The sequence below is a fragment of the Gossypium hirsutum genome, chromosome A06, assembly GCF_007990345.1.
Source record: "Gossypium hirsutum isolate 1008001.06 chromosome A06, Gossypium_hirsutum_v2.1, whole genome shotgun sequence".
NCBI lineage: Eukaryota > Viridiplantae > Streptophyta > Magnoliopsida > Malvales > Malvaceae > Gossypium > Gossypium hirsutum.
In genome coordinates this window covers 31,259,970-31,332,058 of record NC_053429.1, presented here as the reverse complement: position 1 = coordinate 31,332,058, position 72,089 = coordinate 31,259,970, and the positions used below count along the sequence as shown (strand labels likewise).

At 33.5% G+C, this 72,089-nt stretch overlaps 1 protein-coding gene and 3 long non-coding RNA genes across 7 annotated transcripts; 2 read left to right on the top strand and 2 right to left on the bottom strand.

Annotated features, from left to right (window-relative positions):
- Positions 1–16,592: 16,592 nt before the first annotated feature.
- Positions 16,593–19,440, bottom strand: LOC107962872 (calcineurin B-like protein 10). 2 transcript variants are annotated; one of them, XM_016899429.2, is made up of 9 exons: positions 19,176–19,440; positions 18,814–18,985; positions 18,136–18,218; positions 17,868–17,927; positions 17,495–17,603; positions 17,336–17,388; positions 17,182–17,262; positions 16,988–17,100; positions 16,593–16,890 (listed from the first exon to the last, which is right to left on the bottom strand). In XM_016899429.2, the coding sequence occupies exons 1-9, from the start codon at positions 19,203–19,205 to the stop codon at positions 16,833–16,835; spliced, it is 759 nt and encodes a 252-aa protein (XP_016754918.1). In that variant the 5' UTR covers positions 19,206–19,440; the 3' UTR covers positions 16,593–16,832. The 2 variants fall into 2 exon arrangements, with proteins under 2 accessions (XP_016754918.1, XP_016754917.1); XM_016899428.2 differs by having other exon boundaries at positions 16,988–17,262.
- A 6,759-nt stretch (positions 19,441–26,199) lies between these two features.
- Positions 26,200–39,165, top strand: LOC121230649 (uncharacterized). The gene is made up of 3 exons (XR_005928696.1): positions 26,200–26,508; positions 26,677–26,787; positions 38,774–39,165. It is a non-coding gene; the product is annotated as an uncharacterized lncRNA (long non-coding RNA).
- Positions 39,166–62,231: 23,066 nt separating this feature from the next.
- On the top strand, positions 62,232–66,019 carry LOC121230648 (uncharacterized). Its single transcript, XR_005928695.1, has 2 exons — positions 62,232–62,714; positions 63,282–66,019. It is a non-coding gene; the product is annotated as an uncharacterized lncRNA (long non-coding RNA).
- Positions 66,020–66,517: 498 nt separating this feature from the next.
- Positions 66,518–68,161, bottom strand: LOC107962873 (uncharacterized). Of its 3 annotated transcripts, none has more exons than XR_001701800.2 (3): positions 67,092–68,098; positions 66,649–67,009; positions 66,518–66,532 (listed from the first exon to the last, which is right to left on the bottom strand). It is a non-coding gene; the product is annotated as an uncharacterized lncRNA (long non-coding RNA). The 3 variants fall into 3 exon arrangements; XR_001701801.2 differs by lacking the exon at positions 66,518–66,532 and having other exon boundaries at positions 66,661–67,009; positions 67,092–67,173; positions 67,273–68,098; XR_001701799.2 differs by lacking the exon at positions 66,518–66,532 and having other exon boundaries at positions 66,661–67,009; positions 67,092–68,161.
- Positions 68,162–72,089: the final 3,928 nt, after the last annotated feature.

Here is a 72,089-nt window from a genome sequence, read left to right as displayed (position 1 = left end):
CATGGGTTTTTTATCATTATTTGTCGGTCTTTAATAGGGCTCATTATCAATATTCTCTATTTTCATATACTATTTGAAGTATGGATCATTTTAATTTCAACTATGATTCAAGTTATGAAATATGTAATATGCTGGTACGATTTAACCTTTTTTATGTTATACTAAGGTAGTGTTAATATGGAAAAAAAATAGAATAGAAAATGTCTTCTCCAATGACATTTCAAAATCTTAAATGTCCCAAATTAAAAAAAATTTCATGAGCTGTCTATGGTACTTGTGTTTGTACCATTCTCTTAAATGGTATCATACCTCAAGATATAGAGCAAGAATATCTTTTGTACTTGCATAATTAGCATCGACTTTATAATATTTGGCCTTGCAATTCAATTAACATGCAACTTTAATTATAAAACTTATATAAATTTAATTTAGAGAAGACTTAAGTTATACTAAATAAAAAAGAATATAAATTTTATAATATATTAAGTTTTATAAATTATCTAATAACATTAATAACACTTCTAATAAATAATATAATGTTTTATCATAATTTTAGAAGTTTATCTTTTATAAATAAGTTATGATTAAAAAAAACTACAACATTTTTTTTATAAATAATTATATTACTTTTATATTGTATAGTATGGATACATAACTGAGTTATATTTATACTTATTGACCACAAGTTTTTATAAATAAATATATTATAATACTTTTATAATATGTAAATTAATTTTTTATAATAAATCTTTTAGCCATAATTTTAGAAACTTTTTTAAGATTTAAATAATATAATTTTTTAAAATTAACTTTGAGTGTAATTACCTTGTAAATATTCTAATTCTCACCTAAGAATTGAAAGTATAATTGAGTGCTTTAATTACACCCAATTCGATGGGATCTATCAATTATAATGATTATCCAAATGTGACATTCTTGTGTAATTACAAATAATTACACCCAAATCTAATTATTAGCTGGCTTTCCAAACATTACCTTAATTTTTTTGGGTTTTTTACATTAACAATATAAAATAAATCAATATATATGAAAATAGGATAATATGAATAATATTTACGAGAATAGTCAAAATACACAGTAAAATACGGGTGCCGCCTAATTAATCGGTGGCACTACTTTATTTCTAATAAAAAAATTCATTTTTTTGGGTGCAGTTGGATCAATCGATGGCACCCGTATTTTGTATGGTAAATACGAGTTTTTTTTAGTATACAGGAAAAAAAGTAAATTATATATTTTTTATTTGGTGCCGCCGATGTGTCAAATGATACCCAAAAACTTTAAAAAAATCTTTTTTAAATGAAAAAAACTCTTATTTAATTTTTTTCCAGTATTAAAAATACGAACTAGGCGGCTTGACTACACCAATTTTCTTTTTTAAAAAATTAGCTGAAAAAAAACTCGTTTTTTTATTTTTTTTACAATATTAAAAACATGAGCTTGTAGTGATCATTTGGTCACAAATTCGTATTTTTAATATCAAAAAAAATAAAAAGCGAGTTTTTTTTTTCAACTCCAGCTAAAACAACTTAAAATAATATTTTTTTATTATAAAATGGGTTGGTTTGGTCCCCCAACCCCTACACATCGGTTTCAAAATATTCAATTGCTCTTCCTCCCTAAACACAGGTAAGTTTTCTTTCTTTCCTTCTTCACCTTTGTTTTTTCTATTTAATTATTATTTGTTAATAGTAATATAATATTATTAAAGAATGTTATATTTTCTATTAAAAAGTTATTATTTAATTTATTATCCCTGAAAATTAAATAAAAAATAGTTAATTTTTTTAGTATAATTAATTATATTAATAGGTTTTTGTACAAATTAATTTGTATATATTTTTTATATTACAAACATTTAAAATTTAGTTAAAATTTTAAATTTTCATAGTTTTTGTAGATATCGATATGAGTTTTCTAATTACTGCAGAAGATCACACAGTCAGAACGATCCATTTACCGGTAAGAGAATGTTCCAATGTTGTACGTATGTTTTAGCATAATTGCAAGTGATTTTTTTACTTAATTACACATTCTTAACTAATTTTGTATATGATTAGGGTCCGTACCGCATGTTGAGGCCGTATGACAATGGTCCTAACTATCGGCCGGACGTACGGATTATACCCTACTTAGATGCTGTTGGATTTGGATTAGCGGCAGTAATCCGTGTGTTTGAGCTGAGGGCCGACTTAATATCAGCATTAGTTGAGTGGTAATGCCCAAAGACGCACACATTTCGTTTACCGTGTGGGGAACGTACCATCACATTGGAGGATGTGGCAATCCAATTAGGACTCCCCACGGACGGTGACGTGGTAACTTGTACAAGCGACATAGTAGATCCTGCTACTCTCTATTATCATTTGCTTGGACGCTCTCTAGGTGATGGTACCGAAAAATTCACGAGTTTAAAATTTTCGTGGCTGAGGGCAAATTTTGAGACATTATCAGATTATGCGATCGAGATGGAGATGACCCAAGCTGTTCAGGCTTATATACTATAGCTTATAAGGGCAACTTATGTCGGATTCTAATAATAATAAAGTCTACTTGATGTATCTACCCTTACTTAGTTCATTGCAAGGTGCCTGTTCATACAGTTGGAGTTCGGTAGTACTAGCCATGCTATATCGTGAGCTTTGTCGGGCAACAAAGCACAGAACTGTCGATTTAGGTGGCTACCTAATACTGCTACAATCTTGGGCGCTATACAAAATGTTATTTCTGGCATCAGTAGGTCACTAAATACATGTGTTCCCACTTGTAAATAGGTTCATTGCAATGTGCCTGTTCATACAGTTGGAGTTCGGTAGTACTAGCCATGCTATATCGTGAGCTTTGCCGGGCAACAAAGCACAGAACTGTCGATTTAGGTGGCTACCTAATATTGCTACAATCTTGGGCGCTATACAAAATGTTATTTCTGGCATCAGTAGGTCACTAAATACATGTGTTCCCACTTGTAAATAGGTTAAAAAAAACTTGGGTTAAGCTTTTTTTCATGAAATGATTTTCTAACGAGTTTGGTTTATATTTTTAGATGGTATAGTTTTTCAAACATTGAGAAGTCGGAAACACTCATTATATACCGACAGATGATCGAGAGATACGCCAGGGATGAGCTAATTTATTTTCAAAATTTTAAATTATATTAATGTCATGTAATTAGTTTAATTATTAAATTATGTTGCAGCTAGTATTATAATCATGTGTTTATTTTTGCAGTTCGTGGAGATGTCGTATATCGCACCGGACATTGCTTCCGTCATTCGTCCTTCAGCTAGAGCAGATGCAATCGTATGGGGTGTTAACGTACCAATTATAAATTTTCAAACAATGGAGTGGTATACTAGGGACCGGGTGCTTCGTCAATTCAGGTGTAGTCAACATATTTTGGACGCTCCTATACAATTGGGAAAAGATGTCCACGAAATTGACAAGAAGGGAAAAAATGCAAAGAATTGGGCGTTAGAGCATCAACCGTATATTGTGTTGTGGAACTCCCGATTGAAGAATGCCTAATTTAGTCTTATATTATCTTGATTTCACTCCCTCGAGGGACTACCAAGCGTATGATGATGCCACGACTCGAGTTTCCAATCGAAAGGGTGTGATCTTTTTCACCATCTGGTCCTTTGTCATCGATATTCTCTAGGATATCATCTAAATCGGGATCACTAAAATCTTCACCTTTGTGATCAGAACAATCATTATTATCAGATTCATCTTCACCAAGCACATTGATTTCAATAACGACTAGATGTATCTATAACCCACCACCATATTGATTTGAACATCCAACATTAAGATCGATGTCAAAACCGTGCACAGATGACTTGGAAACCTCGTATGTTAGTCTTGTAACAGCCCATTTTTAGGTCAAATCAGAACAGTGGTTTTGGGACCACAAATCTGAAGTCAAAATATTTATTTTGATATTTTAATAAGGTCTACAGTATGATAGATTAATTATGTGAAAGTTTCGTAAAGAAATTTTACCGTTTTAATGATTAATTTGGTAAAAAGGACTAAATCGTATAAAGCGTAAAATATGAGTTCTATAAGTTAAAAGAACCAAATAGCTATAGAAATGAATTGAATGATCCTTGCATGGTAATTATACCATTATTAGAATGGATGGACATATTTTGACATTGTTTAAATGATTTTTATATATTTTATTTAATGTTAGTTTTGTAATTTAGTAAATTATGTTATATTAAGTAAAACAAAATAAAATTATGGTTTTATTCATCATCTTGAATGAAATTAAAGAGGAGAAAATATCCATAGTTAGGTTTTACATTCGACCAAGCTTGAATTCTTGATTAAGGTACGATTTTGACTCGATTTTTAATGATTTCTACGTTTTTGAGCTCGTTGCAGCTTAATCTAGCTAGCCCGTACCTTCGTTTTTGAAACTATTATATATTCTAAATGATGCCATTGTTTAATGCTTGGTTGTTTAGATGATTAATGATAGTTTTGGAAGGTTTGATGTTAGATTAATAGTTTTTGTAAAATGATTTTTGACAAAAATGTCAAAAAGGGGTTAAATTGAAAAATGTGTAAAATTCATAAATGAAATGTAAAATAAATGTAAAATATGGACTAATAAGGACTCATTGAAAAATATGGACTAATAAGGACTCATTGAAATTGCAAAGTAGTCAAAAGTCTAGGGTAAATTTATAATTTAGCTAAAATGAATGTTTTAGGCTAAATTGAATTGAATGAAAGTTTGAATGAGTTAATTTGATATTATATAGATCAAGATAAACAAATACTGGAACTAGATTGGGGAAAAAAGAAAGGTTGGCGAATAGACGATAGTTTTCATCTGAGCAACTCAAGGTAAGTTCGTATAATTAGAAACGAACTTTTCTATACTTGTAATTATTGAAATGAATGTGTATAATTGAAATATTTGAAGTATAAATGTTTTATTGATATATTGTATTTGTTATTGAGCCCCATTTGAACTGTATAGATTCATTAGATACGAGTGACATGTTACTGGGATTACCGTTTTGGTCAAGCTACTGCATTTGTTGTGGACTCACCACAGCTTGTATGAGCTTACCGATATATCAGCTCATAAGAGCTTACTATTTTCAGTTCATTGGAGCTTACCGTTTCAACTCGTATGAGCTTACTGTTCAGCTCGATAGAGCTTACCGTTTCAGCTTGTTAGAGCTTACTGTATTATATGGGCTTACTAAGCTATAAAGCTTACTCTGTTTCTTTTTCTATGTTTTATAGAGGTTCGTTAGCTCAATCGTTTCGGACAAGTCGGAGTTGCACATCACACTATCAAATTTCCGATTGGTACTTTTGAACTTGTGGATATGTAAATATGGCATGTATAGGCTAGTTTAAGAGATGATAGTTATGTTGTTTAATATCATGATGTTGGTATGTTTTTTTGTATAAGTTAAGCCATGAGATTTGTCTTATTTTGTACTATGTTTTGGTTGAATTAAGTGTTTAATTATGGTATGTTTTGGCAAGGTTTTAATGGAATGAAATTATACAAGTGTAGTCCCAATATGTGGTTGTTCAATGAATGGATTATGCATGATGTCAAATAGGTATTTGGAGATGTAAATGGTAAGTTTTGATATGGCTTATAATGTGTATTGAAATGATCATTTTGGTTGTTTATTAAGCTGTAAAAATGTGGTCAATTATGTTCGTAAATGCTTGTATTTATAGGGTGGCAAAATGGCTTTGCAAATAGCCTAGTTTTGTCCACACGGGCGTGTGTCTCAACCGTGTGTGACACACGGTCATGTTGCACGGCTGTGTGTCCTCTGGTTTGGAAATGAAATTGAAGTCAGTATGCTCCACACGGTCTCACACACGGGAGTGTGACTGGCCGTGTGGTACAAGTCAGTATACCCCCTAAATGACACACGGCCTAGCACACGGGCATGTGACTTGGCCGTGTTGCATAAGTCAGTATACCCTACAGTTTTGGCATAGCCTGATACAAGGGCTTGTGTGACCATTTCGAAGGGCATACGGGGTAGACACACGGGCGTATGGTTGGCCGTGTGACCTAAGTCAGTAACCTCTCCAGTTTTCACACAGCCTGACACACAGGCATGTCCTTGGCTGTGTGACATAAGTCAGTATGTATACCCTGTTTTCATACAGTCTAAGACACGGGCGTGTCTATAAGTTGTGTAAGGCACACAGCCTACTTACACGGGCGTGTTATACTTGAAATGTCAAATTTTTTCTAAGTTTCCAAAGTTTTAATATGTTACTAATTTAGTCCCGAATGCATGATTTAAGCTTTGTATGCTTGTTTTAAGTACATAGTGAATGTGAATGAATGATATTGACTGAGAATAGATGTTTTCAGATATATGATTGTTCTGAACTGAGTTACAAATCTGGTAATGCCTCTTAACCTATTCCAGTGACAGTTACGGGTTAGGGTTGTTACAAGTCTTCAACTCCATATTGTTGACTTAACTGTGTTACAATTTCAATAGGCTCTGCATCTTCTAACTCAGCAAATAACTGAATCGGTTCAGTGTTCAATCTTCCTAGAGGGCAATATAATGCGACTATTGTCTCAACATCGTCATCGCCTAGAAGTTTCATCTCTATAAATTTGATAAGATTTTATGAAACTGGAAATTTGTAGATCAGTTTTGTCATCCTCTTTCCACAATGCCAGGAAATGTTTTCACTGACCTTCTCTTTCATATCACCGGCGGACACATTCATATTGAATTTCTTCTGATTTTTTGACGAGTTTCAAAAATACAACCAACAGTTGTTTCTAAAATAATACCATCGAAATGAATTGATGCAAAAAATTGATTCTCCATTTTATTTTAAACTGCAAAAATATAACAATAAAAAACTTAATAAATTAAAAATAAAAAATAATAATCAAATCATAGAAAAGAAAATAATTTTCATATAAAAAAATTAAAATGGCAAGAACTTTTTTGAAGAAACTTAATTAATGGGGAGTAGAACAGCTTAAAAACTTCACTACAATTGAATAGGAGAAGAAGAGCTTAAAAGCTTCACTACAATTGTATGTGGGTTGGGGACCAAACCAACCCCCTTTTATAATAATAAAAAATTATTATTTTAATTTTTTAGCTAAAGTTGAAAAAAATCTCGTGTTTTAATTTTTTTTCTGGTATTAAAAACACAAACTTGTGATCGAATGGTCACTTCCTTGTTAGCCATCAGGCTGGTGTAGCCAAGCTATAAGGTAGCTGGTATTAAAAATGGGCCTAAAATTTTGTCTGGGCTCGGCCCATGCGCACCTCTAGCTGTAAGCAGCACCAACTTGACCACTGACACGGAAGTGACCATTCGGTCACAAGTTTGTGCTTTTAATACTGGGAAAAAATTAAAACACGAGTTTTTTTCCAGCTAATTTTTTTTTTAAAACTGGTGCAGTCAAGCTATCAGGCGGCACCAGACTGACGGAAATGATCATTCAGTTACAAGTTTGTGCTTTTAATATCGGAAAAAAATTAAAACACGAGTTTCTTTTCAGCTAAAGTTTTTGGGTGCTGCCTGACACATCGGCAATACCAAATAAAAAATAATTTTTTTTACTTTTTTCCCATATACTAAAAAAACTCGTATTTACCATACAAAATACGGGTGCTGCCGATTGATCAGGCTACACCCCAAAAAATGATTTTTTTTATTAGAAATAAAGTGGTGCCGCCTATTGGTCAGGCGGCACCCGTATTTTACTATGTATTTTGTCTATTCTTGTAAATATTATTCCTGTTATCCTATTTTTGTATATTTGATTTATTTTATATTATTCATGTAAAAATCCTTATTTTTTTATATTAAAAATTTGAAAATTAAATCATCTTACTTTATTTATTTGAAAATATTAGTTCTAAGTGTTGTCATTTTTAATATTTTTCATCGTAATTTATTATTAATACATTCATACAAAATTTATCGATTATTGGATTAATGTTTTTAAAAATATTATTTTTAAAACTTCCGCATTAAGTTTAAAATTTTTATTTTTAAGGAATAAATATCAAAACTATACATGAATTATGGTTTAATGTGTAGTTGTATACATGAACTTTGATTTTGTGTAATTTTACACATAAAATTTTTATTTAATCCAATTCTTGTAAATTGTTAACACAATTATTGATATAACATTATTTTATGTTTATATATTGCATGCATAAATAATTAAATTTATTTAATATAAAAATAAATTAAAGTATTTTTTTAAATGTATATGATTAAATTAAAATTAATATTTTAAATATACATTTAAATCACAATTAGAATTTTACGTGTATACACACTTTCATTACTGGCATATGTTTTTTGCTTTGCTTTTTCTTTTGGTAATGCATATAAAACAAATTAGATTATTATTATCATTTGAATTAGAAACTTAAGTTTTTGCTTTGAATAAAAAAGGGAGGTTTGGTAATTTATGTAATTTAGTTCTCAATAAATAATTCTTTCAAAATGTAAGATATCTAAACATCTCTATCAAATTATGAAGCATCTTTCTCCTAAAACTCCCACAGCTTCAATGATTAAAAAACCACTCCCACGGCTTCCCAAAACACAAAAAGTAGAAAGGAAACGAGAACACCTTTCCGAGCCATGTGTTTACATTGAAAAGCAACTCGAATGGAGTTTCTATGTCATTGGTGAATCAAGTAGATGCTATGTGTTTGGTTTTTTTTTCTTTTATTCAATTCAACTGATTTTTTTAAACTAATACTAAAGTCTTGTACAAGGAAAAAATAATCGGATCAAGATAACGACTCAAGTGGCATGAAAATCCAAAATCGAGAGAATAAGCAATTCGCTTGAATCAAGCTGTCATTTCGGATAAAAAGAAGCAATGAGACACTTTCTGTTATGTTGGCAGAAATGCCATGATGATGCATAAAGTCCTAATCCAAGCCTTTGTTATTGTGGCAATAGACACGCTTCTACTAATATTAAAATAACATATGCAAAACGCTCAAAACAAATCAAGTAATCTCAAAACCCCTAAAAATATCACTATCGTTAGACAAAAATCAAGCATGATAACAATTCCGTCAAAATAAGATAACCTACCACAAATGTGCTATGATATCAACGTAATGAAACTTCATTTGTTCGATTGATTATTTTGGATATTGATTACCTTTAAGCGGTAAATAGTTTTGGTATGATTCATTCACTTTGGAGTTTAGATTGTTGATCGTGAAAGTAAAATATGGTTATCGATTAAAAAATATTGTATCTTAATTTATTCGGATTTGAGTGCGAATACAAGTTATTGCCATATATTGGACATAAAAATTAGGGTAAATTACACCAATAGTCACCCAACTTTGAGGTAGCTGACAAAACAGTCACCTAGGTTTTATTTCAGTCAGTCAACTTTCAAAAAGTTACAAAACAGTCCATTTTACTGTTTTCCATCACAGACGTCACGGCAAAGTGACATGGCAAGTAACAGCGTCCAATGGCAGTCCAGCTGGCCGGTTTGTCTAACTTTATCAGCCTGTTGAAGCACCAGTTTAGGGTTAGAAAAAATAGTAGAAGAAAAAGAGGAGGAGGAAGAGGAGAAGAAGAAGAAGGAGAAGAGGAAAAATGGAGATGCCTGAAGTGATTCCGGTGTGCAATTGTGGAAACCCAGCCAAATTAAACACGTCTTGGTCCAATGACAACCCAGGTAGGAGGTTTTTTGGGTGTAAGAAATTTGGCAGTCGATTTTGAAAACCATGTCAGTTTTTCAGCTAGTTTGATCCACCATTGACGCCCCATTCAAGAATTGTGTTGTTGGGTCTTCTGAAAAAAGTGAGGACATTGGAGGATGCAAGGAAGAGGGAGAGAACAACCTGGTTATTGGTGCTTGTAATTGTAACAATTTTGTTGTTTTTAAAAGCTTAAAAATCATCTTATGTTCATTGAAAACCAACTTATGTTTTGTAATTTTGTTGCTGGTAAATTGTTGCTTATGCTGGTATACATGACTGCTAGTATATTGTTGCTTAACATATGTGATACATGGCTGCTGGTATACATGGCTAACCAGCTCATGTTGTTGTTTACAAACACTTGAAAGACTTGAAATGGGATATTTTTGTTGATTACAAATTGTTTTGGAATATTTTTGTTGTTTAACATATGTTATACATGACTGCTGGTATACATGGCTAACCAGCTCATGTTCTTATTTACAAATTGCTAGAACAAGTATTATACATGGCTGCTAGTATACATGGCTAACCAGCTCATTTCATTTTTATTTCTCAATACTCATATATCAGAAAAAGATAATAGATGGAAAAAAAACCTATGCATTTATCAATTTTTCACACGTTAGAAGAGATAATAGATGGAAAAAATATATATATTTCTCAATTCTCAATTCTCACACATTTCTTAATAGTCACACAGTTGTTAGAAAATATAACAGATGGAAAAAAGAAACATATGCTAGAAGAGAAGAGATAACAAATAGCATGGATCAATGCTCATATATTAAGGTGAAAACACCAAACTGATTACAAAAGGAATGAAGGCCAAAATATTGCCAAATTTTCTTACAATTCACCACAATTGAACAGATGTGAATTGTAGGGAAATTTACAAAAAATTTCAGTGACTATGCCTAAGTTTATCAATAGTAGCAATCATAGGAAAATTTACAAAAAAGATTATCTGCCAAGTTAAAAAATCAGTAGCAGGCAAATTTACACATTCTCAAAAAGTTAACAAAATGCAATCTGTTCACATCATCATCAATGGTCTGTCATGTATGACTATTGAGTAGAAGGCATCCATTTAGCAGTGGTTGGTTTTCTCTTGAATGGGAGCTTTTGTCTTAGGGCAGCTTGTTGATGAGTTAGGGCAGTAGGTAACTGAGTTAGGGCAGCTTGTTGAGTTAGGGTATCCTCTTGCTAATTTCGGGTAGCCTGTTGCTGAGTTGGAACACCAACTTTATGTCTTTTAACCTACAAGAACAAGAAAAATCTGAAAAACAAACAAATTCATAAATAGAAGTATACTGTAACCTAACTTAAGGCAAATGACTTACTGGAATGTTTTGGCCAATTTCCCCTTTGCAACTCCTCTTATTGTGGCCTACTTTTTTGCATTTACTGCACCTTATATCCACCTCTCTCTTGCTCAACCTTTCTGTTGTTTGTGGTTCATCAGGTTATTTCCTTCTCACTTTAGTAGGTCTGTCAAGTGGTTTTCTTAGTGGAGGAGGCAATATCGGTAGCATGTTTGACAAAGAGGCCCATTGTTTAGGACCCGTTATTAGACTTACAAAGTTGGAGTAAATTTGAAGCTAGGTTTGCTTGGTATACCTGGTTTGTACATAGGTCTCTCGGAACTCTTCTTTTAAATGAATGACAACTAATGCATGCATGCAAGGGATGCAAGTGAGATCCCAATTCCTGCAGAAGCAGGAATTCTCAACTAAGTCCACCACATGCTGGCTACTTGGACCACATTCAACCTGATACTTGTCCCCACCAGCATGTGATGGAACATACCTAAAAAAAGTCAGCATGCTTGTTTAAAACATAATCACTAAAAAAAATGATACACACACCCCTAAAAAAATAGCCCCACCAACAATGATACACACACCCCTAAAAAAATAGCCCCACCAACATGCATATTATAAAAAAATACTCACTGCTTGCATATTAAAAAATAGGTAACACACCAACAATCACTGCATGCATATTAAAAAATATTCAACACACCAACAATCAGTGCATACATATTAAAAAACATTCACTAAAATAGCATGTGATCAGCAACATGAAGTTAGAATATAGGCATCAGAAAGAATCTTTACCTTAATGAGTCTTTTATATTTACATCCACCTTTTTCTTGATCTTTGGACACAACATTCCTTTCCATTTGTCAACTTCTTCTTTCTTCTTGACAATAAGTAACATATCTTGGTCCTTATTGTTTCTATCATGGTCAGAATAGGTTTCCCTCTTGCTTCCAGTATCATCTGTCAATAAATAACATAAATGATTAGTGAATTGCTAATTATTAGTAAGAAACATAAAACATAGGGGTTTACCTTGTTAAAAGATTCAGAAAGATTATTCACCAACATTTTAGAATTGCTCCTAATTGAGAAGTGAGACCTTGACCAGTGAGTAGGGTTCTTTTCCTTCAACCAATCATAAGCATGCTGATTGGTTTTCCTCAGTTCATCCATAACATCCTCAAACTCCCTTGTAGTGCTTGCTTTTGCAGCTTTCCAGAGCAAATCTTTCAATTCCTTTTTTCAAAAACCAGCCTTCTTGAAATTGGCATGTAGGTGCCTAACACAGTGTCTTGCTTCTGCATTAGGAAACAATATACATATTGTTTCTACAAGTCCCTGCAATTAGAAAAAAAATAGTTTAATTCTTTGAAAAACCCTAATAAAAACAACATAAAAGAATAAATAAATGGAGTTTTACCTTTTGTTTGTCAGACATTGAAGATATCTGGTACGAGCTCACAATTTTCAAGTCTATTGCAAGCAACTCTAATAACCAAAGCCATGATGCTTAATTTTCACTTTCGACAGCAGCATATGCAAGAGGATAGATGCCATTATTTGTATCTATCCCAACAGCTGCAAGCAAGTAGCCACCATAGTATCCCTTCAAGAAACATCCATCTAAACCTACTATCCTCCTACAACCAGCCTTATAGCCATCTTTGCATGCCTGCAGACAGACATACATCCTTTGAAACAACCTGTTATCCACATAACAGATTGTTGTTATTCCCTCATTTTGGGTCCTATCCTCCAACAAATACTCATAAATCTTCTCATATTGAGCCTTATGAGCTCCTTTAATTAATTCGAATCCCATAAGTTTAGCCCTCCTACATTTGGTTAGTGAGACTAATCAACAAAAATCTCTTTTCACATCTTGTTGTAATGATTTCAGAGAATAATCAGCATCAGCAATGAATTTTTCTTTATAATGTTCACCTATCCAAGCTGAGGTTACATTCCTATTTTTATAGACTTTAGAACAAGTATGGTTAAGGTTTGAACTCTTAATTTTCCAAGTCTGGTTAGTAGGGTCATTAGGGTTTAGCTTAGAAGGCCATATGAACCAAGAACATTTTTCACTGTAGACTGCCTTTAACATTTTTAAATCATTTTTGGGAAACTTAATAAAATAACTATTCAACCTACCATACTGCTTGGCAGCTTCTTTTAGACTGTCTTTAGACTTAAATAACATTCAAACCTTCAGTCTAGGATTACTCATGTCATTCTCTAAGTTGAACTCAGGCCAATTTTGGCCATCTGAGTCAGACCCATGTGCACTATCTAACCTCCCAGAATCATTACTATCACACAGTTCATCTACTTCTATACCATCCATGTTTAAACCATCTAAACTAACTCTTTCAGATGCATCACTATCACTACCAGACACATCACTACCAGACATGTTTTCTTCATTCTTATTAAAATTGTCATCAATTAAACCTGCCAAACAAAGTACTCATCAATAAAGGCAGACAACATAGGCAAACTCTTTAACCATTTCTGTCAGACAATAACAAATACAAAATACCCAATAATTTAATACAAACACTTTTGTCATGCACATGGCAGACAACAACTAATACAAAAACTAATTTAATCAAACACAACTATTTTTCTCATGCACATGGCAGATAATAATAGGCAATAACCAGTACAATAAAGAAGGTAAATAACAAATTTTTATTTTGCCACATACAATAGGAGCTTGGATACAAACAATGACAGATATACACAATAAACATCAGTTTGATAATGGCATTCATACAATGGCAGAAACAAACAATGGCAGATATACACAATAAACATCAGTTTGATAATGGCATTCATACAATGGCAGATACAAACAATGACAGATATACACAATAAACATCAGTTTGATAATGGCATTCGTACAATGGCAGATACAAACAATAAACATCATGCACATGGCATACAATACACATTACATGTCATACACTTTAAAAACCAAACCCTAATCTGTCCTGCACATTAATAATAAATACAATCAAAATCGAAGTAACCCTAAATTAAAATCAAAATCTAATTCTAATTCTAAATCGAGATCGAAATTGAAATCAAAATCTAAATCAGAACCAGTGAGTGTTTCAAAATTGTAATCAAAATCGAAATAGAAATCGAAATCAAAATCAAAATCGAAATTAAAATTGAAACCGAAATAACCCTAATTAACTCTAAATCAAAATAACAGCATTGAAATCCAAAAAATTTAAAACTAAATGCAACAACATACCCGTTAAAGTGGATGTAACAACACTGGTAGCTTCTCTTCTATTGCCCATTGTCGCTAACAATGAAAAACACTGAATGGTTTCTGGTTCGTCTTTTTTTCTCCCCAAAAAAAATAGACAATCGTACCCTAAACCTTATACCCTGTTAATCGATTATTGAATCGATTTCTAACCCTAAACCCTTCTTAATCAATTCCCAATTCAGTTTAAACCCTAAACCCCCCCAAATCACGATTAAAATTTCCCAAATCGATTTTCTTTTCCCCCTTAAACCTAATCTGTTTCTAACCCTAAAACATTAACTCATAACCCTTCAATTTTTTTCCCTAAACCCGCCCCAAACCAAGCACCCATCAACCGTCGCCAACGTGGCAAGTTAACTTGCCACGTTAGTTGGTTAACTTGCCACGTCAACAATTCCGTTAACACCCTAACGGTAATCGTTAATCAGTGACTATTTTGTCACTTTTTTATAACGTTGGTGACTGTTTTGTAACTTTTTGAAAGTTGAGTGACTGAAATGAAACCTAGGTGACTGTTTTGTCAGCTACCCCAAAGTTGGGTGACTGTTGGTGTAATTTACTCTAAAAATTATTAGAATTTTTTTAAAGGTTTTTTTTTGCGTATTTATAAGATTTTCAAAGTTCATGTCCTCATATTCATATGTTATTTTGTATGCCACTTGTTGGTTGATATTGTTAATGTCTATTTTGGAGAAGATTTCGAAGTTATTTTTAGACTCGTGAAGATTTTAGGGTTTGCAAGATAGAGGAAATACTATACAGATGACTACTTATGCTAGGGGGCATTTTCCAATGCTTAAGTCAAGAAGGAGAAGGTGATGAGAGCAAAGTTTAGTAGAGTCATAGTAGTTGTCGTAGTGAAATACCTATGTAGATAAATATAATTGGGTCTTATGCTTGAGTTCTTAGCTATTTTTGAGGTCATTTCCCTTTAGAGTCTGTGGAGACTAACACATGGTTGCTTGAGTCATGTGTCTTTAGTTCTATAGAAGTAAACCTATATCCTTTTTGTTGGCTCTCTCATCTTATTGTAATCAAGTATTAGTTATTGAATTTTGATATCGTGTCAACTATGTGTTTATGGGGTTTAGAATTTTTAAATTATTGATTTGACTTGGGCATGAAGTTTAAATTCTCAACTAACATAGAAGAGATATTATATGTATCTTTTTGTGAAACAATACTATTTATGTATTTTAATAAAGAATGAGCCTATCATCTTTATGGTTTGGGAAAATTGCATTGTCAATTATTATATATGAGGATGTTGTTTGAAATGGTGATGATTCACACCACCTAGAAGTTCATCGAGCAAGATGCTTGGAATTGAAACCTTTTTACGTCTCAACACGCACACATTGCCTATCATTATCTATTTATATTGCGGAATCAATGTTTTCCACCAAACCTCGTCGAGCACACATGCAAGCATGGTTATCGGCACACCGAGAACCATGGGATGATGCCTTGCTGTCGAGCACAAGGGCCATCAGCTTATCACATCACATGATAACTGTGGCAGCTCTAATAGTTTTTAAGGGGCATTGGGTTGATAGCATGTCTTTAATAAGATCTTTCCTCCCTTTCACGGTGCTGCTTTTTCTTAGGGTTAGTCCCACCTTGTTGGCCTTTCTAGGTTGGACTTTTTTAAGAAAAAAAAAATCTGTTAACTGATGCGAAATTTAAAAAACCTAACCAAAACTTGATATAGGAAATTTTGGGTTATGGGTTTTCAAAAAAATACGCATTGGCCAACTGTGGCAGCTCTAATAGTTTTTAAGGGGCATTGGGTTGATAGCATGTCTTTAATAAGATCTTTCCTCCCTTTCACGGTGCTGCTTTTTCTTAGGGTTAGTCCCACCTTGCTGGCCCTTCTAGGTTGGACTTTTTTATGAAAAAAAAAATCTGTTAACTGATGCGAAATTTAAAAAACCTAACCAGAACTTGATATAGGAAATTTTGGGTTTTGGGTTTTCAAAAAAAATACACATTGGCCAACTAATGAAGCTATTTAACCGTGTTTATGATTTGAACTAAGACAGAACATTAATAATAGGAGGGCCAAATTATGCTAAACCAAACCATAGGGATTAAATCCTCAAGTCGAATATAGTATAAGGTTTAAAACCATAATTTGACCCAAACATGGTATTTCAACAAAAATGAAGAGTTGGATCGATATATGCAAATACTTTTGAAAGGAGAAGATATTCAACAAAAACAAATCAACGAATGGAGTAGCCATTTTCTTTATCAAAGAAAAAAAGAGAATTATCCTTCACAAGCTACTTTCAAAATGCACTCAACTTGAAAATCTTTCTACTGGACAACATAGTTGCTAAATACACACCTATATATACACACATACATACATATATATATTAGATGCCACACCAATAGCTATAATCGAAAGCCCTTGCTGTTGGTGCTTCCATATATCGCATTTCAGTGTAAAATATTCTGTGTTACAACTCTTCAACTTCAGTGTAATAAACAAAACTGGGAAACAAGGTAGTAATGTCCCTGAACAACCAGAAAACAATATCAAACAACGATGACTGAATGAGGTAATTGCAAAAGAAACCAGTAAAGAAAAGGGAACAGGAGATAGTTCACCAACTTTAAATGAGGAAGAGTCATGGTCTTTAAGAGGCTAGGATGTCGAAGGACAAATGTTTTCCATTCTTCTTTGCAAATTCTTCCATCTTTGTCGGCATCGGCATCGGCAAATGTCTGGAGAAAGGACGATAACAGCAAATGTTCTAGACATCTACACCAGTAACTAGCAAACAAATAAACTTGGGAAAAGCTCACTTGATCGATGATAGACTCGATAAGGTCATCTGACAGTTTCATCTCGGATTCCATCAAAATGGCAACCACCATTTGCTTAACCTGCATTCAATCAGAAGCTAAGTGCATAAAACATTTACAAAATACTAAATTAAAAAAATTGGAGTTGACGCACTTCTTCCCGCTCGATAAAGCCGGTTTGTCTTAGATCATACAACCTAAATGCAACTGTAAGAAATTAGCAGTATCAAGAACCCACATAAGACATGGTTATAATATAAACTATGCTCTTTTTGGTCCAAAAGCAAATGGTCTTTTTCTCTTCAACCCTTACAATCAATTTTATCTTCTATAGGGGCAGATGGATGAAATATGTCAAGAGCATGGATGAATTCCTCGAATTCAATCACACCATTTTTCTTTTCATCAAAAAGATCAAAAACCTACACATAGAAAAAAGGTTATTAGATATAGAAATTATAACAAAAATTCATGGAACTGCTAAATTGAACCCTATTACTTCATCTCCTTGATTCATGCAGTCACTATTAAGAAGTGCCATATAATAGGTCTACACTGCAGCCTCCATAACTGCTAAACTAATTACTAACTTATTATGTTAAATACATTAGAATAATTCATCCGATGTGCTCAACTACCATTTATGATCAATCAAGGGAGCATATGTTGCAAATGGTTTACTTTACCCTGTCAAGAAAAAGATTCTCGCCGTATGGAGTTTGGAACAATGCTAGTTGAAGCTCTTCCTGCAACACAGACACACACACAAAAAAAAGAGTTAAGATAATCAGTAAGACTACTTTGATCAACAAAAAGGTAAACACCTACACATTTAATGAATTTATAAACAAATTCCGAGACTTCAATTTGAAGCAAAAGCATTCATATAAAATAGCACGTGGAAAAAGAAAATTCACGGCAAAAATACCAATTTGGCTCCAAATCTCAATTTACCTTGTGAATCAGCCCATCATCAATGAGTGAGCTACTCAACTTCTTGAACAGTTGGTACAATGCCTCCACTTCATTCACAGTAACTGCATTCATAATGCATAGCCGATAATAAAACCATTCAACCTTGCCCCCAAAGTCATAAAATTGCAAGGAAAAAAAAACATATATATGTATGCATACACGCACATAAACAAGAGGTATAAGTTCATAACTAGAAAGAAAAACCATTGAACCTTACCCCACACACGCACGCACACGCACATAAAGGAGAGGTATAAATTCAATACCAGTAAGAAAAACCCCTCTGCCTGCCTCCCAGAGTAACAAAGTTAAAAGGAAAACAGACACACACACGCACACATAAACAAGAAGCATAAGCTCATAACCAGTAAGAAAAACCATTCAAGCTAGCCTCGAAAGTGAAAAAATTGTAAATCGGAAAGATATGTATATACACCCACAAACATATATGAGCCGGAGGCATGAGTTCATAACCAGTAAGAAAAACATTCAACCCTGCCCCCAAAGTAACAAAATTGCAAGGAAAATAATACATACATAAACAAGAAGTATAAGCTCATAACCAGTAAGAAAACAATTTAACCTTGCCCCCAAAGTGACAAAATTGCAAGAACACACACAGAGAAACAAGTATATATAAATGAGAGGCATAAGTACATCGGGATTCATTGGCAAGACGGGTAAAATCTGAGGGCCCATAGTGGCATTTCTCTCGACGAGGCTGACAGTAGAAACAATTAGCCACCACGAAGATAAAGAAATCGACCACTGCAACTAATGGGATGAACGCCGCACAGATCCTCTCTCCCAACGTCAGGGAGCTCGATCCCTGTTCAACACAATGCTAATAAATACGCATCTATAACTAGAAATCTTCAGACCCCACTAAACATTAAAAAAGAAAAAGATCAAGATAAAGAACACTTTCAAAGTCGGAACAAAGCAAAAAAAGAGGCAACTTTTAGATGTTATTTTCATGAATTACACAAAGAAGAAAAGATGGGTATTTAAGAATATACAAAGCGCGCATTTCTGTTGGTTGAATCCATGGCTTCCAACAACACCACATTAGAAACAGTGGGCCGTCTTTGCTTCACCCTTTTCCTAAATTATGTATTTAAAAGCTAAAGTTTTCTGTTATGAATCAAATGTAGTGCTGTTTTAGCTTTAATCTGTCTGGTTGGCTTTGGAGGCTTTCGCTTTGATTCTAAAGTAGGAAGTTTCAATAAATACGGAAGCTTTAAAGTTGAAGCGTTATTTCAAGATGCGTCACGTAGAAAAACCAAATTTTTATTTTTTTTTCAATAAGGATTTTGAGAAATTAATTCCCATATTTTAAAAAATTTAAAATTTAAGATGCAATGATTTTCCAGCCTTGTCAATATACGAAATTGACTCTCAGCCACACTTGCCAACCACTCGTCCCCAACGTTTGAAAAGAAATTAAATCAACTAAAAAACAATATCTTCAATCATTTAATTTTTATCTGAATTTAATAAATAAATATAATTTGATAGAATCAGGTTTTTTACATCAATAATATAAAATAAATAGATAAATATCAAAATAGGATACGGGATTAATATTCATGAAACTAGACAAAGAAAATAGTAAATAATTGATGCCGCCTGACCAATCGGCGGCATTGCTTTCCTCTTAAAAAAATTAATTTTTTGGGTACACTCTAACCAATCGATGACACTCGTATTTAAAACCTAAAATACGAGTTTTTTTAATAGTATACGCATAAAAGTGGAAAAACATTTATTTTTTATTGATATCACCGATGTGTCAGACGGCACCCTATTATTTTAATAAAATATTTTTTAAACAAAAAAATTTGATATAATAAAATTTATTGGGTATTGGAACTCGAATCATGACCGACGGGTCACAATCCGCGACAAGCCGTCAGGTTGGTGCCGCCTGACAACCCGACAGCATCGGCCTAATGATCTGCCGTGGATGTGACCCGTCGATCACGAGCCCAGGTTTCAATACCTAAAAATTAAAATACCGGTGATTTTTTTCTTTTTAGCTTTAAGAAAAGCATTTTATTATTTTTTATTATATAAAGGGGTTGGTTTGGTCTCCCAACCATAACACATCAGTTCTTAAGTTGAAATGAGAAAAAAAGTTTTAAAGCTCCTCCCTTCCCCCATCCAAAAATTGCAGTTAAGTTTTTCACTGATATTTTAGAAGGTTAATACTAATTGTTTAGGTATTTTAATTTTTTTATATTACAATTTGTTTGTTTGCTATGGTTTAAAGAATAGTCATATGTTCTTTTTTTTTAAGTTAGTTATTTTATTATAATTGTTTATGTTTATTTTTTATTGTTATTTTATTAATTTTTTTTGTTCTATTTTTGCAGAAAAAAATGGAGAATCAATTTTTTGCAGCAATTCATTTCGATGGTGTTATTTTAGAAGCAACTATTGGTTATATTTTTGAAACTTGTCAAAAAATCGGAATGAGATTCGATAGGGATGTGTCTGTCGGTGATATGAAAGAGAAGGTCAGTGAAAAATTTCCCGGCATTGTGGAAAGAGGATGATGAAACTATTCTACAAATTTTTAGTTTCGTCAAATCCTATCAAATTTACCAAGATGAAACATCTAGACGATGACGACACCGAGACAATTGTCGTATTGTATTGCTTGCCAAGGAGGTTGAACAATGAACCGATTCAGTTATTTACTGAGTTAGCAGATGCAAAGCTCGTTGAAAATGTAAAACAGTTAAGTCAATAATATGGAGTTGAAGACCTGCATACAGAGGTTCCCAGGTCGTCTGTGCACGGTTTTGACATCGATCTCAACGTTGGATGTTCAAATCAGAACGATGGTGGATTACAAATACATCCAATCATTATTGAAACCAATGCATTTAGTGAAGATGGATCCGATAATGGAAATGATCACGCCCTTTCGGTTGGAAACTCGAGTTGTGACATTGTCATACGTAATGATCCCGAGGCCCATATATTGATCGTTGGTCCCGATGCGACGCATACTTTTGAGTTCCCCAAGTACTTGGACATCATACCTGCTTACCTGATGTTAGAAGATCCTGAATCGGAAGAGTTGTTCGTTGGTCAAATATTCGCGAGCAAAGACGAGTGTGTCGATACCATCAAGCGCTATAGTTTGAAGATGTTTGTTGACTACAGGGTGGCTGACTCTAAATCGACGATCTATGCTGGTGAGTGTTGGAAGTTGATAGAGGGGTACAAATGGTGGGTACGAGTTGCATTTATCCAGAGGTTCCAACAGTGGAGATACGGAAATATGTTGGGCCTCATACATGCATTTCTGCTCATATGATGCAGGACCATCTTAAGCTTGATTCAAAAACCATCTACAACTGTATATTAGCAAAGGTTAAAGATGACCCCACCATTGTTGTATCGATGCTGATTGCCAAAATGCAAGAATGGTTCCACTATTGAGTTTCATATCGGAAGGTATGGTTGGCTAAATAGATGGTCATGGATCAATTGTACTGAAATTGGGATGCTCGTATAACGAACTCCAATGGTGGATTACTGCAATGCAGGAGTACGTTTCAGGGGCTGCCATTGAGTTAGAGACGTTACTTTATCATGACCAGGGCAACCAACTACATCGAGGAAAAGAAATTTTCACCGTATGTTTTGGACATTCAATTCATGCATTCGGGCTTTTCCCCATTGTAATCTGCTTATGCAAGTAGATGAGACCTAGCTATATAGGAAATATATGCAGATCCTTCTTATTGCGGTTGTACAAAACGAGAACGAAAACTTCTACCGATAGCTTTTGCCATTATTGAAGGAAAAAACTCAGAGTCGTAGGAATTCTTCGTGGAGAATTTACGGATATATGTTGTCACTCAAGACAACGTTTGCATCATTTTCGATAGATCAAAGAGGCTAGTTGTTGCAATTAGGCGTTCAGGTGTTCCGTGGAGATTCTTCTACTACATTAGGCACATTGTAGTGAACTTCCACAAGGAATTAAAAATGCAGATTAGCGAAGAAAGTTGTGAAGATGGGTAATTATTTGTTTCATTTTTTTCTATATGTTTAGAGTTTGCCAGACGACACGTAACATGTTGTAAAAGTTCAGGGTATGAGGTAGAGCCACATCGGTCCATAAGGAGATGGGCTAACCTCAAAGCTGATATGTATGGTCAAAAGACTACTACATTACAAAAGCGGTTCAGGAGTATGGAGCCCTGGTAATGGGCTCAAAGTTTCAATAATGGTTCGAAATATGATCATATGACCATAAATCTAGCAGAGGCCGTTAACATGGTATTAATGCATACACAACATCTCCCAATTGCATTTGTATTCTCAACTATTTTCTACTAGATGGCTACACTGATGTCGAGAATGGGTATCAGACAAGTAAATCAAATGAATGCAGGGTTCGTACACGTCAAGGTTGTTAGGAAGGCAATGGCAGCCAATAGCCAAAAAGCAAGGACCATGAACGTTCAATTATATTCTCGACATTATGAAACGTTTCAGGTGACAGAGACTGTCGATTGTTGATCGGGTATCCCGCCTAGGTCATACAAAGTTGATCTCCTAAATAGGTGATGCGACTATGGGAAATTCTAGACACTTCATTACCCGTGTGCGGACGTCATTGCAGCATGCGCTGATGCCTCTATCAATATCGAATAATATATCGATTATATATACACACTGGAATGCATGTTGCGTATTTGGGGAAAAAAGTTCCCAAAAATGTGGGATGTGTCAACTTGGGAAGTTCCCCATCGACTTTCGAGTTGGTCCTAGACCGCAATCTCAATAGGAAGCCCAAAGGTCACTCGCATGTCATTCGCATAAGAAATGACATGGACGTAAGGGAAACGGTCGACATTAAACATTGTGGCGTGTGCAAGTTAACGAGTCATAATCAAAACAAATACCCGCATCGAAACTACAACCCGAATGAGTCGTCTCGATCGAATTGAATGTATTCTGTATTGAATTTTCATTTTTGTATCAACTTCAATTATTTACATATATTGCTAATAGGGACGGCTTTGTAGGGGACCTTATCGTTCTATATGTGTAGGGACTAACATCAATCTACCACCATATAAGTAGGGCAACTCATTCCGCACATACCACTGCTGGTAGTCCCTCGAGGGAGTGAAATCAGGAAAATGATTCCAGATAAGGCCTTCTTTCCAACCGAGCGCTCCATAACACAATATATGCCCAATTATTTGCATGTTTCCCATTCTTGTCAATTTTGTAGACTTCTTTCTCTTTTGTATAGGAACATCCGGGATATGTAAACGACACTCGAATTGACGAAGCACCCAATCCCCAGCATAACACTCCATTTGAAAAATGATAATGGGTACTTAACACACCACACGATTGCATGTGCTCTAGCCGATGGAGGAATGACGGAAGAAACATAAGGATTTGAAATTGAATTACCCCATCCTCGGCATATGCCTCGACCATCTGTTTGTATACAATGAGTGTTTCTGACTTTTCGATGTTCAAACAAATATACCATCTAAAAATATAAACCAAACTCGTTAGAAAATATTTTCATGAAAAAAATCTTAATCCAAGTTTAAATTTTTTTAACTATTCACAAGTGGGAACACATGTACTTGGTGATCCACTGATGCTAGAAATGACATCCTGCATAGCGCCCAAGATTGTAGTAGTATCAGATAACCACCTATATCGACAGTTCTATGCTTTGTCACTTGACAAAGCTCACTATATAGCATAGCTAGTACTGCCGAACCCCAACTGTATGAACGAACACCTTGCAAATTACTAAGGGTAGGTACATCAAGTGACTCTATTATTATTGGAATCCAGCATAAGAACCCCCTATAAGCTATAGTATATAGGCCTGAGTAGCCTGTATCTTCTCTATCTCAGTTACATAATCCGATAATGTTTCAAAACTTTCTTTTAGCCACGAAAGTTTTAAACTCGTAAATTTATCGGTACCATCACCAAGGGAGTGTCCAAGCAAGTTATAGTAGAGAGTCGCAGGATCTGCTATGCCGCTTGAATTAGTTACCACATCACCGTCCACGGAGATTGCAGTGCGACATCATCCAGTGTGATGGTGCATTCCCTACACAGTAAATGAAATGTGTATCTTTGGGTGCCACCGCTCAACTAGTGTCGATATTAAGTCGCCTCTCAGCTCAAACACACAGATTAATGCCGTTGATCCAAATCCTACGGCATATAAGTAGGGCATAATCTGTGCGTTCGGCCAGTAGCTCGACCACGGCTACGCGGCCTCAACATGCGGTACGGACCCTAGTCATATTACAAAATTGGTTAAGGTCTCACAATTAAATAAAAAATTACGTGCAACTATGCCAAAAAATACGTACAACATTATAACATTCTCTTACTGGTAAATGAATCATCCTAATTGTGTGGTCTTCTACAGTAATTAAAGAACTCATATCGATATCTGTAAAAACAATTAAAATTTTCTTTAATATTCGACTTAACACAATAAATGGCACGATTACAAATATCTAAACTAACACAATTACTTTTACCTTAAAAAATAATATCAACCAATGAAAATGTGAAATATAGTACACTTTTACAAATATCTAAACTAATACAATTTTAACAGTACTAACAAGTAAACAATATATAGTACATTTTTACAACTAATAAAATGTGAAATATAATACATTTTTACAACCAATACAAAACTAACAGTACTAACAAATAAAAAATATATAGTACTATTACAAATATCTAAATTAACACAACTATAAATATTTTTCAAAGTCAACATATTATTATAGAAAAAATTAAACTTTTAACACAATTCTAAACTATTAATAATAATTATACTAGTAGAAAAAAATACATACCTATTTTTTGGGGACACCTTAATCTATGCCAAGGAAGAGAGGGACCATCCAAGTGTTTGTAATATATAAAAAAAAAATCAAAGATACAAAAAAATTAGTACTAACCTTTTAACACAAATATCATACCTTAATACTAAACATCTACTAATATAACTAATTATACTAAAAAAAATTATAACATACTTTTGTTTTGATTTTTGGAGGATAATAAGCAAGTACTAACTTTTTAATAAAATCATATGCTTTAATAATACTGAACTATTATTAAAATACTAATTATACTAAAAAATTAAAACAAACCTTACCTTCGGTGGAGAGAGGAGGGACCTTAGCGGTAGCTTGAAACTCTTTTTTTCCCCTTAGATACGTGGGGGGTTGGGGACCAAACCAACCCTCTTTTATAATAATTAATATAATATTTATATTATATATTTTTTAAACTTAAAGCTGATGTAATAAATTTATCGGATATTGAAATCTGAACCGTGACCAATATTTTATTAAAAATAATAGGGTGTTGCCTGACATATTAACGATACCAATTATTTTTTTTATGCATACACTATTAAAAAAAACTCATATTTTGAATTTTAAATATATGTGCCGTCGATTAGTCTGGTGGTACCAGTAATTTATTGTTGTAAAAAATCCAATAGAATCATATATATAATATTATCAATCCTAACGGTTTTTATTGTAAAAAAAAAAAGTTAACAAACACAATTTCATGCTTTCACTGTTGAAAACAAATTTTTATTTATATTTATTAAACATGTTTTTCAATTAAAAAATGAAAATCATTGTTGATTGAGTATTAACTCAATTGTCATGGGTATTATTGTCAATACAAGAGGACATGAATTTAAGTGCGTTAAAGCACGTTATCTTCCTATTTATGGGTTGAGGAGGAACTATACTTAATTTTAGCCATTGTGTCAAAAATAAAAAGAGAAAATAAAAATAATTTTAAAAACTAGATAGAGCATTTAGTTTCTCAACTTTCTTATTTTTGGAATTAAAGGTTCAATTTCATAAAATTTCTTAGTAGTATATTTAGCCTTTTTATTATAATTTGATAATTTCTACTCCTCCACTCTTTAAAATGTATATTTTCAGTCTTTTTCTTTTTTTGAAATAAATAGGTCGGGCCATACTTTTATTTATTAGAAAAAGAAATAAAACAAGCAAATACCAACAGTAAAAAATGACAAGCCTAAAGCCCAAACTTAAAAGAGCCTCAGCACTAAAGGCATAATTAAAATGAGGAATCAACTCAGTTATGACAATTACTATACTCTTAAATCTAGAAAAGTAGATAGAGACTTCACACACAGAAACCTTTCATATCCTTTCAGTCCTATCAAGGATCCCTCTTAAGGAAACCAGAACGATGCAAATGTCCTAACTTAGCCCAGCAATTATCTTCCTCCGTTGCTTTCTATACTGCCTCAAGAGTTCCCTCCATCAGGTAAGTAAGTTTCACCATTGAATAATCATTCTTTTGCTTACCGGTGTGCTGTCTCATTTGCATTTCTCCCCACAAAATTAAATCTACACTCCACGAAGGCCAGACGAGCTCTTTTCACATATTTGATAATAGGGTTGATCTCTATATATCTTCCTTTTTATTTTGTAGTTTCTTCACCACTGTGAGACTACCCCTTCCAAAATCACCCTTTGGAAGTCAAGATCCAACTTCATTTGTACTCCTTGGAGGCATACAATCACTTCTTCCGCAAAAGAGAAGGTACATAATAGTTCAATACCATTCTCATCCCCACAATATGATGATTTCAACAAATAATCTTCTACCCCACCAATTATAGTATTAAATTTGTTTTCACTAACATAAGATTAGAATACAGTTTCCTTCTCCTTAAACCAACAAAACTACAAAGTTAAAAGCTGAAGAATAAATTAATGGTGAACTTGCCTCTTGCTTAATGTTGGGCTTAAAGTAAGAAGGTGAATCAAAATTAGAGTTGGAAAGAAGAGTAAGATTAGGTTCCCAAAGGCAAAAAATAAGAAAACAGTTGGGTAGGACCTAAAGTTGACTTGGACGTAGAGCTTTTAAAAGAACACCACACACCTAATACAAAATAAAGTTGACGATGTAGGATCTCAAATAAAGCAATAGAAACAAAAGAAGTTTGACCTACACCACATATAAATAAACTAAAAACCATGACCATAGAGCATCTATCACCTCTTATTCTTTGATTTCTTCCTCAAGAACAAGTCGCATTATAAGTTCATAGGATAGACGTTGAGTTTAAGTTCCAACACTCCCTCCTAATTTGCATCAAACTCCCATTTCTCCTTCAATAGTCTACCAAACTTTTCGCCTTTTATCAACATCACTTCCGCTTCAAACATCACATTTATAAAAAAACTGTTAGATGGACTAAAAATATTATATTATAGTAGAAAGGCATAGCAAAGAGACCTTTTGCAAAGTTCGACAAAAAAAAAATATCCTTAAAATGCATCGATAATATGATTTATAATATTTATTAACAAAATTTTTAATTAATAAGGTCCTTCATAATTTTTTTTAATCAGTGAATTTAAGAACACTTGCTATAAAATAAAGAGAGATAGAGAGACTAAAGAACAAATAATATATAGGAAGCAATAGAGAATGTATTTTATTGATCAAAAGGATGATTACAATGCTTCATCAGAGTCTCTGTTTATAGGCATAAGAAGTAGAAAAGAAGTAGAGATCTAAGTCTAATAACTATTAGAATTTAAAGTACATTAAAACTTTATCTTGATCATGATGGACATCCACTTAATAAGATATTCATAACACTCCCCCTTGGATGTCCATTGCTAGATAATGTGCCTCATTAAAACTGTAGCACCCCAAACCCGGCCTAGAAGTTATGGCCGGATCCGGCATGCCACATCAAAAATGTTAAAATTTTTTTTTCTATTCTAAGACCAGAAAATCGTACTTGATGTTCAAAAGATTAATTCATTAAGGGTTAAGGTGAATGGAAGCTGTGCACCAGGTAGGAAACCGGAAAAGAGGTGGTGAGTCCATCGGACTACTTAAGTACCAAGCTCCCTTCAAATCCAATCCTAGACATACATACCGCCATAGCCACACCTTAACGTCATGGATATTTCTAGGAAACCGATTTGATTAAGTCATTTTTAGGAAAAGTGATTAATTTTGGAAAATACTTTCATTGCGGAAGCTTTGCTTGTTGTCGTGTTATTTTGAAATCAATTGCTATTTTTGAAAACGCGCCCTAAAGCTATCCAATTTCAACAGTTAAAATAAGTAATACCTATCTTAGTAATACATATTAAAACCATCAAAAATAATTAAGCGACCTTATTAAATTTAAAAACCCAAAACTTCAAACGTAAATAAAAGGATGTTCAGTTCACCAGAAGAAAATCAAACTTTCAGAATGGGTGGCCACTCCGAATTCCCTCACAGCTCCAAGCCCACTATGGTTGGGGATTACCTGCGTGGATGAAAATAAAAGGAATGAGTTTGGGGAAACTCAGTGTGTAAAATAACCCAACCATAGTCTAAATCAGCTCAACCCACAGAAACAGAATAAGTTAGCCTTAGCCCAGAACAGAATTCAGAATAAAGCCCATAGGCCCATAACAGAACAGAACAGATATTACATGTTTATGCAGAAACCCAACCATATCCAACCGTATACACCCACGTACCAACCTTACACCGTGTGGGAAGACAACTCGACCCACCCAACCACTACACACCACAGAATTTGCAGCATGGCTGCCAGAACAGATAATGTGACAGAGTCACCAGATACAGATAATCGTGGCAGAGCCAGCAGAACAGATATATGTGGCAGAGCCATCAGATTAGATATTTGTGGCATAGCCACCAGAACGCTTCTTCCATAATATAACCCATGTCCCCATGCAACAAATATATAATCATGGCATCCATCATACAGAATCAGATCGCTATGCTTTTCAGTCAAAATTAACCCTACGGGTATAACGGTAATTTTGCACCTAGGAGTATAACAGTAATTTTCCATACATAGGGGTATTATAGTAATTTAGCTACTTTCAGGGTTTTCATGCATATCCTAACTATTTACGTACTATCAGAACACTTACCGCGCATACTTACCGAATTGGGCCCGTTGGCCCATGAACCCGATCTTTGGCCCATTAAGCCCAAATTATCAAAATGTACGAAATCGCGCATACTGCAGTTTATTACTTTAGATTACCAAATATACAAACCCAACTATCTTACGAGCATTCGCACACTCACAAATTCCCAAAATACCGACTTTTCGGCATTTCGACTTTTTGGCTTTTGCCAATCTAGTCTATGAGAGGGTGTCAGTTACACACCTGTTTGCGATGATATGCTGACGAGATCCACACACAAACCGCCTACAATTGGATTACTAACACGTTAATCTAACTATTCAAATACAAACTACGTATTAACCCCTTACAATATTCGGCCAACCACACCTACAGATCATAGTAAGCTTATAAGAAATCAATAAGCAACTCATTAACAAATTTTTGTCAATGTTTACCACATAATCATAATTTCACTGCAAGCTGTCTTCCTGAGCAACAGTCACTAAATTATTTATAACTGGAGCTACAAAACTCCAAATCAAGTGCCGTTAATTTTCCCTGAAAATAGACTCATATATCTTCTATCCATAAAATTTTTAGAATTTTTGGTTTAGCCAATCAATACCAGATTTTTCTCAAAGTTTCCCCTGTTTCACTGTTTGACTAATCTGACCACCCTTCATTACGAATCAAATTTCTCATTGTACAGAATTCAAAATATGTTCTTGTTTATTTCATTAGAAACTAGACTCAATAAGCTTTAATTACATAATTTATGCAGCTTCTAACTCATCTTCCATAATTTATGGTGATTTTCCAAAGTCACATTACTGCTGCTGTCCCAAGCAGATTTATTACCAAATCACTCTTTCACACCTAACTTGCATGCTTGTTATTTAAACATGTATATCACCAATCAATCATCACATATCTATGATTTTACTTAAGTATAATCTCCATTTCATCATTTTAAAGCACAACATGTTAGCTGATTTTTCCCTTTAACATCTAAGGCATATGCATGCTTATTTGTTTGGCTCAACTTCACCTATCTTCCATTTTTCATCAAAAGAACATGAAACAAAAACCATTTCTTTCATTTTGATTCATGACTAAATGCTCACAACACAACTAAAAATCAAAATATACTTCAAGAGTTAAGGTAGAATCAAGAAGAACTCATGAACCTCAAAATAGAAGCAAGGTACCAAGAACTTACCTTCAATTTTCCTCCTCCTAATGACCAAATACTCAAGAGCTTTCTCCTTTCCTTTCTCTTCTCTAACTTTCATCTATGATGAACAAAGATGGACAAAACTTTGTTCTTTTCACCCCTTTTTCTTTTAATAAAACTTCATATTTCATCCATTTAATTCTTTAATACAAAAGACATGAAATTCTTATCATGAAACATTTACCTAACCCATTATCATGGAACATTTACCTAACCTATTATCATGGAACATTTACCTAACCTATTATCATTGAACATTTACCTAACCTATTATCAATTTGTACCATAAATTATAGATATTAAGTGTACATTTTGTCTACAACAACATGATGGCTGGCCACTTCATGTAAAATGGGAGGTTTGTCATGCAAATCCTCCTATTTTGCACTCCTATTTATTTGGCCACTTCAATTTAGCCTATAGCATTTTCAAACATTTTCACATAGGTCCTATTTCATAATTTCATCCCCTTTTTCTTATGGAACAAAAATTAACTAAAACTGTCGGGTTCTATCTTAAGTTTGGGCTTTCTAGAGGCCCACTAACATAATTAAATCTATGCCAACATTCACAGAATTCTCGAAAATTGGGGCGTTACAACTCTACCCTCCTTAAAGAAATTTCGTCCTCGAAATTTACCTAATCCAAACAGATGAGGGTATTGCTGTTGCATCGTCTCTTCTGGCTCCCAAACTCAGAAGTTTCCCCTCCCTTAACTTGTTGAAAACGAGCGACTAAAGACTCATCGTTAAACTGTTTTTCTTTAATCTGATCCACCCAGGTTGGCCTCACTTGCAACTCAGCCAACAGACTTCCATCATCATACAGACTCAGACGAGCAAACATTGCTCTCAGATCAGATACAGCTTTACGACTTAGAGCATCAGCTACCACATTAGCCTTGCTTGGGTGATACTCGATCGAACAGTCATAATCCTTAAGGAACTCAATCCATCTCCTTTGCCTAAGGTTCAGCTTCTTCTGAGTCAACAAATACTTAAGACTCTTATGGTCAGTGTATATAATACACCTTTCTTCGTACAAGTAATGTCTCCAAATCTTAAGTGCAAATATCACTGCTTCCAACTCTAAATCATGAGTCAAATAGTTTCCTTCATGAGGCTTAAGCTATCGTGATGCATATCCAACCACCTTACCCTCTTGCATTAACACGCAGCCCAAACCCACGTGTGATGCGTCACTGTACACAGTAAAATCATTCCCAAACTCCGGCTGAATTAACACAAGTGCTTCAGTCAGAACTTTCTTCAACTTCTCAAAAGCTTCCTGCTGTTTCTTAGTCCATACAAACGGTACTCCTTTCCTTATGTGTTTTGTCAGAGGTGCTGCCATAACAGAAAAACCTTCCACAAACCTTCTGTAGTACCATGCCAGTCCTAGAAAACTCTGTATTTCTGACACTGACCTAGGCGGCTTCCACTCCAAAATCGCTTCAATTTTCCGAGGGTCCACCTTAATCCCCTCAGCAGAGACCACATGTCCTAAGAAGGTTACCTCCCTCAACCAAAATTCACACTTGCTGAACTTTGCAAAGAGTTTCTTCTCCCTTAATACTTACAGCACTATACGGAGATGCTCATCATGTTTCGTTTCAGTTTCAGAATATACCAGGATATCGTCAATGAAGACGACTACGAATTGATCTAAAAATGGTTGGAACACATGATTCATCAGATCCATAAACGCTGTAGGAGCGTTCGTCAGTCCAAATGGCATAACCAGAAACTCGTAATGACCATACCGAGTCCTGAATGCCGTCTCATGGATATTTGACTCCTTAACCCTTAACTGATGATAACCAGATCGAAGGTCGATCTTGGAAAATACAAAAGCTCCTCTAAGCTAGTCGAATAGATCGTCAATCCTTGGTAGTGGATACTTATTCTTAATTATCAGTTTGCTCAACTGGCGATAATCAATGCACATCCGCATTGTACCATCCTTCTTCTTCACGAGTAGCACCGGTGCTCCCCATGGAGACACGCTTGGCCTAATAAAGCCCCTATCCAACAACTCTTGAATTTGAGCATTTAACTCTACTAACTCCTTCGGTGCCATCCTATACGGTGCGATAGACATAGGCGCCATTCCAGGCAACAAGTCTATTCCAAACTCAACTTCTCGATTCGGAGGCAATCCTGGAAGCTCCTCCGGAAAAACATCTTGGAACTCCTTTATGGTCCTAACCTTATCCACTGTCAATCCCTTCTCTTCCGACTAACTTACAAATACCAATTAGGCCTCACAACCTTTCCGAATCCACTTTTCGGCTCTTAATGCCGACACCACATTGGACAAATAATCCCTTCTCTCACCTATCACCATAACCTCCTCATCCTTTGTAGTTCTTGACACCATTCGTTTAGCAGCACAATCCAGAGTCGCCTTATGCTTAACAAGCCAATCCATTCCCAGAATGAGGTCAAACTCTCCGAACGGTAACTCCATCAGATCTCCAGGAAAAACCTTGCCTTGAGTTTCTAAGGGTACATTCCTATACAGTTTGTCTACCCTAACCGAGTGACCCAAGGGACTTAGTACAGATACCCCACTCACAATCTCCTCAGAGCAGTCTAAGTCGTCCATAATCTGTTCTGTGGCCTCCAACCAATATTCCGCCACATTCGGGGCTATACCAAACATGCCCTTAAAGATCTCCGTTCCGTTAGTCCCGAAGTCATTCAGAAATAGATCACTAAATTTCATTGCTCGAACTTGCTCCGGTAACCCTTTCCAGAACACGAAGCATTGCCTGTTACAGGGCATCATCCTTGGCGGCTCTATCATACGGCCCATTCTCATCCGTCGGTGGTGGTCGTGCTACTCCAGTGGATATGTGTTCAGAAGACGAAGATCCAGCTTGAGTACTACCTCGGCCTCGACCACAGCCTCTTCCCTGAGTAGCTCTCGTACTCATATCGATTTATCTTGATTATGAATTTTTATGCATCGATTCAATATTCCAGTGTTTATTACAGATGTTTTATGAATCAGACAGTAATTCAAAGTTTGTTTTCGCAGAATCGAAGTCTAGCTACAGTTTCAGTCTCTTATCAGATTTTCCTATGGTTTCAGTATCACCCTATCTAGAGTATCCTAATAGGATTTCAGTACAGACAGATAATTCAAAAAAATATTCAGAAAAGTTCAGAGTAATACTTACAGGCTTGAGCCGGAGATTCGGAATGCCACCTTCTAAAGATCTAAATTTTGAAAACTGCGTTTTTTGCAATCTTTATGAAATTTTTGTTTTCGAAGATCTAAATTTTGTAAAACCATTCCACAGCTGAGCTGTTGTAACTTAGGCTCTGATACCACTAAATGTAGCACCCCAAACTCGGCCCAGAAGTTATGGTCGGATCCGGCATGCCACATCAAAAACGTTAAAATTTTTTTTTTCCATTCTAAGTCAAAAAAATCGCACTTGATGTTCAAAAGATTAATTCATTAAGGGTTAAGGTGAATGGAAGCTGTGCACCAGGTAGGAAACCGGAAAAGAGGTGGTGAGTCCATCGGACTGCTTAAGTACCAAGCTCCCTTCGGATCCAATCCTAGACATGCATACCGCCATAGCCACACCTTAACGTCATGGATATTTCTAGGAAACCGATTTGATTAAGTCATTTTTAGGAAAAGTGATTAATTTTGGAAAATACTTTCATTGCGGAAGCTTTGCTTGTTGTCGTGTTATTTTGAAATCAATTGTTATTTTTGAAAACGCGCCCTAAAGCTATTCAATTTCAACAGTTAAAATAAGTAATACCTATCTTAGTAATACATATTAAAACCATCAAAAATAATTAAGCGGCCTTATTACATTTAAAAACCCAAAACTTCAAACGTAAATAAAAGGATGTTCAGTTCACCAGAAGAAAATCAAACTTTCAGAATGGGTGGTCACTCCGAATTCCCTCACAGCTCCAAGCCCATTATGGTTGGGGATTACCTGCATGGATGAAAATAAAAGGGATGAGATTGGGGAAACTCAGTGTGTAAAATAACCCAACCATAGTCTAAATCAGCTCAACCCACAGAAACAGAATAAGTTGGCCTTAGCCCAGAACAGAATTCAGAATAAAGCCCATAGGCCCATAACAGAACAGAACAGATATTACATGTTTATGCAGAAACCCAACCATATCCAACCGTATACACCCGCGTACCAACCTTACACCATGTGGGGAGACAACTCGACCCACCCAACCGCTACACACCACAGAATTTGCAGCATGGCTGCCAGAACAGATAATGTGACAGAGTCACCAGATACAAATAATCGTGGCAGAGCCACTAGAACAGATATATGTGGCAGAGCCATCAGATCAGATATTTGTGGCATAGCCACCAGAACGCTTCCTCCATAATATAACCCATGTCCCCATGCAACAAATATATAATCATGGCATCCATCATACAGAATCAGATCGCTATGCTTTTCAGTCAAAATTAACCCTACGGGTATAACGGTAATTTTGCACCTAGGGGTATAACAGTAATTTTCCATACATAGGGGTATTATAGTAATTTAGCTACTTTCAGGGTTTTCATGTATATCCTAACTATTTACGTACTATCAGAACACTTACCGCGCATACTTACCGAATTGGGCCCGTTGGCCCATGAACCCGATCTTTGGCCCATTAAGCCCAAATTATCAAAATGTACGAAATCGCGCGTACTGCAGTTTATTACTTTAGATTACCAAATATACAAACCCAACTATCTTACGAGCATTTGAACACTCACAAATTCCCAAAATACCGACTTTTTGGCATTTCGACTTTTCGGCTTTTGCCAATCTAGTCTATGAGAGGGTGTCAGTTACACACCTGTTTGCGACGATATGCTGACGAGATCCACACACGAACCGCCTACAATTGGATTACTAACACGTTAATCTAACTATTCAAATACAAACTACGTATTAACCCCTTACAATATTCGGCCAACCACACCTACAGATTATAGTAAGCTTATAAGAAATCAATAAGGAACTCATTAACAAATTTTTGTCAATGTTTACCACATAATCATAATTTCACTGCAAGCTGTCTTCCTGAGCAACAGTCACTAAATTATTTATAACTGGAGCTACAAAACTCCAAATCAAGTGCCGTTAATTTTCCCTGAAAATAGACTCATATATATTCTATCCATAAAATTTTCAGAATTTTTGGTTTAGCCAATCAATACCAGATTTTTCTCAAAGTTTCCCATGTTTCACTATTTGACTAATCTGACCACCCTTTATTACGAATCAAATTTCTCATTGTACAGAATTCAAAATATGTTCTTGTTTATTTCATTAGAAACTAGACTCAATAAGCTTTAATTACATAATTTATGAAGCTTCTAACTCATCTTCCACAATTTATGGTGATTTTCCAAAGTCACGTTACTGCTGCTGTCCCAAGCAGATTTATTACCAAATCACTCTTTCACACCTAACTTGCATGCTTGTTATTTAAACATGTATATCACCAATAAATCATCACATATCTATGATTTTACTTAAGTATATTCTCCATTTTATCATTTTAAAGCACAACATGTTAGCTGATTTTTCCCTTTAACATCTAAGGCACATGCATGCTTATTTGTTTGACTCAACTTCACCTATCTTCCATTTTTCATCAAAAGAACATGAAACAACAACCATTTCCTTCATTTTAATTCATGACTAAATGCTCACAACACAACTAAAAATCAAAATATACTTCAAGAGTTAAGGTAGAATCAAGAAGAACTCATGAACCTCAAAATAGAAGCAAGGTACCAAGAACTTACCTTCAATTTTCCTCCTCCTAATGACCAAATACTTAAGAGCTTTCTCCTCTCCTTTCTCTTCTCTAACTTTCATCTATGATGAACAAAGATGGACAAAACTTTGTTCTTTTCACCCCTTTTTCTTTTAATAAAACTTCATATTTCATCCATTTAATTCTTTAATACAAAGACATGAAATTCTTATCATGAAACATTTACCTAACCTATTATCATGAGACATTTACCTAACCTATTATCATGGAACATTTACCTAACCTATTATCATTGAACATTTACCTAACCTATTATCAATTTGTACCATAAATTATGGATATCAAGTGTACATTTTGTCTACAACAACATGATGGCTGGCCACTTCATGTAAAATGGGAGGTTTGTCATGCAAATCCTCCTATTTTGCACTCCTATTTATTTGGCCACTTCAATTTAGCCTATAGCATTTTCAAACATTTTCACATAGGTCCTATTTCATAATTTCACCCCCTTTTTCTTATGGAACAAAAATTAACTAAAATTGTTGGGTTCTATCTTAAGTTTGGGCTTTCTAGAGGCCCACTAACATAATTAAACCTATGCCAACATTCACAGAATTCCCGAAAATTGGGGCGTTACAAAAACCTTATTATGAAAAACCCTGTGGGATAAAAACCTAATGAAGGAAAAAGAGTACACAATCTTCTATTACAAGCTGTCTCATTAAAAACATTTACCAGGAAAACTCAATGGGACAAAACCTTGGTTAAAGGAAAAGTGTACAACTTGTTTTAGACTCCCCTAATGACAACATTATATTAAATCTTTGAGTTGACACATTCTAATCTTGTCTAGTAGTCTTTCAAATGTTTAAGTTGGTAATGCCTCAGTAAAAAGATCTACTAAATTATCACTAGAACAAATTTGTTGAACATTTATATCACCTCTTTTCTCAAGCTCATGTGTGAAGAATAATTTTGGTGAAATATATTTTGTTTTATCACCTTTGATGTAATCACCCTTCAATTGAGCTATACATGTTACATTATCTTCTTATAAGATAGTTGACATCTTTTCCTGTAAAGGCAAATTACATATCTTCTGGATATGTTGGGTCCATAACCTTAGCCAAACACACGGGTCAATAACCTTAGCCAAACACAATCTCGACTTACCTCATGCATTGCAATTATTTCTATATGATTTGAAGAAGTGGCAAGTAATGTTTGCTTTGTTGAACGCTATGATATGGCACATGTAAATAAATGTCCTATTTGAGTTCGACCTTTATGTGGACCTGATAAGTATCTAGCATTAGCATAGCCGACTAATAGGGATTTTGAATCATTTGAATAAAATAAACCCATATCAATGGTCCTTCTGAGATATCTAAATACATGTTTAATTCCATTCCAATGTCTACGTGTTGGAGAAGAACTAAACCTTACTAACAAGTTTACAGCGAAAGCTATATCAGGTTTTGTGTTGTTTGCAAGATACATCAATGGCCTATGACACTTAAATATGGTACTTCAGGACCAATAAACTCTTCATCATTCTCCCAAGGACAAAATTGATCATTATTCACATCTAATGATTGTACAACCATCGGAGTACTCAATGGGTGTACTTTATCTATGTAAAATTTCTTTAATATCTTTTCTATATAAGTTGATTGATGAACAAGAATTCCATCTTTTAAATGCTCGATTTATAAGTTAAGATAAAACTTTATTTTTTAAGATCTTTCATCTCAAATTCTTTCTTTAAACAATTTATTTTATTTTGAAGCTCTTCAGGAGTTCTAATAATATTTAGATTATCAACATAAACAATAATTATCACAAAATCTGATCCAAACCTTTTTATAAAGACATATGGACAAATTGGATTGTTTTTGTAACCTTCTTTTAATAAGTATTCACTAAAATGATTGTACCACATACATCAAGATTGTTTTAATCCATATAAACTTTTCTTTAATCTGATTGAGCAATTTCTCGAGAAATTCTATATCCTTCTGGGATTTTAAATCCTTCAGGGATTTTCATATAAATTTCGCTATCAAGTGTACCATATAAATAAGCTGTAACAACATCCATTAGATACATGCTAATTTTTTCACGTACTACTAGACTAATAAGATATCTAAATGTCATTGCATCCACCATAGGAGAATATGTCTTTTCATAATCAATGTCGGGCCTTTGTGAAAATCCTTATGCTACAAGTCGTGCTTTATATCTTACGACTTCATTTTTTTGTCATTTTATTTTTGCACAAATACCCATTTATATCTTACCGGCTTTACACATTTAGGTGTTTGGATTATAGGTCCAAAAAACTTCGCATTTAGAAAATGAATTCAATTATGCTTAAATTGCATCTTTCCATTTTGGCCAATCTTTTCTATTTTTACATTCCTCAATAGGTTTAGGCTTAGGATCCTGATTCTTTTATTATTTCAATAGCAATATTATTTTTCGGTTCCATCTTTTTCTCGTATTGACATAACTTATCGAGATCTCTTTATTTTCATCATTAACATTTTCACTTTTAGGTACCAGAATATTTTCTTGAGTTTTCTAATTAGTTATGTCATGGGTCTTTTTAGGAACCCCCGCCTCCACTATATGGTCATCTTGAATGTTTACTCATTTCTTTTACGAGGATACCGTCCGATCTTCCATGCTTCAGGCATAAATTACTTTCTTTTGCATTAATAGTTTTCCCTATTAGGACATCAATTCATATTGGAGCATTTTCAACTAGTATGTGAGATTTAATGAATTTGACAGTTGATTTGTAAAATGAATTATCTGTTGAACTCCTAGTTCACATTACTTTGTACAAGGATCTTAGACATTGATAATTCATTTCAAGTACTTTATTAATCCAACTTTGTATTCTCTCCCCCTAAATTTGGGAAAATTGACAAGTCATGTCATAACTAAATATGAAATTAATAGCTCAAAAATATTATAAGGAGACTCATATAAATATACATTCTCGATCTCTTATGATGACCCATCTTTGTGCGTTGTGGTGGAGCAGTTGGAACATATACCGCACATCCAAAAATTGTAGGATGAGAAATATTTAACTATTGACCAAAAATCAATTGTAATGGGGAGTATTTATAATTTATTGGTTTGATGCGTACATGTAAATCAATACAATCTCATGTTGAAATAGGAAGTTTTGTTCTCATAAGTAATGGTTTAACTATTAGTTAGAGGCATTTGATAAATGATTCAGCTATATCCTTTTATATTTGAACATGAGCTACAGGATGTTCAACTTTTATCCCGATTGACATACAATAATTATTGAAAGTGTGGGACATAAACTCAGCAACATAAGCAAGATGAATTGTTTTAATTGCATAAGTTGAAATTAATCATTTAAACAAGCAATCTCACAAACGACAAGTTGCAAGTTGATAACGCATGTGATTAGTTCGTAGATGTATCTACCAAAATCATATAATGTCAAAATCATCCACATGGTGGATGAACCCATATTTATTTCAAAAATCAAAACACTAAATCTCAACTTTAACCAGTGAATTTGTAATAATCAATTATTATTGAGAACAAGCAACACATGAGAATTCTTTAAATTAAAGAATCTTTGGTTCTTTAATAAATGTCTATATGAATTCTCAATTAATTTTTGCATCATATATAATCTTGGATGATCTAGCTGGCTATGCCAAATAAGAAATGTATTTGTATCAGTAAACTTCTAGTTTACTTAATCATGTTTTTCAAATTTTCAATTGTACTAATAATGTAAATATAAATTTTGACAATTAATAATTTTATCATCATTTTTTTTAATTTTGCATTCACATATAAGTAATATTGTGACATTTACTTATGGAAATGTTTATATCAATGTGAATTCCATAATGTCATTAACTCAATTAAAAATATAATTTGCAAACAATTATTTGCAATATTCACTTCAGGGAATATGTCAAAATCTTCAAATATTTTGTCCACAATTTTTTTGTTTTTCATTATTATTCTTTTTTCTAGTGGTTAGAAGTACCACTATTATAATCATGATTTCCAATCACATCCTCAATTACAACAATAATCATGATCTCTATATTTTCATTTTTTATAATTGTTATGTGCCCCTACATTCATTTTAGGGAATGAAGCAGAACTAGTGGGAAGAATTTCATAGTTTTTTATTGGTAACTTATTATTTTGTTTAGCCACTAGAAGGTATAAGATCGTTCGACAATAATTTTAAAGTCATTTTTACAATATTATTACTCAAGAAGCACTATAACGCCCTGATTTATTTAACTTTATTTTTATGAAGTTTGTCATAAATAAGTATTTGCTACAGTGGTTAAGTGATTTGAGGGTGTGCTTGAGGTCTAGGGTTCAAGTCCCACTTTTGGAAATTCTACTATTTTTTATCCTAGCCTTATCTCTAGTGGTTTGGCTTCTATTATTTTTTCGGTCAACTCATATCAAAATGGGCTTGACTTAGGGTCTTGTGTTTGAACCTCTGTGTAAGCAAAGGATGATAATTTTTTATTTTGACGGTGTGTATCAGTGGTGTACTAAAGGTTCGGGGGAATTGAAAGTCTGTGGTATTGGATGAGAGTTAGTGGGTTTGTTTTGGTGGGATTTGTTGGTTAGTGGGATAGTAGGGAGTTGGGATTTTTTTGATTTAGTTTTTATTTTTATTTTTATTATTTTTTAAAATTTTTATTCTTTTTCCCAAAATCTTTCTTTTTGACCTTTTTTCCCTCCCTTCCTCTGCAAAATTTATGTTGCTCCCTCCTTCAACTTTGTTCATCAATCGTTCGTTCTAATCATTGTGCATTTGGGTTCTTCGGCCTGTTCTGAGTAGGTAAGCTCTTGAGTAGTTTCTTAATCATATACATTTGGAGGGATTCTATTTATGTTTTAACGGAATTCATTGTTGGTGTTTTGTTTAATTCTTGTTTAGGGGAAAGACAAGAAGCAGCTGGTGCTTCTCCAGTGAATTGAGTGTTGGTTGTTTCTTGTTTGTTGACGATAAGTGTGCGAATGCGTTGGATGCTTTCGCGAGGCTTTGTTTGAATAATTTTTTGTTTGAGTTTCATAAATTTTAATTGAAATTGGGCATTGGAAAGATATTTTTAGGTTTCAGTGGTCTCGGGGTTGCTTTTGCGTCATAATCAAATCAGGTGTGTAGCGAAAATGTGAAAAAATAATGATCGGTGAAAGCTGAAAATTGGGCAGTGTGGGCCATAAGGGTACGTAGGCCAAATTTCAAAATTTTTCTCTAGGGTCGTGCATGTCGTTCCGATCAATTGTGGGCCTTCCGTAGGGCTGATATGTGTGGTATAAGCCTTAAGGCATGAAATCTACTACTATGTTAGATTGAACTTGATGTAAATTACCTTTATATGAGTGTTATGAAATGCGATATATATGGTCTGTTCTATTATGTATAAGCATGTGTAATATCTGATATTCTATTTTATCTATATCTGATAATGGGATGGGTTATGTATTATGAGGAGGAAGTATTCTGTGTGAGGCGATATCTCGCCAATTTACTGACAACAATGTTGCAACTAAATCTGAAAAGTGTCTTATAGGCACTACGTAGTGTGTAGGGCTACATAGGTATTTTATACCCTACGTGATATGTTGGGTGTGCTTGAGGTCTTGGGTTCAAGTCCTATTGAAAATTCTGCTATTTTTTATGTGCTTGAGGTCTTGGGTTCAAGTCCCACTTTTAGAAATTTTGCTATTTTTTATCCTAGTCTTATCTCTAGTGGTTTGACTTATATTATATTTTTCAGCCAACTCATATCAGAATGAGCTTGTTGGTTTAAGTGGTAAGGTGTTAGCTTGCCTTAAGGTCTTGTGTTAGAACCCCCGAGTGAACGAAGGATGATAATTTTTGCTTCTGAGAGTGTGTATCGGTGGTGTAGTAAAAGTTCAGTAGAATTGAAAGTCTGTAGTAGTGGATGAGAGTTAGTGGGTTGGTTTTGGTGGAATTTTTTGGTTAGTAGGATGGTGGGGAGTTGGAATTTTATTTGATTTAGTTTTTTATTTTTATTTTTTTAATTTTTATTCTTTTTCCAAAAATCTTTCTTTCTGGCGTTTTTTCTCCCCTTTCCTCTGCAAAATTTTTGTTGCTCCCTCCTTCAACTCTGTTCATCAATCGTTCATTCTAATCGTTGTGCATTCGGGTTCTTTGGCCCATTCTAAATAGGTAAGCTATTGAGTAGTTTCTTAACCGTATAAATTTGGGGGGTTCTAATTATGTTTTGACGGAATTCATTGTTAGTGTTTCATTTAATTCTCATTTAGGGAAAGACAAGAAGTGGCTGGTGCTTCTCCAACGAATTTAGTGTTGGTTGTTTCCTATTTGTTGGCAGTAAGTGTGTGAATGCATTGGATGCTTTCACGAAGCTTTGTTTGAATAATTTTTTGTTTGAGTTTCATAAATTTTAACTGAAATTAGGCGTTGGAATGTTGTTTTTAGGTGTTGGTGGTCTCGAGGTTGCATTTTCATCAGCATCAAATCAGGTGTGTAACAAAAATGCCAGAAAACGATGACCGGTGAAAGCTGAAAATTGGGCTTGCCGACACCATATGGCATTGTGATAGGTCGTGTGCTACACATGACTATGTATGAGGCCGTCTATTACACACGGGTGTGTGGGCCGTGTGCCAGACTGTGTGGGCCACACGGGTAAGGCCATTTTTTGCGTGTGGGCCCATACGGGTATATAGGCCCAAATTTCAGAATTTTTCTTTAGGGCCTTACACGTCGTTCTGATCGACTGTGGGCCTTCCGTAGGCCTGATATGTGTGGTATAATCCTTAAGGCATCAAAATTTGCTACTCTGTTAAATTGAACTTGACATAAATTACCTTTATATGAGTGCTATGAAATACGGTATGTTTGGTCTGTTCTATTATGTACAAGCATGTGTTATATTTGTTATTCTATTTTATCTGTATCTAATTATGGGGCAGGTTATGTATTATGAGGAGGAAGTATTCTGTGTGAGGTGATATCTCGCTAATTTACTGACAACAATGCTGCAACTAAATCTGAAAAGTGTCTTATAGACACTATGCAGTGTGTAGAGCTGGGTGGGTGTTTTATACCCCAGGTGGTGTGTTGGGATGGACAAAGTTGGTTTGTAGAGGATGGGGGTAGGATTATGCATATTTATATGTTTATGATAATTACATCAATAAGTTCTCCAAACAAATCGGACATACCAAGTTACGTTGATTTGCCAATGACAAGAAAGTCATTTTATAAACCTTCTTCGTAACATATTCAGGTTCGGCCATAATGTCCATGCGGGTTTGGGGTGTTACAAGCACATTAGATATTTCAATCATAGAGTGTAATGCATTCCTTCAGGGAATTTGTATAATATAAATACATGAGTATCTTATGTTATTTCTATATACGGTTTTAATGTAAAACACATGAAGGTTTTATTCAACGAATAGCTTCTTGATCTGAAAAACAATATTATATTTTAGAAAATTTTGCATCATATAGAGGTAAAATATTAGCTTTTAAAGAGATTTTTTTATAGTTTGATGCAATATTAGCTCTTCAGGAGTATATAATCATTTTATTATATAACCTTAATGAATGCTTAATTTATTTTAAATAATATACAGTTTTGTAATTCTTTTTAACATGAACGATAAAAAAAATTCTAACCTTCTAAAATTTTATTTATTCATATAAAATGAATAGATATAAATAAAACATGTATTAAATATAACAAATAATAGATTCATGTTACTAATAAATCATTGTGGTTAGATAATATATATTTTATTTATATATCATAACACAACAAAATACAAAAGATTATACTGTTGAATTAAAATAACTTTACAACTATAAAGGTTTAAACATAAACACTTTCTAACATCCACCTCTTATGACATAATTTCATTTCAAATTCTACAATGATATGAAATTACCACAAACAGGGTGAACATATCTAAGTTCATGACAAGAAAGTATTTTTACTCGCATTCTATAATAATCATATATCTTAATCAAAATCAAAATTAAACCAATCAATTCTATTCAAAAATATTTATCTCCACATAAAAATCCTAGTAACTAAATGCGTGAAGGGTTTTATAAATTCATAGAGATATGGATAGTGAATTATATAAATTGAACTTTTTAATAGAAATCAAATCAAATTTCAAAAGAAGTTGATTAGATTGACTTATGTTACCATGAATGAGAAGTAGTGATTATAAACATCCTTTGTAATTAAGAGAAAGAGATCATCCCCAATCAAATATCTAAAAATAAACTTTGAGAGTGGATCTTATTTCTCGATTTCATATAGTTAACGATATCAAATCTTTCACCATCCTTAAGAACAAAAAGTACATAAGTTAATCAAAACAATGATAATGTATAATGAAAGAAGAATGCAAAATACTAATCAGATATGAAACCTTAAATAAAAGAAACTTCCTGTAAAAACTTTGCATCTTGCAGTCAAAGATATTGGAAATCATGGAGGATAAATTTGATCGTTGATAAAAGGATCTATCACTTTGAGTAAGATCGTGCTGATAACGTGTTATAAAATAATAAGAGATAGAGAGACTAAAGAACAAAAAAATAATGGAAAGTAATAGAGAATATATTTTATTGATCAATGGGATGATTACAATGCTTCATCAGAGTCCCTAGTTATAGTCATAAGAAGTATAAAAGTAGTAGAGATTTAATTCTAATAACAATTAGAATTTAAAGTACATCAAAACTTTATCTTGATCATGATGGGCATCCACTTAATAAGATATTATATCATTTCTAACATTTATTAACAAAATTTTTAATTAATAAGGTCCTTCATAATTTTTTCTAATAAGTGAATTTAAGAACACTTGTTTAACTAAGTATTGTCATTAGTTTTTTTTTCGAGAATAATATAGGAAAACGTAATTATCGAAATAATATGAAAACTTGTTTAATTATTTGAATAATATGGATTAGGTACCCCAAATCAACATGGCAACTGATGATTTGGAGTGACAATTATGTATTTATTTTGTCAAAAATAGACATGACAGTATTGTAAACCCAAATTGACAACTGACATGTGGATTTGGGGTTCTCATGCACAACCCAAAGGATTAAATAGAAAATTTCCCTTTTCCTTTCCCTAGCACTTTCCCATATTAGTTTTTCCTTTTTTTTTAAATATATATATATATATAATAAATATAACTATAGCTAAAATATCATTTTAATACTTTAAAAAAATTCTTAATGATAATTTTAAAAAAAAAACTTAAACTATTAGAAAAGTCTAAAAAGATCTTAGAATTCATAATTTATTTGTTAAACTTATATATATTTTAAAAATACCATTATATGATTTTTTTTAAATACTAAAATTCTAAATAGTTTATCACTTCTATTTATTTTTTTTTTGCTGAAAGAGATCTAAATTATACTATTTAAACTAATAAAAACACATGTATCAATCATGAAATTTTAAAAAAAATACACTTCTAAAGATTAAAAATACAATATTAAAAAATTAGAAATTTATAATAACAGGCTTGGGGAAGTACAAGGAAAAAAAGGGAAAATTTTCTATTTTAATATTTGGATTGTGCATAGGAATCTGTGAAAATAAAATAAAATAAAGAACATATAGATTTTACGTGGAAACCCTTTCAGGAAAAAAATCACGAGCAGAGGAGAAGAAAATTCACTATGTCTAATTCGAATGATTATAAGAGGAATAAACTATGTTTATTTATAGGCTTGTAAAACCATATTCTAGTAAGATTGAAACACCTTATTCTAATCAATATAAAATAGGTGGAGTTTAGTAAGGTTTAAAAAACCTTATTCTAAAATAAAATAAAAGAAGTGTAGTTCTATATGGATTTTACTTTTATTTTATTTTACCATTGTATTTTATTTAAATAAGGATTCAGGTCATTTAATTCTAACAATCTCCACCTTTACACAAATTCTCAATGAACAAGTTTTTCATTGTGAACTCTTAACGAACAAGTTTTCTACCTCTTCCATAAAACCCCTTAAGGGTTTAACTTCAACAATGAACACCAACCAAGTCTAAGCAATGCTCAAACTTGGTTATAGGAAGTGACTTAGTCATCATATCTGCAGGATTTTCATGAGTACTAATTTTGCTCACAACAATATCACCACGAGCAATAATATCACAAACAAAATGATATTGACCATCAATGTGTTTTGTTCTCTCATGAAACATTTGATCTTTTGTAAGGAAGATTGCACTCTGACTATCACAAAATACTGTGCTGATTTGAAGGTCTTCATTAAGTTCACTAAAAAGTCCCTTCAACCAAATAGCTTCTTTACAAGCCTTAGTAATCGCCATGTACTCACCTTCAGTGGAAGACAAAGCGACTATAGTTTGCAAAGTGGTTTTCCAACTGATTAGACAACCTCCGATTGTAAAGACGTAACCTGTGAGAGATCTTCTTCTATTAAGGTCTCCAGCAAAATCAGCACCAACATACCCAATGACTCCATCTCTAGTTCTTCCAAACTGTAAGTAAACATTACTAGTACCTTGTAAGTATCTTAAAATCCACTAAACTTTTTTCCAATGTTCTTTATCGGGATTCACCATGTATCTGCTAACTACACTGACTGCATATGATAAATCTGGACGTGAACAAACCATAGCATACATGAGAGATCCCACTGCACTAGAGTATGGAACATGTGACATGTACTTAATCTCATCATCTGATTGTAGAGACAAAGCCGATGAAAGTCTGAAATGGGCTGCTAAAGGAGTACTAACAGGCTTAGCACTCTGCATATTGAACCTGCAAAGAACTTTCTCAATGTACCCCTTCTAACTTAGGTACAATTTACTTGCTTTTCTATATCTAAGAATCTCCATACCAAGCATTTTCTTTACTGGTCCCAAACCTTTCATCTCAAATTCTTCACTTAGTTGGGCTTTGACTTTTCTTATCTCTCATTTATCTTTTGCTGCTATCAACATGTCATCAACATAAAGAAGCAGATACACGAAAGAACCATCACTGTTTTTCTTAAAGTAAACACAACTGTCAAACTACTTTTTTTGAAATCATGAGAAGTCATAAAGGAATCAAACCTCTTGTACCACTGTCTTGGTGACTGTTTTAAACCGTAAAGAGACTTTTTCAGCAAGCAAACATAGTCCTCTTTTTCTGAGACTGTAAACCCTCTGGTTGTTGTATGTAAATGTCCTCCTCAAGTTCTCCATGCAAAAATGCAGTTTTTACATCTAACTACTCAAGCTCCAAATTATGCATGGCCATAATACCAAACAAAGCTCGAATCGAACTATGCTTCACAACTGGGGAGAACACATTTGTGAAGTCCACTCTTGGAATTTGACTGTAACCTTTTGCAACAAGCCTTGCTTTATATCTGGGTTCTTCAACTCTTGGAGTCCCTTTCTTTTTTTTTAAACACCTATTTACAACGAGCAACCTTTTTAACTTTAGGGAGTTTCACAAGATCCCATGTTCTATTATGTGGAGTGGTTCCATCTCCTCTTGCATAGCAAACATATACTTTTCTAAGTCTTCACAGCTAATTGCCTCAGAATAATTAGATGGCTCTCGGTTTGCATATATATCTTCAGCCACATTTAAAGCATAAGCAACTAGATCAGCCTCGGCATACTTCTTTGGAGGTTTAATTTCTCTTCTAGTTCTATTTTTGGCAATAGAGTATTGTGGTGAAGAAGCAACTCTATTCTCAATTTTTGTACTAGCTCGGAGCCGACTCTTTATTAATATGATGCTCCACCTGCTTTTGATTTTCTTTATTGGAAGAGTCTCTAAAAGATAAGTTAGGTAGCATAACAGTTTCATCAAAAACGACATCTTTGCTAATCACAACTTTTTTATTTTCAGGACGCCATAACTTATACCCTTTTACACCGGTTTTATAACCAAGAAAAACACATTTAATGGATCTCGTTTCCAATTTTCCATTATCAACATGAGCATACGCAGGACACCTAAAGTTCTTTAAGTTAGAATAATTAGCAGGATTACCAGACCATGCCCAAACATCTTAACTTTAATTGTTCCAACACCTGCGATTTTACATGAAGCATTATTTCCGATCAAAACAACACCTTCAGACAATGTTTCGTAAGTTGTAAACCAATCCTGATTGGGACTCATGTGGAAGGTGCAGCCTGAATCAAGTATTCACTCCTCGCTCACTTTAAAATTGTTGACAGAAGTGACTAGAAGTTCACTATCACTGTAGTCTTCTATAACATCAGCTTCACTGAAATTTTCTGGTTGTTTTCCCTTTTGATTTGCAGCCTCCCTTTTAATCTTGTTCTGTAGCTTATAGCACTCAGACTTAATGTGCCCTTTTTCTTGCAGAAGTTACAAGTTTTACCTCTGTTTGAAAACTTCGTTCTACCCTTAGATTTACCGCGAGGATTCCATTCCTATGTCTTTCCACGATCATCATCAGCATTCTGATCTTATCTCCTACAAACAATGAGACCCTCTTCCTGAGAGTTGGGTTAACCCCAAGATATTTCATCTTATCATACGAGGTCAAAGAATCATAAACCTCATCAACTGTGAGAGACTCGCGGCTATATAAAATCGTGTCTCTAAAGGTTGAATAAGACGGGAGCAATGAACAAAGTAGAATCAACCCTAGATTTTCCTTATCATACTAAACCTCTATGGGCTCCAAGTTTGAGAAAATTTCTTTAAATACTATTAAGTGTTCGTGTACAGACGCACCTTCCTCCAAACGATGAGCATAAAGATGCTGCTTCATATGCAACTTGCTTGTTAGAGTTTTCGACATACATATTTGTTCCAGCCTCTTCCATAATGCAGTGGCGGTCTTCTCCTTTATCACATCCTACAAAATTTCGTTGGACAAATACAGATGTAATTGTGTTGACGCCTTTCAATCCTTACGCTTCTTCTCTTCATCTATTAATGTCGAAGGCATCTTATCTATCCCTAGCCGGGCATCCTCCAGATCCATCTGCGCAAGAACTGCTTGCATCTTAATCTGCCACAACGAAAATCTGGTGTTGCGATCCAACAGCGGAATTTCATACTTCAAAAACGTTATTATCGTGATCGAGATGAACTACCCGGAAGCTCTGATACCAATTTGTGAAAATAAAATAAAATAAAAATAAAAGAAAATAAAGAAAACACAGATTTTACATGAAAACTCTTACAGGAAAAAAACCACGGGCAGATGAGAAGAAAATTCACTGTGTCTAATTCGAATGATTACAAGAGGAATAGACTATATCTATTTATAGGCTTGTAAAGCCATATTCTAGTAAGATTGGAACACCTAATTCTAATCAATATAAAATAGATGCAGTTTAATAAGGTTTAAAAAACCTTATTCTAAAATAAAATAAAAGAAGTGTAGTTCTATATAGAATTTACTTTTATTTTATTTTATTACTGTATTAAGGATTCGAGTCATTTAATTACAACAGAATCCCAAATCGACATGTTGATTGTCGATTTGAGTTTAAAAGGCTGCGAGATTTTATTTTGACAAAATAAATATATTATTGTCACTCAAAATAGCCAACCACCGTACCAATTTAAGATTCATATATAATTCATATTATTTTGATAAAATAAATCACATTCTTTCGATAAATAAATTTTTTCCTATACTATAATTAAATTTTTTCCTATACTATTTGAGGAAAAAGCCTATTGTCATTACCATTTTAATATTTTTTTTCTACACATTCTAGATGGAATAAAACATATAAACAATTCTACAAAAAAGACATATAAACAACTAATTTGGAGAGAAAACAATGAATAACTTTTTTTTCTTATTCATATTTTTAATTGATTTATATATATATATGATTTTCCTAATTTTTATGTCTTTGCTTTTGAATTTTTTATTCAATCCTGTACCCATGTTTTCGGTGCTTCTTCGTTTGAAATAAAGTCAAAAGCTTATAAGCCAATCACTTTTTCTAGTTTATTGAAAAATAATAAAATAATGATTAGATGATTAGACTGAATGAATTGAAAAGGAAAATGTTTTGCAATCATTAATTATTTAATTTCGTTCTAATACCAAACTTTGGTTCTTTTTGGCATCCTTATCTTTTGCCGAATATAATATTATCGGTCTATACTAATATTATCTTTTTATTAAATTTAATGTTAGTGTTATAAGTTCAGTGATATCAATTTTTCAGATAAATAATTAAAATATTCTAAAAAATTAATGCAGATTAAAAAAATATAAATAATAATTTTAACTTTTTAAAAATATCATTTAAAAAACTAAAAACTAAAAAATATATTTCTTTTTTCTTCTTACCACCAAAAAAGTAACACCCCAATATCTGACCCGATCATTGAGTTTGAGATAGACAGTGTCACATTCGTTGCTGGAGCAACTACGATCAATCACATTCAATTTATAGTATTAAATTATCAAATTCAACCAAAGCACACATTAAATAGGACATTCAATCATTATTAGGTCTTATACGAGCTTATGGAAGCTCAAAACTTTAACGCCCCAAATTTTAGAATTTAATTGTGAGAATCTATAGTAATTAAATTCTGGTATCTCTAGTTCTGTGCTCTACTTTTTTGTTTAAAGTTCAGAGTTTGAGTTGCATCGTTAAAAGTTTTGTTATTTAAAAAAAAAAAAACCCTTATCCATGTGTTGTGTAGATAAGTGTAATTTTGTGTAAATCTATATCAAGAATGAGTGTGCTAGTTTATTGGTTAAGTATTTGTTTGTATTCTGTCAGGTCTTAAGTTCGAGCTCCATTGTATATGTTAAAAAAATTTTGCTAAATGTTGGTATGAGGATGGTGGTTAGTTAACAAATATTTTAACGTTAATTTCTCCCCTTCCCTTTCTTCTTTTGTTTTTCTTTCCTTTCTTTTTTTCCCTTTTTCATTTTTTTTCTTTCTTTTTCAATTTGGTAAGTGATTGTGAAGTATTAGGAGTCTTCAATGATTCGGAGCATTGCTAGAAGATTTTCGTGTAAGTTCTGCGGAGTTGTTAGTTTCCATTTACGTATTTTAATTGGGATTTCTCCGACTGTTGTATGTAAATTCGTTGTTAATTAGTCACTAATCTTGCTTTTAGGTGTGAATTTGGAGGAGAGTAATCCTTCATGTGCTATTATGAATTAGTTTGACTGATCGTAGGTAAGCGTTCGTTGTTGAAAGTTTCTTGGCGTTGATGTCTTCGACATAATTGATTGAGTATTAATGTTTGTGTTATCTAGTTGTTTTCGTAAATTGATTGATTGTTGAATGGTTAATTAGGTTTCGAGTAGTCTCCGCGTTGTTTTTTCGTCAAAACAAGACCAGGTGCGTGCTGAAAACCTTAAAATTTGTGAGTTTTAGTCACTGGAAATGGTTGTTGTCGACGCCACACGACCAGGCACACGAGCATGTATCTAGGCCGTGTAAACCACACGCCCGTGTGCTAGGCTGTGTAGTTGGTCGTGTAACTCATTGTTCATCAATTTAGGGCCACACGAGGAAGGCACATGGGCCTGTGTCCAGGCCGTGTGAGCCATATGCCCGTCTGCTAGGCTGTGTGGTTGGCCGTGTAACTTACTGTTCATCAATTTGGGGCCACACGAGGAAGGCACACGGGCGTGTGTCCAGGCCATGTATGGCCATACTAGTGTAGGGTTCACATGGGCAAAGGACACCAGTGTGTGTCTAAGCCGTGTAACTCACTATTCATTGTCTTTGTGCTACATAGGAAAGGACACGGGCATATGTCCAGGCCATGTAACTCTCTGTTTGTGACTTAGGACCACATGACCAGGGATATAGGTGTATGCCCAGGCCAAATGAGGTACACGGGCAAGGACATGGGCATGTATCCAGGCCATGTAACTCACTTTTATGTTTTGGAACCACATGGGCATGTGTCTAGGCCATGTAACTTCCTGATTATGTTTTGGAATCACACGGGCATGTGTCCAGGCTGTGTGGCATATAAATCGAGTTCGAATCTTGATTTTCTGAGGCCGTGTGTGTGGGCAACACTGATATTAACTTCCTCAATGTATGAATGATCTAAATTTGATTGTATGAGGGCTCTCTGATGCTCTATGATTGACATATGTATAGCATAACTGTATGTGTACCGTGATAACTATTTTTGATATTGAACTGTACCCTGTAAATGTGGATATCTGTACATTGCATATGCATGGGTTGGGATATTGTGAAGAAGGAAGTACTCTGATTCGAACTAGTGGCTAAGCCACAGTGCGAATAACTCTAAGTCTGGTGCTTTGACACATTTTGGTTTAACAGCTAAGCTGCGACTTTGTAAATGTGTTAGACAGACACTTTATGGTATGTAGGGCTGGATGGGCATTGAATGCCCTTACTGGTGTGTTGGGATGGCTGAAGATGGTGTGTAGAGGTTGGGGTTAGGAAAACTTGCATATGAAACTGATCTGTTCTGTAAATGAAACCAAAACTACTTCTGCTACTGTAACTGAACTGTTCTGTATCTGAACTGGAATGACTTCTGTTGCTTAATCAAATCTCGGTATTCAAGAATGCTCTTTCAATTGTACTATACATGAATGAACATCTTTTATGCATTGAGTTCAAAACTCATTTATTTCCTAGTTCAATTGCAGGTCGCTCACAAACTTGAATAGGTCGGCAATACTGCAGCTTGGTCAAGCTTTAGCCTTTCGTTTAATAATTACTATTAGGGTTTTTGATATTTTATGATAATATGATTTTTTAGGAAATTTCATACTTAATTAAAAATGTGTTGGATATTATGTGGTGAAAGATTTAGTGTTATTGCGTTATAACTATGAGTTTTTAAGATTGATGATGTAATTCTGAGGACTTGGTTTGGATGTCTAGGTCAGATTTCGGGTGTTGCAAATACTAACCCGAGATTGAATAAGGGCAAAAATATAAAAGTTCAAAATACAAGATTGATGTCGCGACGTGAAATAATAACTTGGCCTTACCGTGCCATGGCCTAGGATCCATTCCTTGTCGTGACGACGTAGTTCTAGGTTGCGACATCACCTACAATTTTTACAATTATAGTACATAACACCTACAATTTCCTTCCAAACAAAACCATACACACAACTATTTCAAATACCAATTGACACATACAATCATCAGCAACATTTCATGAGTTATAACACGTTTTCACACACTAAATGTAACACTATCACAACATCAATCATCAACTTCATAACATGAGGAATATATGCATATATTCATATATCACTTCTCAACTATGCTGCTAATTCAAAACACATTTAAAACCTTTTACAATCCATATTCAATAATCAAGTTCAAATATATAACAACCTTTGAACTAAAAGTATATACAAACATAGGTTTATAATAATTACGACACAACCTAGGTACATGTCGAATAACTAACAAAAGAAGTTCACAAACATTGTTGACTCTGAGATCTTGATTAGATGCTGAAGTTGAAACTTGGGATCACAAATTTAACTTAACCTACGCACGGAAAACAAAAACCGTCCATTGAGTAATAAACTCAGTAGTATTTCCTCAATTCAAAAATCGAATTTGAAGTTAATCTAATGTAAGACATTCATTAGTTATGCCAACAAAAACATCATGCTAAATACACCACTTGTGCCATATAATTAAATTTAAACATGTTCCATTAGCTAGTTCAAGAATATATTATATATGTACACCATGTTATGAATCTCATCGATTTACTCTTCCAAATTTCATACCAATCTTTCGACTTATAATTCGGTACACATAAATCTTTCACAATTACTGTTCATTTCCAATATCATTATCAAATTGTTACATTTTGAATCCCCTTTGACTTGAGTAGAATTTGAATGAATACACGAAACCAACTAATATATAGCTTTGGCACCCAGCGCCTCAATCATTGCATTTTCCACCTAGTGCCTCATCGGACAAGCCGAAGTGATTAATTTACACCTAGCGTTCATCGATGCGTTTTGCACCCAATGCCCTATCGGACGAGCCAAAGTGATTAATTTGCGTCTAGTGCTCATTGATGGAGCCTAGTGCCTCATCAGACAAGCCGAAATGATTAATTTGCGCCCAAGACTCATCGATGTGTAGTATAAGTAACCTGTACTCGATATATATGCCTTATGGCATACCAATTAAATCCAACTCTACTGGAACAATTAACAAGGTAATGATTATTCAATTTCGAGTAATGCTAAATTTCACAATTCATCATTTTTATTTCATCAATCAATTTGTCATTTCATATTATCATAGCATGAATCAACCCAATTCAAAGCCAATTGCACAATTACATCAATTCACATTATTTTCAATCTTATTAAATTTAATATTTCATCTCAAAAATCAACATTTTCATACTGATTCAATTCAACTAATCAATCTCAACTTACCTCAATATCTTATCATGTTAAGCAATGAAAATACACAACAATTTAAGAGATATGGAATATAGAAATACCTACCAAAAACTCTGAGCTATTTATCGGTGACTTTAGTTTCTCATTTTTTCTCTCAAGGAATCTAGGTCGACGTTAGCTAAGGCTTAGTAATAACATATAACACCATCAATAATCAACGAATTTCACAATCAATTTTCATTTTATACAAAATTTTTAGTTTATATAAAATTTAGTCCTTAAAAATAAAATAAGCATAACTTTCAATACCAAGCTTCAATTTACAATCCGACTTCAATTTCATCCATTATAGATCCTATATTGTCTATTTCTACCAAAATTTCATAATAGTTTTACACTTTATTCACTTTAGTCCTTATGAGTAAAAACTAACAATTAAACGTTACAATTTAGTCCTTTTCACATCTAAGCTGAAAATTTATCAATTTAACACCAAAAACTTCAAGAAACAATCAATGACAACTTTTGAGAACTTTAACAGATTTAGAAATTGATATATGGCTAGCTAGATTAAGCTCCTATGATCTCAAAAACACAAAAAGTATAAGAAAATAACTAAGGACTTGTAATTTGAGTAAGGACTTGTAATTTGAGTTAAAAGCTTAAAAATCAACAATGGCGTTAAGACCTTCTTAGTTTTAGTCCTTGTCTATTTGGAGAAGATGGAAACTTCTCTCTCCATCCACAATTGTTGTCTTATATAGTTAATTTATATAATTAGTTAGTTCAATCTTATTATAATCTTATTACTTAATTTAATTAAAATAACATCATCAATCATACCGTCCAGTTACCAAGATTTAAACATGGTACATTTACTATTTTGAGCCTTGGGGTAATTGCAATTTAGGTCCTCAAATTCATTTCCTAACTAAAAATCTATAGCAATTAGACTATACGATTTAATCCCTGAACCTTAATTAATCACTAATTCGAAAAAATTACCTAACCAAAATTCAATCACCTATATAATACGAGTTCGATTTATGGAAATGGTGTCATGCTCCAAAAATAGGTTTAGAAGAATCAGGTTTGTTAAAAATCAAAAGTGGTCATACCCTGACATATAAGGTTATCTTTGAGCATTTATAAATCGAGGGTTTGAAATGGATACCAAAATTAGGGTCATAAGTAATTAATTAAATTATTAAAATAATATAATCAGGTATTATTATATTAATTAATATAAAATGAAACTTGATTACGAGGTTTAATGTAACACCCCTAACTCGTAACCGTTGCCGGAAGCGGTTAAGAGGCATTACTGGACTTATAACTCAATTCAGAACAATCATATATCAATTAATATCTTATTTCAATCAATATCATTCATTCACATTCAATATATATACTTAAATCAAGCATACAAGGCTTAAATCATGCATTCGGGACTAATTCGGTAACATATTAAAATTTTAGGAAATTAGAAAAATTTCAACTTTTCAAGTGTCACACGCTTGTGTGAACAGGCCGTGTGCCTCACACGGCTAGTAGACACACCCATGTCTTAGACATGTGAAAATAGGGCATACATACTGACTTGTGTCACAAGGCCGAAGATACGCCCGTGTGCCAGGCTATGTGAAAACTGGAGAGGTTACTGACTTGGGTCACACGGTCAACCATACGCTCGTGTGCCCTGCAAAATGGCCATACATGCCTGTGTATTAGGCCGTGCCAAAACTATAGGGTATACTGACTTATGCAACACGGCCAAGTCACACACCCGTGTGCTAGGCCGTGTGCCATTTAGGGGGTATACTGACTTGTACCACACGGCCGTTCACACGCCCACGTGTGAGGCCGTGTGGAGCATACTGACTTCAATTCCATTTCCACACCAAGGGACACACGACTGTGCAACATGACAGTGTGTCACACACGGCTGAGACACACACCCGTGTGGACAAAAATAGGCTATTTGCAAAGCCATTTTGCCACCCTATATACACAATCATTCACAAGTATAATTAACCACATTTTTACAGCTCAATAGGCAGCCAAAATAACCATTTCCATACGCATTATAAGCCATATCAAAACCTACCAATTACAAATCCAAATACCTATTTAACAACACGCATAATCCATTCATTTAACATCTACATAACAAGACTTCACTTACAATTTCATTCCATCATTCCTTGCCAAAACATACCATAATTGAACACTTAAATTCAACCAAAACATAACATCAAAATAAGCCAAATCACATGGCTTATTTATACACAAAATTATACCAAAGTCATGATATCAAGTAACATAACTAACATCTTTCAAACTAGCCTATACATGCTATATTTACAAATATCCACAAGATCAAAAGTACCAATCGGGAGTTGGAGAGTGTGACGTGCAACTCCGACTTGTCCGAAACGAGTGAGCTAACGAACCTTTATAAAACATAGAAAAAGAAACAGAGTAAGCTTTATAGCTTAGTAAGATTGTATGATTCAGAATTAAACTTACCATTTATACATAATCAAAGCAATACTAAAAATGCAACCAATTCAATTAACTAACACCTAATCACAAGTATTCATCACATGTTAGTTATTGTAAAAAACAAATATACAAGAATCCATGCATTAATACAATGCTTAGCATCATTCCAAATTCATATATCATATATAACATTAGTAACATTTATAAACCATATTTCGTCCGTATAACATTATTTAGGCCCGTTGAACCTATTAGAACTTCAAAGGATAATCGAGTGAACAATATCAATAATCTGTCAATTCATCATCATATATGCTCTTTCGAGCCATGATCGGTAAGCTCCTCCTGAGCTGATGAACAGTAAGCTCTATTGAGCTAAAACGATAAGCTCTTTCTAGCTGAACAGTAAGCTCATACGAGTTGAAACGGTAAGCTCCAATGAGCTGAAAATAGTAACCTCTTTCGAGCTGATAAATCAGTAAGCTCATACGAGCTGTGGTGAGTTCGCAACAAATGCAGGAGCTCGACCAAAACGATAATCCCAGTATCCTATCACTGGTATCCTATGAATTCATACGGTTCAAATGGCGCTCGATAACATATACATTATATCAATAAAGCATTCATACTTTAAGTATTTCAATTATACATATGCATTTCAATGATTACAAATATAGAAAATTTCAATTCTGATTATACGAACTTACCCTGAATTGCTCGGATGAAAACTATCGTCTATTTGCCAAACTTTCTTTTTCCCCGATCTAGTTCCGGTATTTGTTTATCTTGCTCTATATGATATCAAATTAAGACATTCAACTTTCATTCAATTCAATTTAACCTAAAACATTCATTTTGGCTAATTTACAATTTTACCCTGGACTTTTGACTACTTTACAATTTAGTCCTTAATACATAAAAATGCAAAATTACACAATTAAACCATAATCCCATGGTAGCCAAATTTCATTAGGATGTCTAGCAGCCCATTTCTTTCATTATTTCACACTTTTAACTACCATATTTTACATTTTCACAATTTAATCCCTATTTGACTTTTTTTATTTATTTATCAAAAATCACTTTATAAAACTTGTAAAACTATCATCAAGCTTCCATAATCTATCATTAAACATCAAATAAATCAAGTATTGAACCATGGCATCATTTAAAATCTATAAAAATTTCAAAAACGAAGGTACGGGCTAGCTAGATTAAGTTGCAACAAGTTCAAAAATGTAGAAATCATTAAAAACCGAGCAAAAACCGTACCTTAATTAGCTAATGAACCATAGCCAAATGAAAACCTAGAATTTCTTCTTTTCTTCTTCCCAATTTCGGCTAAGGAAGATGATGATGATAAAATAAAATTTTGGTTTTGTTTATTATAACATTTATTAAACATTTACCATTTTAACCTTAAAAATAATTTAAAATTACACCATTTGCCATGCTATCATCATCCACTAACCAAAAATGGGCTATTTATCACTTAAGGACCTTTAATTTAATGTTCTATAGCTATTTGACACTTTTAGCTAATAGAACACAAGTTTTACTCTTTACGCGATTTAGTCCTTTTTATCGAATTAAGCATTTAAACAGTAAAATTTCTTAACGAAACTTTCACATAATTAATCTATCATACTGTAAAACTTATTAAAATAATAAAATAAATATTTTGACTTCCAATTTGTGGTCTCAAAACTACTATTCCAAATTGACCTAAAAACGGGTTGTTACATTTAATTTGAAAATAATATGTTTTAATTGAGTTAGGACCAAATTGGAAAATAGGTAAAATGAATTAAAATATTAATGATAAGGCTTGACTATGAGTATTAATTATTGTATATAAACTAAAATAGGCATGTGTTAAAAATTATAAAGTTAAATAAGTTAATAAGAAAAAAATTGAGTAAATATTAAGCTAATAAAAAATAAGTAAGTTGGGTTCGAAATAAATATATACAATTAAGTGAATAAAATAATAAAGAAATAAGATATAGATTGATTAGTTAGGCATTAGTGCCTCCATCCTAGAAGTCCTAGGTTCAATCCCTATTCCTTTCAATTTTTTTCTTTTAATTTTCAATAACCTAAGATAACGGCCACACTAAAATATATACTGTTGAGGATAAAACTTAACAAGAAATGGGTGATAGCCCCATGGTTAAAACGCTAGAACACTTCTCAAAAGACCTAAGTTTGAGCCCTCATTTTCCTTATAATGTTGAATTTCGGCAAGTCCCCAAACATTAAAATATGCAAAATTAAGAAATAATGAGCAATAGCCTCAATGGTAAGGCGATGATACTCCTTAAAACCAGAGTTTCAGTCGTTGCCTTCTTTCCCACTTTCATTTTAATTTCAAATTCAGAAAAAAATTATTTCCTAATTAGAACTCATATATTACCTTTTCTCAAAATTCAAATAGAATTATAATTCTACCATCTTTTTTTTATCTTCTTTTCTTAATTAGAATTTCAATTTGCCCATTTTCAAATCCTAATAGAATTTACCCTCTATCCTTCTATTTATTCTCTTTTCATTTTCTTTCTCTTGTGATTGACGTCAATAGCATCTCTATTCTTATAAAAAATTGGTAAATATATCTTGATTCAAAGTTTAGATCCCAAATTTTCGTAATATTTTTGATTGAAACTAATATTTCATTCAATCTAATCAATCTTTTTTGGTTCTTGATGAATCTTTCGTTAATATTGTAGAATCTTAATAAATCTTAGAAAACAAAACCTAACCTGTGTACAAATGTGATTTGAAGGACATGTTACAGGTGCATCAAATAAGATTTGAACGTGAGGGACGTTGCTTAGAATTTCGGTGAAAGGTGTGTGCTTTTTTACAAGTAAATCGGGGCAAATCGTGTATCGAAATGAGGCTACCCATATGGATCACACAACCCCTCACATGGCCATATCCCTCAGAAACCCTAGGTTTTTTTATTCTAACATGGCCTAAGACCCTCTACACAGCCTGCTACATGGCTATGTCTCCTCTTTAAGTTGATTTTGCAAATACCACACCGCCACAGTCTATCACACAGCCTAGTCACATGGCCGTGTACCCCCTCCACACAGTCCAGGGCTTTCCACACGGTCGTGTGTCCCCTAAGTTTCAGATTTTACAAATTTGCCCCTATTTTTTAGATTTTATATTTTTGCCCAAAATTTTATGATATGTTCAGTTTAGTCCTTGATTGATTCTCAAACTATTTTAGTATACTATATTATTCAATTAAGTCCCTAAGACTATGAATTATGTCAAAATCCAAGAATAAACTGACCCTATTAATATGATGATTATATAAGTGTATGAATTGTGAAAAATATGTATGATTATTGCTTCAGTGTTTGCGATTGTACGTATAGTATGCTTTATGACACCGTTAAGTCGAACACTTAAATAAACATGACTTTTGCTATTGAGTTGAACTGTTTTAAGCATATTAATTGCTACTGTATTGAACTGTTATAAGCATATTGATTGCTACTATGTTGTTCTGTTAAAAGCGCAATTAAATGCTATCATATTGATCTGTTTGAGCTTGCCTTATTGTATTGTATAAGGTGGGACTATATGTACGGAGGAAGTACAAGCAGCTTCTCTACACCATTTAGTGGTTTATTCACACCGTATTAGCAACTTTTATCTACACCGATTAGTGGTTTACCCATATCGTATTAGCAACTTTAATTTGCAAATGTGTTATGCATCTATAGCCTACTGACAACTTATTTGCAAAAAAAATTTATCAGAAAAACCCTGTTGGTTCATCCACCCTTTTTTATTATTAGTGGTTTATCCATACCGTACTAGCAGTTCATCTACAATGTTAGTGGTTCATCCACACCGTGGTGTAAAGTAGAGGAGTTGTGGGAAACTCTTACTGTATGTGTAGTGGAGTTGGGTGGGATCAATTCTAATTAACTGAAATTGCATTGAATTTATAAGACATATACATGGCTTTGAACATTGAGATATTATTTTGATGAATTGATATGATTTACCGATATTATGTATTGCTAATTAATTGTGATGAATTCTATGAATTGATATTCTGTATGTTTTGTCTACTGTTTGCACTAGTTTTCTTGTGATTGAACTCACACTTAGTTTCATAGTTCACTCCCATTTTATTTCCATCTTTACGGATAACCCACCAGGCTAGGACGCGGACACAACATACGGTGCTTAGAAATGTTTTACTTTTGTGAAAGTATTACTAGGCTTATTTTTTATAATTTTTATTATGTCGGAACTATACTATTTTGTTTATTTTGTGCCATGAGACTCATATTTAGTGTTTATTTAGCATGCATAATATTTTGTTTAATTTTAAAATATGATTTTTATTTAATTAAGGCATGAAATATAGTTTTATTAAAACCAAGTAAAAATCACTTTTTCGCTACCAGATTTAAATTAAAAATTTTGAGTAATAAATAAATGGAAAAAATTAACTAAGTTTTTCTTAAAGAAGTCATTGTTACTTAAGAAAGTTAAACTAAAACGTTTTTTTTAACTCGTCAGATTTTCTGAAAATAAACTAAAATTTCTTGTAAAATAAGCAAATGTTTTAAATTGACTATTTTATAAACTCCGATCATATTAGGCCATCTTGGTGGCTGATGTAATCTCTCAAATTCCGGTATAACGTCTAGGCTGGGTTGGGGAGGTTACAAACGAGGTTCCAAAATTACATTTTCCTATACCTCTAACTTTCGGGTTATTATAAAAAATATATCTCTTATAAAAATTAATCAAAATTTACTTCTTCTTTTTTTTTACTTTACCTTCAATAATTTCAACTTTTAGGAAAAAAAAATACATTAAGTTGTGATTGTATTTTGAACTATATACTTGGTGCCTAATTTTTTTTGTCCGATATTTATAAGTGAACTACTATTTTCATCTTATTTTATTTAGAAATTTCATCATCTAATGAAAATGTGTCATGTGCCACATTCATATAGATAATATTTTATTATTATTTTAATAAATTAAGACACAAATGACAATTCATGTACTAAAGTAAGGAAAAAAAAATACCAAAATGATAAAATGAATATAAGTCAGAGATTGAATCAGACTTAAAATTCATCATTCATTTAAAAAATATATATTTACATGAATTTTTATTTTTTTCTTTTAGTATTTTTAATATTTAATACAAGAAAAAAATGATGGATTTGAGGGGGTCTGCTACCCTAGCACGAATTTGTCTGCCTCTCTGGCATGTTCTAGGCTTTCTTGTTTTCTTTTGTTCATAATAAATTTGACGGCGGCAATCCAACCATTCTCTTGTCATTCTTCAAGATAGCTCTGATTTCTTTTGTTCATAATCAATTTTAGAGGCGACTGTCTACCAAATCTCCTTTTATTCTTTAAGATAGCCCTAATTTCGTCTATTCATAGTCTATTTTGGAGGTGGCAGTCTACTAATTTCTTTTCAATTTTCAGAATAATACGCCTAACGAGGCTTTCTCTCTGACCTGTGATAATGGAAAAAGAATTTGCTGAGTTAACGCTTGATGAAGAAGAAACAATTTTACAAGTACAAGGTGAGTCGAATCTGGAAAAGGAAGGAAACTCTTTTCTTTTGGTGGGATGTTTTTTAACAGCCAGTGTTATCCACTTTCTGGCAATGAAAAGCACCATGGCAAACCTGTGGCATCCAGTCAGAGGAGTTTAAATCTTAAACTTAGGAAAGAAACGTTTTCTATTCCAATTTTTTCATGCTATGGATATGGATAGAGTTTTGAAGGGTTCTCTATGGACATTCAATAACCACTTGCTGATTCTACATATGCTACAATAGGGGGAAGATCCATTACGAGTCCTTTTAATCTTTCTCCTTTTTGGGTACAAATCCATTATATTCCAATGGGGTTTTTCTCTAAAAGTCTAGCAAGGCATGTAGGTAATTTTTTGGGCAAATTTTTGGAGTATGATAGTTCAAATCTGGGGAAAGGGAATAGGAATTTTATGCGAAATCGGGTTTCATTAGATGTTCGCCACATGTTAAAGAGGAAAAAATAGATTATCTTTTTTAAGAATTGTTCATACGTCAGATTTAAATATGAAAGGCTGACTCTTTTCTGTTTCTATTTTGGTCGGCTGGGTCACAGTGATTCTTTTTGTGAGGCAAAGATGACGTCGGGGGTGGAAGTGGAGGTAATGGGCTGGGATTTGTCTTTACGAGTACAATCCAAGAGAGCTTTGGCAATGAAGAGTATTTGGTTGGAATACGGAATAAGCTGGAGATAGGAAAAATCATTGATCCTGTTTTGGGGATTAATTTAGAAGGTAATTTGTCCTCTGCCTCCCAATGGATGGAAAATATATTGGCCAACCAGGCTCATTCTGCAATAGAACATGATTTGGAGGAAAGGGTGATAATTAGAGAGGAAGAAAAAAAAAGGCTTAGTGGGGAAAGAGAAGATTTATCACCAAGAGAAGAAGGCGAAATTGCAACAGCAAGGAATAGAAGAATGTTGGGCAATGATCTTTTTTCACCGGCAGCTGCCAAAAGGCAAGTTGACTAACCGCAATGAAAATATTAAGTTGGAATGTCCGCGGTTTGGGGAATCCACTAACAATTCATAGGCTTCGGCACACGCTGAAGATATACATCCCCCAAGTGGTCTTCTTTATGGAGACGAAGATTAATAAAGTACAGGTGGAACGAGTGTGAAGAAGTTGTGGTTTTATCAATGGCATTAATGTGGATTCCGATGGTTCGAGAAGAGGTTTATGCCTAGCTCAGAAAGGTGATGTTTCTATTATGCTTCAGAATATCTCAAAAAGGCATATTGACGTATTTATTGACGACCAAAATAATGGACAGCAATAGAGACTTACAGGCTTCTATGGTTCCCCTTATGTATAAGAGAGGGGTGAATCATGGAATCTACTAAGAGGTTTGTGCAGCAATGAGGAATTGCCTTGGTTTGTTTGTAGAGATTTTAATGAAATCATGTATGGGTATGAAAAAAAAGGAGGGCTACCTAGAGAGGAAAGAAGAATGGAAGCTTTTCGTAATGCTTTAGAAGATTGTCGACTGATGGATGTGGGCTATTCTGGAAAATGGTTTACTTGAGAAAGGGGGAATTTACCAGAAACAAATATTCAAGAGCGTTTAGACAGAGGCGTGGCCAATGAAAATTGGATGTCAATGTTTCCTGAAGTCACCATTCAACATTTGGTGCACTTGACCTCTGACCTTTATCCTCTTTTAATCACCACAAAAAAAAGAGGATGATAATAGAAGGAGTTGAAAAAAAATTAAATTTGAGGCTTGGTGGGTATTGGAGGAAACATTCGAAGCTGAAGTTAAATTCATGTGGGAAGCAACATCAGGAGATCTTCTACAAAAATTGGAGTATCTTAGAAAGGGCCAGGAGAAATAGGCTATACAAAGCTGCCATTTTAGAAGACGGAAAAAAGAAATCTTGACTTCAAAGTTGTCTAAATTGATGGAGGCTGAGAGGAGTGATAATAATTTAGCAGAGCTGATTGGTACAAAGTTGCAATTGAACTTTGAAATTGACAAGGATGAAAGATACTGGGAACATATAGCAAGAGTAAACTAGCTGAAACTTGGGGACAGAAATACAGCTTTCTTTCATAGTCTTGCAACACAAAGGCGGTAGAGAAACAACATTCGAAAGTTACAGAATACAAATAGAAGAGCGACGGAGGATATGCAAGAAATAGCAGAAATCGCTAGGACATATTTTCAAAAGTTATTCGAGGCTGGTGAAAAAGACCATTATGAACATCTCTTAATAGGTGTTGATTGGTGTATTACTGAAGAGGATAACTGTAGACTCACAGTGTAATATACAAATGATGAGATTAGGGAGACACTGACAAGTATGGGCGCTACAAAAGCACCAGTGAAGATGGTTTTCCAGCCTTATTTTTTCAAAAATATTGGCACATTGTTGGAGACGAGGTCTCAACTTTCTGTCTACAACATCTAAAAAGAGGCATGGAGGTTAGTCCAATTAATACCACACATATTATGCTTATTCCTAAAAAAGTAAATCCGACCAACCTTTCCTATTTTCGTCCCATTAGCTTATGTAATGTCATTTATAAAATATTAGAAAAGGCTATTGCTAATCGCTTTAGAGAAGTCTTAGAGAAACACATTGATAATACACAAAGTGCTTTTGTGCCAGGAAGATTAATTTCAGACAATGTATTATTGGCTTGCAAAATTTTACATACCCTAAAAAGAAAAAAAAGAGGAAAAAAGGGACTGATGGCAATATAATTGGATATGAGTAAAGCATATGATAGAGTCAAATGGAGTTTTGTATAGGAGATGCTGAGGAAAATGGGTTTTGACCCAAATTGAATTGATTCTATTATGAAATGTGTATCTACTATCTCCTATTCAGTGGTATTTAATGACCATGCTGGGGATATATTTCAACCTACGAGAGGATTACGACAAGGTGACCCTTTGAGTCCATTTCTATTTTTGATTTGCAGAGAAGGCTTATCTAGCCTAATGAGGCTGACATTTCATGAAGGGCATTTAAAAAGGGTTAAGGCAAGCAGAAGAGGACCACAAATTTCACATTTGCTCTTTGAAGATGATTGTATTCTATTTGGAGAGGCTACTGAAAGGGGAGCTGGATTCTTAAAAAATATTCTACGCGAGTATGGAAATTGTTTGGGACAAAAAGTCAATTTTGATAAATCTAAGGTTTTCTTTAGCTCTAATACCCGAGAGGAAGAAAAGAGACTAGTTACTCGCATACTGGGCGTACAAAGTTCTAATGACCCAGAACATTACCTTGGATTACCGAATATGTTCAGTAGAAGGAAAAAGAAGGCATTTCAAAACTTAAAAGATAGATTTAAACAGAGAATTGAAAATTGGAGTATTCAACATCTCTATCAAGGTGGGAAAGAAGTTTTCATTAAAGTTATTCTTCAAGCTATTCCGACGTATACAATGACCTATTTTTTACTTCCCAAGACTTTATGTGCTGATCTTGAGAGCATTATTGCGAAATTTTGGTGGCAAAAGGGTCATGGTAAAAGGGGCATTCATTGGTGTGCTTGGAAAGCTCTATGTATCGCAAAAGAAGAGGGTGGTTTAGGTTTTCAAAGTCTTGATCAATTTAATATTGCCTTATTAGCCAAGCAAGGTTGGCGCCTTATTAATTTCCCAAATTCATTATTAGCAAAGGTCTTAAAAGCAAAATATTATCCACAGTCAGATTTCATCCATGCATAGCTAGGGAATTTACCTTCTCTTACCTGGAAAAGTGTTTGGGCAGCAAAAGGGTTACTGCAAGATGGTTTATGTTGGTGAGTTAGGAAAGGAGACCGAATTTCTGTTTGGAATGATCATTGGATTCTAGGTGTAGATATTAATAGAAGTAATGACAACATCAACAATATAGGAATTGAGTTAGTTTCGGACTTAATTGAAGCAACAACAAGAAAGTGGAAAGCTGATCTAATTGAAAATACCTTTCCAAAAAATACTGCACAAAAGATTCTGCAAATTCATTTTGTGAAAGAAGAACATGACGACTTCCAAGTCTGGCGAGGAGAACATTCTGACGAATTTACAGTTAGAAGTGCCTATAAACTATTACAAGAGGCAACTAGGATCCTAGTGCTTATTTAATATAGACTGAAACAAAAAATTTCTATAGGAAATTATGGAATTTACACCACCCATAAAAAATTGCCATCATTATTTGGCGTCTTTCATGGAACTTTATCCTTACCCTAAAGAATTTAAGACTAAGAAGAGTGGCTTCAGATAGCTCATGCCCCCGGTGTCGAAATGCAAAAGAACATAGCAACCATGTGTTTAGACAGTGCCCTACAAGAACAGAAACATGGCAAAATATTAATCTCTCATGGGTCACAAATAATGCTATTCCAGATCTGTGGGACTGGCTTACCTGGGTTTTTACCATAGGTAACAGTCAACAATGTCGCCTTTTTTGCTGTGCTGCATGGATGATATGGAGTGCCAGAAACCAACTTGCCCATGAGGGGAAAACAACAACAGGAACGAGAGTTATCAAAAAGAGTTTACGGTTATATAGCAGAAATAAATGGATTGGAAGAAAAACCATCTACCTTAGTTGATAACAGAAGTTAGAGACAGATCACAAGAAATACGACAGCAATTATCTATTTTGACGCAGCATTCGATAGCAAATATTCAAGATCGATTTCAGGTCTGGTGGTACGGAGGGAGATGGACGAGTTTTTTGCCTTAAAATTAGTACTCCATTTCGCAATATCGTCCCCATTCATGGCGGAGGCATATGCAGGATTACAAGCAGTAAAGTTAGAGATCTCACTGGGTTTTCAATCAGTTATTATAATGGGAGACTTAAAAATAGTTATAAAATATGCAACTCAACAGCAACAGATAAGTTAGTGCTAGGGGCAGTCATCCGAGATATTCAAAGAAAGAAATAATTTTTTCAAGAAAGCAACTTCCAGTTTATTCACAGATCAGAGAATAGTCAACCTCATGAACTTGCAACAGAAGCTTTAAGAAAGGGAGATGAAACATACCTGGAGGATACAAGCTTCACTTGCCTTCAGCGTGGAAGAGAGGAGAAAGGGTTGAGAAATCCGGATTGAAGGAGATCTAGAGAAATCTGAAGAGGAAGGATAGCAGAAAAGAAATCTCCTAGGAAATTGCTATCGTTTTGAACGGCTTGCATGGGAACTTGGAATGTTAGATATTAGTGGACACCAGCAATTTGACACCGATTGGATTAGACGTTTGGATTAGATGTTTTTTGCTTCTTTCATTTTTCTAATTATTTTGTTTTAGCATAGGCCTCTTGTCTTTTGGGCCAATTTTTCTTTTATTTTTAGGGTCCACTTCCATTGATCCAAAAGCCTCTGTTATGTTGCTCATTTTAAGATAAATAAAGTTAAGTCGAATTTTTCAAAAAAATAAAAATTAATACAAGAAAAGTGATTATTTCAAAACATAGTATAAATATGCTAAGGATAGAATTTGTGCTCAAAAGAAATTTAAATTAATCACTTTGTCTCTTTGGTTATTTAAATATAATTTTTACTCCAAATTGGCATGCATTTATTATTAAAAAACGTTAGATAACAAAAATTATAACCCTCGATCATCAAAAAAAACAAAAACTAAATAGTCTTTTTATTCTCTCACATCTCACACTACATGCCAAAAACCGCTTCAAATACCCAAAACTGGCATTGAATCACATCAATCTAAAGCAACCTAACCCTATTAATTATAATTGAATCTTCTAGGCTCCTCTGTCACCGCATCAATGGACCTCAATTGGCCTGAAAAGTGGACTATCTCTCATCCTCAACCAGTCCTTGAATCACTACCGGGCCTTCCTCCATCCACTAGACATCAAGTTTTCGGTGAAACCCCTCTTTGGCCTATAGGTGAGCAACCTGATTGTCCCCTTTTTTGATATGATAAAATTTACATCGCTCAGAACCTAACACAGTATGTTTCGCATCCCATATGTGGTTACTAATTTTCAAGCAATCAATACATATTGCTTGGAGCTTCATTATAACCACCAATGAAGCCCCCTCAACCTCTCCCACCCTAAATCCCAACTCCAATGCGAATCTTAGAGCCTAGGTACCAGCCAACGCCTCCGCTGCCAATGCATTAGGTACGTATCTATTCCATAAGCAAGCTGATCCCATATTAAACCAATGCTATTTCTAATGATAATCCTCCTACTCGCTGCCTCTAACTCCTTTTAAAAACCTGCATCAAAATTTACTAAGATAAAAGGCTCCGAGGGAGACCACCACACCACTGTCTCCTTTGTTGCTCGTTCAACTCTTTCCTAGTCAATAGTTCCAACTCACGAGCATATCCCAAAATGAAGGTAAAAATTCGAAGGTAACAATTCCAGTCTTAGATTACTACTTTCATTCATGTCTCGAAAACCAAATTGCCTAGATTGCGATTATGACTATTAATTTTTTATGGTTACTATTCCCAAAAAACAACTGTCGAACCCAATTAATCATAGAGTCCTTTGTTTGATTTACCCTCCAATTAATTCCAAGTTCCTGCCAAACCTGCAGAGCAAGTGGACAGTAACTCGTATGTATATTGATTTCAGAGTCTTCACCACATCTGGGGCAAACTGCATCCACTCGTATTCTTCTTTGATACAAATTGGAATTCGTAGGCACAAAATTATTTATAAATTTCCACACTGTAAATTTTTTTCGGTAATTGTATCTGCCATAATTGTCTGTACGTACTCTTAATTTTTTAGTCGATAGAACTGTAACTATCCTCTTCTATCTCAAGAAATAGGTAATTATTTTGAAATTACGACTTAGTAATTATCTAAATAAAGCATTATAACTTAAAACTAAATAATTAATTTAACTCAAACTAATTCATTTACACATAATTTAAATAGGTAAGACTTCAGTTTAAAATTCACTAGCATCAAATATAATTAATATTAAGTGGTATACGTGTTGTCAGTCATAATTTTAGAAAAAAAAATGAAAAGAACAAATTCTCAACGGGAGTTCCAATTGTCGTTAAGTTTAAAGAAATAAAAACAAAGGTAAAAGAGATATGAGGATTAGTTTCTGATATACTGTTAAAGGCAACATTCAAATATTGTCACCATAAAGGAGCATGTATCACATTTAAACTCTATTCCAAGAAAAATTATATGGCACATTGTAATTGGAATTTAAAAACCCTATAAGCAGAATTAAAATAATGATGTGTGGTTATAGAGCATTGTAAAAAATAAAATTTAATTAAATAGATCAAATGAATGGGATATGTAAAAAAAAATATTGTTAATACATCAAATACAAATAATATATTATAAATATTATTTTATTCATTGTCGGTAGAATAAAAAAACTTCACAAATTAATTTAAAATTCACATATTAATTTAAAATGCTGCCATATGTTCTTATAAAAATGAAAAAACAAAAACAAAAAAAGACTACGTGATCGTCTTAACTCTCATGTGGAATTTATTTATTTATTTATTTCAATGGCAATATATAGGTTAGTGATCTTATATTATACTTGTCCATGGATTAGATGGCGTGCCCGACTTAGTTGGCCTAGCTTAGACAAGGTATTTTCATTCTTGAATCGACTCATAAATTAAATAAAAAGTTTTTTTAATATATATTTAAATTTAACTATAAAATATATAAATGTATATAAATATGTATTTATTATTTGGATAAACTATACAAATAGTCACTCAATTATTCTTGTGTTCCTGTTTTGCTCATCCAACTTTAAATTTTTTTAATTTAGGCACTAAACTTTGTATTCATTCTTGTTTTGGTCACTCGTTGTTAAATTGATAATGTAAATAATGACATGACATTTTTCTAACTTGTATAATACATATTCTATCAATTTGATCCTAATTCTAAATAATTAAATAAATTTAACCTTTCATATTTACAAATCCTATCAAATAGGGTTAAATTTATTTAATTATTTAGAATCAGTATCAATTTGATAGAACATAAAAGTATTGAGGCGTAAATGTGCTATTATAATAGTTAGAAAAAAGGTCACATCATTATTTCTGTTATCAATTCAACGATTAAGTGACCAAAACAGGAGCGAATATAAAGTTTAGTGCCTAAATTGAAAATTTTTAAAGTTGGGTGACCAAAACAAGAATGCGGGCATAGTTGAGTGACCATTAGTATAGTTTACCCTTATTATTTTATCATTTAAAAAAATAATATGATATTTTTGGGCTGATTGGATTAGATCAAGCCCAAAAATTTTTAGAATCGGACTGTGGCCTGATTTGACCTAGCCTTATATATATATTTTAAGCACTTTACTAGGTTGGTGTCACCCCTAATTGGATCACCAATTTCATTATGAGGTTAGGGGTGAGCATTTGATCGAATCGAGTGAGAAAATTTTGAGTTAATCGAGCTGACGAGTCCCATTCATCATCCTATCTCAATTTTAAAATCTTTTGAATCAAGTTGAGTGAAATGAGATTCGAGTCGAGTTGATTCGAACCGAACCGAATCAAATCGAATCGAATCGAATCGAGTGAAATTGTTCAAGTTAAACTAAAAAATTAAACATGTCAAATTAAAATTTTGTTAAAATATAAATCCTTCCATGTTAAAGCACATAAATTTGAAACCATATATATTTGAAAGCTTTTTCAAAGCAAAATAAAAGAAAAAAATAATATTTTTTTAGTATGATAAACTTGAGTGGTTAATTTACTTATTTAGGTCCCAAAATTATTATTTCAGAATTTTTTAAAAAAATTTAAAATTTTTTAAAATATTCTTTAGAATTTTTAAAATTATATAAATTTTATTTTTTTAAATATTTTGAATTTTAAAAATTATTTTGATTTTTCTTTTTGTAATTTCTGTTGGGAGAAACCAATTTACTCTTTTTCAAAACTGACAGAGACCAAATGAGTATTTACACTAATCTGTTATTTGAGCTATACAAATTGTAAAATTCGACTCGGCTCGAACTCGAATTACCTATTTGAGTTTACTCGAAAAAAACTAAATAACTCAATTCAATTAACTCGAAATTTAACTTTTTATTTTTTAATTTTTTCAAGTCGAATCGAGTTTTACTCACCCTTATATGAGATCATAAAAATACTCCTTTAAGTTATAGTTAACATTATTATAATGACACTTTTATAATAATTTTAAATAAAAAAACTAAAAAATACAAATTCAAAGATGGTACTTATGTTGAATAGTACTAAAATATAAAACCATTCATGATTGACGGTTTGAAAAAATCTAATGTACATAGAGACTAAAGCTTTTAGTATATTACAAGAATTAAAATCCTTGAGGCTTGAACTTTAGCTCTTAGTTTAGTAGCATTGGATGTTGATTCCAAAATTCACATCACAG

Coding starts and splice junctions, on each gene's coding strand:
- LOC107962872 (XM_016899428.2), bottom strand. CDS start 19,205: ATGGATTCAACCAACAGAAATGCGCGCTTT. Junction 18,986..19,175: donor CCAACAGAAATGCGCGCTTT/GTATATTCTTAA, acceptor TGTGTTGAACAG/GGATCGAGCTCCCTGACGTT. Junction 17,389..17,494: donor TATAGAAGATAAAATTGATT/GTAAGGGTTGAA, acceptor AATTTCTTACAG/TTGCATTTAGGTTGTATGAT.